Raw genomic sequence first — 60,948 nt, forward strand, 5'->3', positions numbered from 1 at the left:
GGCTAGGCCACTCCAGGACCTTAATGTGCTTCTTCTTGAGCCACTCCTTTGTTGCCTTGGCCGTGTGTTTTGGGTCATTGTCATGCTGGAATACTCATCCACGATCCATTTTCAATGCCCTGGCTGAGGGAAGGAGGTTCTCACCCAAGATTTGACGGCACATGGCCCCGTTACATTGTCCCTTTGATGCGGTGAAGTTGTCCTGTCCCCTTAGCAGAAAAACACCCCCGAAGCATAATGTTTCCACCTCCATGTTTGACGGTGGAGATGGTGTTCTTGGGGTCATAGGCAGCATTCCTCCTCCTCCAAACACGGCGAGTTGAGTTGATGTCAAAGAGCTCCATTTTGGTCTCATCTGACCACAACACTTTCACCAGTTGTCCTCTGAGTCATTCAGATGTTCATTGGCAAACTTCAGACGGGCATGTATATGTATTCTTGAGCAGGGGGACCTTGCGGGTGCTGCAGGATTTCAGTCCTTCACGGCGTAGTGTGTTACCAATTGTTTTCTTGGTGACTATGGTCCCAGCTGCCTTGAGATCATTGACAAGATCCTCCCGTATAGTTCTGGGCTGATTCCTCACCGTTCTCATGATCATTGCAACTCCACGAGGTGAGATCTTGCATGGAGCCCCAGGCCGAGGGATATTGATAGTTATTTTGTGTTTCTTCCATTTGCGAATAATCGCACCAAATGTTGTCACCTTCTCACCAAGCTGCTTGGCGATGGTCTTGTAGCCCATTCCAACCTTGTGTAGGTCTACAATCTTGTCCCTGACATCCTTGGAGAGCTCTTTGGTCTTGGCCATGGTGGAGAGTTTGGAATCTGATTGATTGATTGCTTCTGTGGACAGGTGTCTTTTTTACAGGTAACAAGCTGCGGTCAGGAGCACTCCCTTTAAGAGTGTGTTCCTAATCTCAGTTTGTTACCTGTATAAAAGACACCTGGGAGCCTGAAGTCTTTCTGATTGAGAGGGGGTAAAATACTTAAAATGCAAATCAATTTATAACATTTTTGACATGCGTTTTTCTGGATATTTTTGTTGTTATTCTGTCTCTCACTGTTCAAATAAACCTACCATTAAAATTATAGACTGATCCTTTCTTTGTCAGTGGGAAAACGTACAAAATCAGCAGGGGATCAAATACTTTCCCCCCCACTGTACAAGACGAACTGGCACAGAGAGACAGGAAACACAGAGATATATACGCCAGGGATAACAGGCGACACCTGGAGGGGGTGGAGACAGTCACAAGGACAGGTGAAACTGATCAGGGTATGACAGTACCCAATGCGATTCTGAAGTCTAATACATCCACAGTGCCATTTCAACAGATTTGTTACATTATTTTTGTGTAAAATTAACGAATTATTATCTTTTATTGAATTTATTCAACAACATTCCAACCTACAAATGCATTATGTATTAGGTGTCAGTTATGTATGATTGAGTTATAACATGGCTGTATATAGACATGTCAGAGGCCAAAAATATGACCATTCTCAGAACACTAGTCAGGTGTGATAAGACTAGAATGGAGGTTCCACCATCTGTGGATGGGAGGAGTGTTTATAAATGGCCACCTGATTATAAACTGTCTGTGATATGATTGCTGAACCCATAATAGGCCACAAAAACATGTTAATCTCCTCCACCCTGATATTCAGAAACTCATGACTGGTCTCAGAACACAAATTATAACTTCTGGATTTATTAATATTTTACTTGAATAGCATGCAGACAACTGAGGAAAAATGGACAATAATGAAGCATAGCAATTTACTGTCTTTGTACAATATAATTTGTGTAATATTTCCAGGAGTAATTACAATCAATATGATAATGAATGAGGCAAGTGATAATGAATGAGGCATTAATTAATGTTCCAAAGACCATGTGCCATAGCCTCTACATTCCCAACTCTCGGAGAGACTGACTGTTACCCACCACAGTGCATTGTACATGGGACTCCAAAAAATCATCATACTCAAAATAGCCCTTCAAGCAGCGGAAGCAGAACACTTTATGGCAGTGTGGACAGACGATATTGGGACATCCCTTTCCGGTGTGAGTGAGGAGGGCCTTACAGCCAGGACAGGCCCTGAAGAAGGGGCATCCCTTGGCTGAACTGTAGGGATCAGCTATGACCTCTGGGGAGAGGAGGGCAGCCCTGAGGGCACAGCCTGGCAAAGGGCAGGAGGAATGGCTCCCTTGGCCCTCCAGGGTTCCTCCTGACTGAGGCCACTCCCTCCCACAGGCCCAGCAGAACTGGTAGACACGGTGCAGGGCCTCGGAGCAGCGTTGACACACAGCACGCTGACCTTTGACCTTTCTGGCCCCAGCCTGGTGGCAGCAAGGGCACTTCAGTGGGGATGGAGGAATGGACTGGTGAGGAGTGGGGAGGGGAGAGGCGTACAATGTCATAAACCATTATCTGTGAGATTACCTGTTATATACAGTGCATCTGGAAAGTATTCAGACCCCTTGACTTTTTCCACATTTTGTTACGTTACAGCCTTATTCTAAAATGGATTAAATAAAATAATGTCCTCAGCAATCTACACACAATACCCCATAATGACAAAACAGAAACAGTTTTTTAGACATTTTGCAAATGTATACATTTGTCAACACAGTTAACAGTGCATGTCAGAGCAAACACCAAGCCATGAGGTCGAAGGAATTGTTCGTAGGGCTCCGAGACAGGATGTTGTCGAGGCACAGATCTGGGGAAGGGTACCAAAACATTTCTGCAGCGTTGAAGGTCCCCAAGAAAAGGGGGGCAGGTAGCCTAGTGGTTAGAGTGTTGCAACCAAAAGGTTGCTAGATCGAATCCCTGAGCTGACAAAGTAAAAATCTGTCGTTCTGCCGCTGAACAAGGCAGTTTCACCCACTGTTCCTAGGCCGTCATTGTAAATAAGAATTTGTTCTTAACTGACTTGCCTAGTTAAATAATTGTTTTCTTAAAAGAACACATTGGCCTCTATCATTCTTAAATGGAAGTTTGGAACCACTCAAGACTCTTCCTAGAGCTGGCCGCCCGGCCAAACTGAGCAATCGAGGGAGAAGGGCCTTGGTCAGGGAGGTGACCAAGAACCCGATGGTCACTCTGACAGAGCTCTAGAGTTCCTCTGTGGAGATGAGAGAACCTTCCAGAAGCAGGAAACTTCCATCTCTGCAGCACTCCACCAATCAGGCCTTTATGGTAGAGTGGCCAGACGGAGGCCACTCCTCAGTAAAAGGTACATGACAGTCTGCTTGGAGTTTGCCAAAAGGCACCTAAAGACTCTCAGACCGTGAGAAACAAGATTCTCTGGTCTGATGAAACTAAAATTGAACTCTTTGGCCTGAATGCCAAGCATCACGTCTGGAGGAAACCTGGCACCATCTCTATGGTGAAGCATGGTGGTGGCAGCATCATGCTGTGGGGATGTTTTTCACCAGCAGGGACTGGGAGACTAGTCAAGATTGAGGTAAAGATGAACGGAGCAAAATACAGAGAGCTCCTTGATGAAAACCTTCTCCAGAGCGAAGATTCACCTTCCGACAGGATGACCCTAAGCACACAGCCAAGACAATGCAGGAGTGGCTTCGGGACAAGTCTTTGAATGTCCTTGAGTGGCCCAGCCAGAGACCGGACTTGAAACTGATTGAACATCTCTGGAGAGACCTGACAATAGCTGTGCAGCAACGCTCTCCATCCAACCTGACAGAGCTTGAGAGGATCTGCAGAGAAGAATGAGAGAAACTCCCCAAATACAGGTGTGTCAAGCTTGTAGCGTCATACCCAAGAAGACTCAAGGCTGTAATCGCTGCCAAAGGTGCTTCAACAAAGTACTGAGTAAAGGGTCTGAATACTTGTGTACATGTGATATTTCAGTTTTTGATTTTTAATAAATTAGCAGACATTTCTAAAAACCTGTTTTTGCTTTGTCATTATGGGGTATTGTGAGTAGATTGATGTGTAAAAAAAAACGATTTCATCAATTTTAGAATAAGGTTATAATGTAACAAAATGTGGAAAAGATCAAGGGGTCTGAATACTTTCCGAATGCACTGTACCTCGTAATAACTTAATGCTGTCATATAGGTCTTGCACTGGACAGCCCAGCTTGCTTGGTACCAAAAATAGTGATAGTGCAAGACGGTGACTTTATACTCTGTCTCTGTGGAAGTGTGCAGCTTACCTGTGCAAGCAGCAGTGAGCCACTCATTATCAACTGTCCTCTGAGTGGCTAGGGAAACAGAACATTACAGTAAAGAGGGTCAGTGAAAATCAGGAAGGTCTATTGTAAGTAAAGGGCGCTTTTACTCTTTACAACGTCCAGGAACATGCCTTTTCATTGGTTGCTATATCATCCACATTTAAAGTGATTCCTTGTGAAGATTCATACTGTTATCTTACGAATCAAGGAACACGGTTCAAAGATCGATTATGAACAACTTGATTTACTTAAAACATTGATCTATCAATATGCAAGCATATCAATGACATACAATAATTTTTCTTTACCTTTTAATCATAAGTCGCAACGGAAAAAAAATGTCAGCTCCTCTTCCTTTCTCTGCCTAAATCCACTGACAGAACAATATGTTACTTTGTTTTTCATCTCACAAAACAAGGGGAAATCCAGGACTTAAACCGAAAGTTACTTGATATGGCCATTCAATTTTCACTTTCACTTATGTCTGCAGTGCAGGGGCGGTTCCTCCTGCAGGCAGAGGAGGGTCGTTAGTGATTGGAGCCACCTGGGCTCAGGGTATTTAAACTGCTTCACTAACCACTTCTCTCTCTCCCTGCTACTCCAGGTATGATCCTGTTTTGTTTGTTCCTTTGTAGTTTTACGTAGTTTCCACTCAGTCATATTCACACACACAGATTCATGCATCCATGCACTTTACATAGACCCTACATTATGACATTTCCACACCTCATTCCTTTTTCCTTGTTTAAAGTTAATAGTTTTTGGTTTATAATAAAGAACCTTTTTGATTGGCCTATACCTGTTCCTGTCCCATCATTTTTTTGCCACAGGCTATGAGCCGGCCTGTGACACTTAGAACAGGGATGGGCAACTGGCGGCCTGGGGCAATTTCACAACAACAAAATGTCAATGTATTATTATTATTATACATTTTTTTAGGAACTCAGTTGGTCTCAGCTTACTGTTGAGAGTTCGAATAATAGAATACACAAGGTGCATTAGTGTCACGTCCTGACCAGTAGAGGGTGTAGTTGGGTCAGGACGTGGCGGAAGAGTCTGTGTTTTTTATTGTTTCATTAATTTTGGCCGTGTGACTTCCAATCAGGCACAGCTGTAGAGGGTTGTGGCTGATTGGGAGTCACACATAAGTTGCCTACTTTGCCTTGTGGGTTTGTGGGTAATTGTTCATGTCATTGTGCTTGTACCTGACAGGACTGTGTTGGCTGTCAGTTTTTGTTGTTTTGTAAATTGCATAGTGTTCGTTTAATTAAATATGACGAACCCGAACTCCGCCGCGTTTTGGTCCACTTCTTCCTCAGACGGCCGTGACAGAATTACCCACCTTCACAGGACCAAGCAGCGGAAGAAGGCTGGCAAGGACTGGGAGACCGAGAGGCACCCCCAAGAATTTTTTAGGGGGGGGCACAAGGGCTGTGTGACGGGGCAGGAGCTGCCCGCCAGTCAACAGTCGCCAGAGCTGCCCGCCAGTCAACAGTCGGCAGAGCTGCCCGCCAGTCAACAGTCGTCAGAGCTGCCCACCAGTCAACAGTCGTCAGAGCTGCCCGCCAGTCAACAGTCGTCAGAGCTGCCCGCCAGTCAACAGTCGTCAGAGCTGCCCGCCAGTCAACAGTCGTCAGAGCTGCCCGCCAGTCAACAGTCGGCAGAGCTGCCCGCCAGTCAACAGTCGTCAGAGCTGCCCACCAGTCAACAGTCGTCAGAGCTGCCCGCCAGTCAACCATCACCAGAGCTGCCCGCCAGTCAGCAGTCGTCAGAGCTGCCCGCCAGTCAACAGTCGTCAGAACTGCCCGCCAGTCAACAGTCGTCAGAGCTGCCCGCCAGTCAACAGTCGTCAGAGCTGCCCGCCAGTCAACAGTCGTCAGAGCTGCCCGCCAGTCAACAGTCGTCAGAGCTGCCCGCCAGTCAACAGTCGCCAGAGAGGTCAGACTGCGCTGAACTGCCGGAGTGGCCAGACTGCGCTGAACTGCCGGAGTGGCCAGACTGCGCTGAACTGCCGGAGTGGCCAGACTGCGCTGAACTGCCGGAGTGGCCAGACTGCGCTGAACTGCCGGAGTGGCCAGACTGCGCTGAACTGCCGGAGTGGCCAGACTGCCCTGAACTGCCGGAGCTGCCAGACTGCCCTGAACTGCCGGAGCTGCCAGACTGCCCTGAACTGCCGGAGCTGCCAGACTGCCCAGACTGTCCCGAGCTGCCAGACTGCCCAGACTGTCCAGAGCTGCCAGACTGCCCAGACTGTCCAGAGCTGCCAGACTGCCCAGACTGTCCCGAGCTGCCAGACTGCCCAGACTGTCCCGAGCTGCCAGACTGTCCCGAGCTGCCAGACTGCCCAGACTGTCCCGAGCTGCCAGACTGGTCAGACTGCCTCGAACTGCCAGAGTGGCCCGACTGCCCGGAACGGCCAGAACCGGAGCCACCTCCTGATATAGGTGGGTTGGGGAGGGGGGGTGTAGCACAGTGCCGTCGGTGACGGCAGCCACCCTCCCTTCCCTCCCTTATTGTTTAGGTGTTTATTTTTGTTGGGGATTTTCTGTGTTTTGTGTAGGTGCATTTCAGGGTATGCACCTTTGAGGGGGGGTGGGGGGGTACTGTCACGTCCTGACCAGTAGAGGGTGTAGTTGGGTCAGGACGTGGCGGAAGAGTCTGTGTTTTTTATTGTTTCATTAATTTTGGCCGTGTGACTTCCAATCAGGCACAGCTGTAGAGGGTTGTGGCTGATTGGGAGTCACACATAAGTTGCCTACTTTGCCTTGTGGGTTTGTGGGTAATTGTTCATGTCATTGTGCTTGTACCTGACAGGACTGTGTTGGCTGTCAGTTTTTGTTGTTTTGTAAATTGCATAATGTTCGTTTAATTAAATATGACGAACCCGAACTCCGCCGCGTTTTGGTCCACTTCTTCCTCAGACGGCCGTGACAATTAGAACTCACTCAATTAGCCCATGTCAGCTATTTTATTTTGGATTGGTAAATTAGTCTAGCAGCCAGCTATCTAAACGAGTAGTAAGCATGGTCGAATTACCAAGCGGGGTGGGGCCCATTGATCCTCACTTATTATATTAAAAACTGCAAACATTTGCCTCCATCCTATGGCAAAATGTGTAGAATTGCAGGAAATTAGCTGTAAAACTGCACATTTATCTCTACACCCCATGTAAAAATAAGTTGAATTCCATGACATAACATTGCTAAATCTTCTCTCCGCTCAATGGCAAAATGTTCAGAATTATAGCAAACTTGCTTTAAAATGGCAAAATGTTCAGAATTATAGCAAACTTGCTTTAAAATGGCAAAATGTTATCTACACCCCATGGCAAAATGGGCAGAATTTGAGGAAATTAACATTAAAATGAAACAATTATCAGCAATATCATGAGGGGGCCTGCTAAAATGTTTTGCTCTTACTTTCTGAACACTGCAATACATACTGTACATGACACCCTGCACATTTAAACCACGGTAATTACTGTACATACAATACAGTATAAATGTTGTTCTCGTTGCTATGAACATGAATTGTAAAAGTGCCATTTGCTCTTTCCATGGATTTTTAAAAGCGTAGTTGCCTCTTCCTCTATGGGGACATATATATATATATATATATATATATATATATACACACTTTTTCAAAAGTTTGGGGTCACTTAGAAATTTCCTTGTTATTGAAAGAAAAGCACATTTTTTTTGTCCATTAAATTAACATCAAATTGATCAGAAATACAGTGTAGATATTAATGTTGTAAATGACTATTGTAGTCATAAAATGGCTGCTTTTTAATGGAATATCTACGTAGGCGTACGGAGGCCCATTATCAGCAACCATCACTCCTGTTTTCCAATGGCACGTTGTGTTAGCTAATCCAAGTTTTTCCTGTAGTACACAGCGCTGTATGAGATCTTCAGTTTCTTGGCAATTTCTCGCATGCAATAGCCTTCATTTCTCAGAACAAGAATAGACTGACACGTTTCAGAAGAAAGTTATTTGTTTCTGGCCATTTTGAGCAGGAAATCGAACCCACAAATGCTGATTCTCCAGATACTCAACTAGTCTAAAGACAGTTTTATTGCTTATTTAACCAGAACAGCAGTTTTCAGCTGTGCTAACATAATTGCAAAAGGGTTTTCTAATGATCAATTAGCGTTTTAAAACGATAAACTTGGATTAGCTAACACAACGTGCCATTGGAACACAGGAGTGATGTTTGCTGATAATGGGCCTCTGTACGCCTATGTAGATATTCCATAAACAAATCAGCTGTTTCCAGCAATAGTCATTTACAATATTAACAATGTCTACACTGTATTTCTGATCAATGTTATGTTATTTTAATGGACAGAAAATGTGCTTTTCCTTCAAAAACAAGGACATTTCTAAGTGACCCCAAACTTTTGAACGGTAGTGTATTTTGTGTGCAGTGCATCACATACAGATGTAGGATCTTAATTTGACCAGTTTCGTCGCAGGAGTAAAATAATCCTGCAGCAGAAAGATTTGATTACTGTCAAAAAAAGTATTAATTTCTAACAGGAAATCAGTTTTCATAGACTACAGTAGGCTATAATTTAGGTGTAGCCTATGGCTGTATTTTGGATACACTTGTATGTTGTAGTGGATATCAACATATATATTGTGTGTTATCAGTGGTGGAAAAAGTAATCAATTGTCACACTTGAGTAAAAGTAAAGATACCTGATATAAAATGACTCAATGGAAGTGAAAGTCACCCAGTAAAATACTACTTGAGTAAAAGTCGAAAAATATCTGGTTATAAATGTACTCTGGTTTTAAATGTAGTTAAGTACAGTGGTGGAAAAAGTACAAAGTAAAAATAAATGCTATACATCAAATTCCTTATATTAAGCAAACCAAACGGCCAACTTTTTAAACGTTTTTTAAAATTGTATTTATGGACAGCAGGGGTACACTGCAACACTCAGACATCATTTACAAACACAATATTTGTGTTTACTGAGTCTGCCAGATAAGAGGTAGTAGGGATGACAACACGTTATACTGACATATGCGTGAATTAGACCATATTACTGTCCTTTCTGAACATTCAAAAAGTAACTTGTAGGCCTACTTTTGGGTGCTAGGGAAAATGTATGGAAGTAAGAAGTAAACATTTTTTTGGGGGGGGGGGTGTATAGTGGAGTAAAAGTAAAGGCTGTCAAAAATATAAATAGTAAAGTGAAATACAGACACCCAAAAAAACGAAGTAGTACTTCAAAGTATTTAAGTTACTTCACACCACTGTGTGTTATTAAGCTACATAAAATGATGGTTGTTAATGTGTATTGCTGCATTTCAGATACATTTTTGTACATTTGAATGTCGCAGTAGTAGGACCTACAATAGTAGGACATTTATTATGTCTGGTACTTTAGAGTTCGATCGAGAGAGAGAGAAAGAAAACTGCAGGTTTTCACTGGATTTATGTAAATCACGAGGCTCATTTGAATTTCCTGAAGCTCAGAAAAAATCGTAGTGACAACAGAGTGATCAAATTAAGATACCCCAACTGTAACAATCTCTGACACCTCAACAACCTGTTTAGGTGCCAGTAGGCTCCCTATCAGTCTCTTTGTTGGCTGCCTCTAGACTGAGATGCCAGTAAAGGCAATTCTGCTGGCTCCCTCTAGTGTTATATAGCATATATGGTCAGATGTTTAGATTTTTGGTGTGAATATTTAAACATACAATCTACCTGCAGTGAAGCCGCTCAACATTTACATTACATTCAGTCATCTAACTTGACTCCCATTCAGAGCGACTCTCCTTCCATAACTGTTTTTTATTTTTATATTGACTTTATTTTTTACCTTTGACCGTCATAATGATCTAACTTTGATTATTATAGTAATAGGCCTACATAGCATTGTGCAGTACTGTATTAATTTGACTGAACAGAGCTTCCATTCTTCATTCCATTATTTCCATACATTTATACACACTCCATACTGCAACAACACTTTCAATGTAATGTAAAAGCCCTATCCAAACCATAGGATTGACATCTGATTGATTGAGGGACAGGGACTGGCAGTACAATCAGATTCTATCACATTCTCTCTCTCAACATGAACTGCTCCACTAACATGCACCTATAGGCTCCAGTAGTAGCATTGCCAAAACCTGAAGAATAGCCTTTCCCTGTTAATTATTCTTCATTAACCTTTACCCGAGTGCAAACCTTCTTTTTTTCAAATATAGTGCTTAACACATTTTTCATGTCAACCTTTTGCAGGGGGCAGAGGGTATCCATGTTTTAAGAATATGAAACATCTCAATGATATTAGTAGGCCTACAAGTGTTATATTACCTTATCATAAACCAAGGACTATGGAGGTTATTATAAAGGTTATTATAAAACTATGGAGATTGCATGGAGGGGAAGCACACAGTTTGTACAGTGAACAAACCCTAAAGCTATCACAGGGATGAATGTACATTACTGAGCAGCAGAGAGACGTCACACTCTCAATTATGATAATGAACACTTACTCATGCACATTTTTAGCTTATCTATAAGCATAACATAAACATGTTGTTTTTAAACATCACCGCACACAATGAGTTAATCTGCCAGTATAGCATTTGGTCATTTATCTGCATAGAACAAGCAAGTGATACAAAGTACATAACAAGCACAGCCTCTACAATGGAGCCACGCAATTTACAGATAACTGATTGCTTGTTACACTGTATTGATAAGACTGCAATGTCACATGTGTAGACAATGTGAAAGAGCCCATGTTTTATGTTCCCAAGTTTTAAACACGGTCAAAACTATTTCAAAGTAGTTCTGCTCTCACCTACAATTGGTAAAATTGTGAACTTTGAACATGACATTGTAATTGATGTCATACCAATAGAGCTCACCAGCTTGTAGTCCTAAAAAACAGATATGAGTTACCTCTGGTTCATTCAGCCGTTCATATGGGGAAAATGAATGGGGAAAGAATGGGGTTTTGGAATAAACATCATATGTTTTGTTCTATGAGATAATATCAGTCAGTTAACATGATCTTTATGAATTGTGAAGCCTTTTATGTGCTTTATGTCCTTTTTTTATTACATAAATGCTTAAAAAAATTAAAAGTGAAGTTAGTTGATTAAGATTATCTCATAGAACAAAACAGATAAGATTTCTTAAGTGTGTGTTTACCACAGACCTTATTTTCAGCATTTATCCAAAAAGCCTATAAAAACTCAATTTTCCCCAGTGGTGTATAGTACTTAAGTACAAATAGTTTAAAGTACTACTAAAGTAGTTTTTGGGGGGTATCTATACTTTACTATTTATATTTTTGAGAATTTTTACTTTTAGTCTACTACATTCAGGGTTGGGGGGTAACGGATTACATGTAATCCGTACATTCATCCCTGTGATAGCTGTAATCCCTTACATGTAATCCATTACATGTACGGGATTACAAAAACCGGTAACTGTAATCCGTTACATTACCAGCAAAGATATTGTAATAAGATTATGGATATTTTTGAAAAACTAGATGATTATTTCGACGATTACTTTTAAATTCTGAAAGGATGTTTGCGAAAAAATCTTTGACAGTTCTCTATTTTGTCAATGACATTCAAATCAGCATTGAAAAAAGCCGCACATTTAAGTTTGTTCCACCTGAGCGAGTCTGACCACAGATCAGAGACCACTATGATGAAACACCAAATGTGTTTGATGGATCGCGGGAAAAGAGCAGGAATAGGCTTTTGTAGGCTACAGTCCAAGCTATGTCTTCCAATGGTGCGACTACTGTCGGCATCCAAAGATTATACAATTTGAATAAACGCTTGGAGGTAAGGATGACAGTAGTAGTGTAGTCTACAGCGATACGGATATCACTTATTATTGATATCTACATAACATTAGCACATTGATGTGAATCACACTGCTGCTCTCTCATTTAGCTATTTGCGCCTTACGGATTGTGGTTGTTGTGGATGGCTCATCACAAATCTAAATGTGTATTTGAACCCAATAATGGTTGAATTCAAGAAGTTTAAGCTGCCAATAATCATTGTTTTTGAAACCAGTGGACAGCCAGTGAAAAATGCGCTCTTGCAACAGCTGCATAGTGCGGATCCAAGGCTATGGAATAAAAGCGGGATTTTTATTGCTCAATGTAATTCATGCTGATAAAAAAATTCCATAGGCCTAGTGGACACATTCTCAAACTTGCACACTTTTAATAGACTTAAATTGGAACTCTGTAGTTGCTACATCTATTTTTACCGGTCACACTACCGGTCAAAAGTTTTAGAACACCTACTCATTCAAGGGTTTTTCTTTATTTTTACTATTTTCTACACTGTAGAATAATAGTGAAGACATCAAAACTATGAAATAACACATACGGAATCATGTAGTAACCAAAAAAGTGTTAAACAAATCAAAATATATTTTAGATTCTTCAAAGTAGCCACCCTTTGCCTTGATGAAAGCTTTGCACACTCGCAGCATTTATTTTTCAACTCAATGAGCCCAATCAGTCCTCCATGACAACAAAATCATAAACAACAGAGTAGGGCTGGCTAATAAATCCTTAGTTTTGGGGTCATGCTCAGGTAAAACAATTTGGCTAATCTATACTTCCATATTTCCAAGTCCTATTCTTAAAGATCAAAGGGTATAACATTTATTGGAATGACTGTAATTCTGATAGACTTTGGTTTTTAATGTAAAGATATAATTTAATCGTGTAGTATGTAGTAGAAAGTGATGGGTTAGCAGAAGCCACATAACCAACCCATAAAGTACATTTTAACATCCATATATGGCCAGCTATGTAAACTTTAACATTGATTTATCCTGCAATAGATGTATTTCAATTTATAACATACATTTTTGTCTGATTGTTGGAGTGTGCCCCTGGCTATCTATAAAGTAAAAAAACAAGAAAATCGTGCCTTTTGGTTTACTTAAAATAAGGAATTTGAAATTATTTATACTTTTACTTTTGACACTTAAGTATATTTTTGTAGTTACATTTACTTTTGATACTTAAGTATATTTAAAACCAGGTGTTTTTAGACTTTTAGACTCAAGTAATATTTTACTGGGTGACCTTCATTCTTACTTGACTCATTTTCTATTAAAGTATCTTTACTTTACCTCAAGTATGGTAATTGCGTAATTTTTCCACCACTGATTTTCCCATTGGCTTTACAAAACGCCATTATCATTACTCTCTATACGGTTCAAGTGGCGTAGAAGGAGGCGGGAACATTGGACAGGAAGCTATAAGAGCTCTATATATAATGAAAATATGACCATGTATCCGCCCTAACAATGGGAGTCGTTGTCCCAAAGGCGGGAAGGCAGGCGACAAGATCAGGTCCAAAATAAGCCCATAGAAACTTATTGGTCATTTTTGGGCCAGAGTAAAACCTCTCGCTTCGCATTTTCCTCTTTGGTATTGCTCTTGTGGGGACGCTGAATACGGTGCGGGAAAGCGTCATACTGCTTTTGTCTGATTTGCTGAGATGACGCACCAGGAAATATTCCTGACCAATGCGCCGATTAGATCAAGATTTTTGGGCGGAGCGTTGCACGTAGTATGTCTAAGTAAGCATGTTCATTTCTACTATAAAACCAGCCATAGCTCATCTTTTTGAAGAACTGTCTGCTGAAGTGTGAGTGAAATTTGCCCAGACATGGATACTGTATCAGACTCGATGCTTGCGATAGGTGGCTTCACAGTGCTGTATTACATGCTAAAATTGTCCTGGATTTGCTGGTGTGGATTCAGAGTGTATGTGCTGTCAAAAGTTTGGCAAACTGATTTAAAGGCATATGGACAATGGGCAGGTAAGGCAGGCTACATGCTATGTAAAGGAAGCTATTTTTACAGTAGACTGATATTTGTTTATTTATGAAAATAAATGCATTCTCTTTTTAGTCATAGTGATGGCTATGTTACATGATTCTTTAGACGTTCTCTACAAGATAAAAAATTAATAAAACTACAGTAGACTGAGGGTGGGTTGCACCAACATGGATTAACTATTAAACTGGGTTAAATCAAGGAGTATCTATTAATATTGTTGCACCAAATGTTAAACCTAGTTTTAAATTAATCCTAGTTAAATTACATCCTTCCTCTAATCTAAGTTTAATTTCCACTTTAAACCTAGATTAATTGTAAGTCTGTTGCTCAATTAATTAAAAATCTATATATAAACTGAGATGTGAGATTAATTCTAAACTTCCACTGGAGGTGGTTTAACTGATCAAATGACAGCATATCTACTTTGGAGAGACCAAAACAAGTTCCTCAGAGAATAATTAGAGACCTGTTGAGATTTCTGATAATTAACTTATTATTAGTAGGCTATTTACGTGCCCATTTTGTACAACAATTGAATTGGGGTTTATGATGTGCCCAGCCTTGGTACGAATGATGATGTTATGCAACATGCTGTGACGGGACTGATAACGTTAACATTGTAGTGAAGTAGCATTAACGTTAGTTTTAACGTGCATTATAGGCATTGATATTTAACAGTTATTTATGCTTACTAAATATTGGTAGGTCAAGTTGTTCGTCGTCATCATAGGGGTTATGGAGAGGGGCAAACTGCTGAGGAATCATCTCGCATATCTTCTGGGAGAGAGCTTCAATTCCATTCGACCGATGCCCCCCTCCGGACTGAAATAGCCCCCGCCTCTCCTCTGCCGAATCCTTTTTGGCTTTCGCCTTTAATTGTTTTCCAGCACGCTTTCAGCCAATTTGTGTCCCTCTTCTCTGTAATCCGTGTCGATCATTACATTTGTCGCATAAAATGGCCCAGGCGTCTTCCTTCTTTTTGACAGTCGTGTTGTCTGTCTTTATATCCTCCACTATGTTAATAAATTCCTCCATCAGCTCCGACAATAGTTTTTTTTCCATAAGCGGAGAAATTTGAACTTTGACGTGCAATGATCAGGTGGCTAGCGGACAAATAAATGGGTCAATAACGTTAAGTAATGACAATAATAAATTATACAAAAAACAAAACCTAGATTCATTTAAACCATGTTGGTGCAACCCACCCTGAGTGTATCATGTTTGCACCTTACCCTAGTCCTGCTCAATGGAAGACTGAGAGAGGCAGGTCACATTCCACTTTACAGCTCACTATTTTGCCCTGTACCCAAGATGATTTCTGCTGTTAGGTGGAACAGGATTTGTGTGGGCACTGATCCACTTCAGTCTCATTTGGAAACGTAACTTTCCTGTTTGTTATTGTAGCACATCTTTTTACGCTTTTGGCAGCAGTTGGAGAAAAGTTGTTGCCAGTGCTTGACAATGGCCACTACAAAACAATTTTACAAGTATCTGATGACAAACGATAGTATGCTTCCACCGAGCAGACCAGGATAGCAGCATTCCTGCCAGCATTGTGAAAGAAAGGAAAAGAGAGAGATCCTTAAATGTTCCTTCATCCTGCAGTCACATCCAGTGTCCGACCTGACCTCTCTGAGACCTCTCACTGCAGAGGATGAGGAGACACAACAATAGTAGTAATATGTAATTATGGAAGTCTGCGGACTAACTAATTCTGACCATGATCTCCTTTCTACAGTTGTCACAGGGGCTACCTCAGGGATTGGCAAAGCTTATGCAAATGAGGTGAGTCTACTGATTCTCGCCTGTGTACAGACAAGATTGAAGCATGCATAAGCATCTAATTCAAGTGCTTTGTAAAATGAGTGTTTACTCACGTAACAGTTGCCTTTCTTCCTGGACACTACAGTTGGCCAGAAGAGGTCTGGACATTGTACTGGTCAGCCGGTCAAAAGATAAACTCCACATTGTTGCCAAGGAGATTGGTGAGTGAAGGGATGAGATGGAAAAACAGAACTAAATGAAGAGTTGAGGTACAAAAGATCAATATGCAAATGTAATTGTCCCTTTAAATGAAATTGTACATCAATATGTTTGTTCCAGAGAGCCAACATGGACGCCAGACCCAGATCATCCAGACAGACTTCACAGAGGGCCATGACATCTACCCTGCTATAGCTGAGGCACTACGGGACCTGGACATAGGCATCCTTGGTAGGGAACCTATGACAATGATATATAGGAGGAAGATAACAAGGAGTCATAAAGGGGATGACAATCAGGAAATGAGAAAGGGACTAAAGCTAGTCTGCAATTAAATGTAGAATGTGCTCTTATTACCGTCAACATACAGTGCCTTCAGAAAGTATTTATATCCCCACCTTTTGTTGTTTCAGCCTGAATCCAAAATTGATTTGAAAAAACACAATACCCCATTATGACAAAGTGAAAACATATTTTTAGAAATGTTTGCAAATGTATTGAAAATAAAATACAGAAATATCTCATTTACATAAGTATTCACACCCCTGAGTCAATACATGTTAGAATCACCATTGGCAGCGATTATAACAGTTCGTTTTTCTGGGTAAAGTCTCTAAGAGCTTTGCACACCTGGATTGTAAAATATTTGCACATTATTATTTTTTAAATTCTTCAAGCTCTGTTAAGTTGATTGTTGATTATTGCTAGACAGCCATTTTCAAGTCCTGCCATAGATTTTCAAGCTGTTTTAAGTCAAAACCGTAACTAGGCCACTCAGGAATATTCAATGTCGTCTTGGTAAACAACTCCAGTGTATATTTGTCCTTGTGTTTTTGGTGAATTTGTCTCCCAGTGTGTCACGTCCTGACCATAGTAAGATGTTATTTTCTATGGTAGAGTAGGTCTGGCGCGTGATAGGGGGTGTGTTGTGTTTTTCTATGTTTTCTATTTCTATGTTCTTAGGTTCTAGTTTTTGTATTTCTATGTTGGCTTGTTTGGGATGATCTCCAATTGGAGGCAGCTGGTCCTCGTTGTCTCTAATTGGAGATCATATTTAAGTAGGGGTTTTTCTTTCTGGGTTTTGTGGGTGATTATTTTTGAGTAGTGTTTGTTCTCTGCGTCACGGTTTGTTGTTTTTGTCTATTCAGTTATTTTGATGTATTGCATGAGTTTCACAGTGTAAATAAAATGTGGAACTACACACATGCTGCACTTTGGTCCCCTCTCTACGATAGCCGTGACAGAATCACCCACCACCAAAGGACCAAGCAGCGTGGTCAGGAGGACTGGACCTGGGAGGAAATCCTGGATGGGGCAGGACCCTGGACAAGGCCTGGGGAGTATCGCCGTCCGCAAGAGGAGATAGAGGCAGCGAAAGCGGAACGACGATACTATGAGGAACAAGCACGACAACAAAGGAAGCCCAAGAGGCATCCCCCCAAAAATGTTTTGGGGGTTGGGCACACGGGGAGATTGGCGAAGTCAGGGTGGAGACCTGAGCCAACTCCCCGTGCTTACCGTGGGGAGCGAGTGACGAGGCAAGCACCGTGTTATGCGGTGATGCGCACTGTGTCGCCAGTACGCACTCACAGGCCGGTGCGATCTGTGCCCGCACCCTGCAGTTGCCGAGCTGGGTTGAGCATCCAGCAAAGGCGGGTTGTGCCAGCCATACGCTCCAGACCTCCAGTGCACCTCCACGGTCCAGTATATCCTGCGCCAGTTCTGCGCACTGTGTCGCCAGTGCGCCTGCACAGCCCAGTTCGTCCTGTGCCAGCGCTCCGCCCTTGCCGGGCTACGGAGGATATCCAGCCAGGACGGGTTGTGCCAGCCATAAGCTCCAGACCTCCAGTGCGCCTCCACGGCCCAGTATACCCTGTGCCTGCTCCGCGCACCCGGCCTCCAGCGATGTTCCCTAGTCCAGAACTCTCAGCGACGTTCTCTAGTCCGGTGAGACCTATTCCAGCTCCACGAAAGAAGCCTCCAGTGATGATCCATGGCACGAAGCCTCCAGTGATGATCCATGGCCCGGAGCCTGTAGGGATGATCCATGGCACGGAGCCTCCAGAGATAATCCATGGCCCAGAGTCTGTAGGGATAATCCATGGCAAGAAGCCTGTAGGGATGATCCATGGCAAGAAGCCTGTAGAGATGATCCATGGCCCGGAGCCTGTAGAGATGATCCATGCCCCGGAGCCTCCAGTGATGATCCATGGCACAAAGCCTCCAGTGATGATTCATGGCAAGGAGCCTGCAGCGACGATCCATGGCACGGAGCCTGCAGCGACGGTCCCCGGTCCAGAACCTCCTGAGACGGTCCCCGGTCCGGAACCTCCTGAGACGGTCCCCGGTCCGGAACCTCCTGAGACGGTCCCCGGTCCGGAACCTCCTGAGACGGTCCCCGGTCCGGAGCCTCCAGCGACGGTCCCCGGTCCGGAGCCTCCAGCAACACTCCCTGGTCCGGAGCCTCCAGCGACGGCCCGCAGCCTGGAACCTCCTGAGGCGGCCCGCACCCTGGAACCTCCTGAGGCGGCCCGGAGCCTCCTGAGGCAGCCCGGAGCCTCCGGCGGCAGCCCGGAGCCTCAAACGACGATCCACGGTCCGGTGGTACAGAAGCAGAGGGATCTGCGGGCGGAGCGGGGGTTACGCCCCGAACCGGAGCCGCCTCCTCTGCTGGAGGATCCGCTGGATAGTAAGGTTCTGTGTACTGCACCAGAGCCGCCATAGACAATTGTCACCGTCCCTACCCTCCCTTTTGTTTTTTTGTGTGTTGTTTAAGTTGCATTCGTGTCTGCACCTTTTTTGGGGGGGGGGGGGTACTGTCACGTCCTGACCATAGTAAGATGTTATTTTCTATGGTAGAGTAGGTCAGGGCGTGATTTGTGTTTTCTATTTCTATGTTCTTAGGTTCTAGTTTTTGTATTTCTATGTTGACTTGTTTGGGATGATCTCCTATTGGAGGCAGCTGGTCCTCGCTGTCTCTAATTGTAGATCATATTTAAGTAGGGGTTTTTCTTCCTGGGTTTTGTGGGTGATTATTTTTGAGTAGTGTTTGTTCTCCTCTGCGTCACGGTTTGTTGTTTTTGTCTATTCAGTTATTTTGATGTATTGCATGAGTTTCACAGAGTAAATAAAATGTGGAACTACACACACGCTGCACTTTGGTCCGCTACTCCATTCGACAGCCGTGACACAGTGTCTGTTGGAAAGCAGACTGAACCAGGTTTTCCTCTAGGATTTTGCCTGTGCTTAGCTCTATTCATTTTTATTTGTTTCCTAAAAAAAATCACTAGTCTTTGCCAATGATAAGCATACCCATAACATGATGCAGCCACCATGATGCTTGAAAATATGAATAGTGCTACTGAGTGATGTGTTATGTTGGATTTACCCCATACAACACTTTGTATTCAGGACAAAAAGTTAATTTCTTTGCAACATGTTTTGCAATTTTACTTTATTGCCTTATTGCAAACAGGATGCATGCTTTGTAATATTTTTATTCTGTACAGGCTTCCTTCTTTTCACTCTCATTTAGGTTATTATTGTGGAAAAAGCACAACGTTGTTGATCCATCCTCAGTTCTCCTATCACAGCTCCTTATACTCTAACTTGTTTTAAAGTCACCATTGGCCTCATAGTGAAATCTCTGAGCTGTTTCCTTTGTCTCCAGCAACGGAGTTAGGAAGAACGCCTGTATCTTTGTAGTGACCGGGTGTATTGATGCACCATCCAAAGTGTAATTAATAACTTCACCATCCTCTAAGGGATATTCAATGTCTGCTTTTTTTAAATTTTCAACCATCTACCAATAGGTGCCCTTGTTTGCGAGTCATTATGAAAACCTCCCTGGTCTTTGTGGTTGAATCTGTTTGAAATTCACTACTCAACTGAGGGACCTTAGAGATAATGTAAGAGGTGCGTAACTGGCTGCAGGGAAGTCAGGCGCAGGAGAGCAGAACTGGGTAACAACCGGAGCAGTTTAATAATGCAACACAAACTGCACCCAGAACAACAAAATACAGGTTGAAACTAACCTGTGGCAAACCAGTCTGAAGTGCACATACACTTTACGACAAACAATTCCACACATAGACATGGGGGGAACAGAGGGTTATATGCACGTCAAGTAATGAGGGAATGTAAACCAGGTGTGCGGGAAGACAAGACAAAACAAATGGAAAATTAAAGGTGGATCGGCGATGGCTAGAAGACCGGTGACGACGACCGCCGCCCGAACAAGGAGAGGAACCAACTTCGGCAGGAAGTCGTGACAGATAATTGTATTTGTGGGGTACAGAGATGAGGTAGTATTTCAAAAATCATGTTAAACACTACTATTTCACACAGAGTGAGTCCGTGCAACTTATTATGACTTGTTAAGCACATATTTACTCCTGAACTTATTTAGGCTTGCCATAACAAAGAGGTTGAATACTTATTGACTTGAGACAGTTCAGATTTCCATTTTGAATGAATTTGTAAACATTTCTAAAAACATGATTCCACTTTGACATTATGGGGTATTATGTGTAGGCCAGTGACAACACATCTCAATTTAATCCATTTTAAATTCAGGCTGTAACACAACAAAATGTGGGAAAAGTCAAGGGGTGTGAATACTTTCTCAAGGCACTGTAGCTTCTCTCTTTCAATAGATGTTAGTTGTGAAAGGTAATAATCAATTACATAGAAATATATTCTGACACTCCTCATTTACAGTTAACAATGTAGGCATGAACTATTCTGACAAGTTGGTACATTTCCTGGACATTCCCAACCCTGAGCAGGTAGGATTCACACACACCTCCACTCACATAAATGGTCTATGTATACAGTTGAATTCGGAAGTTTACATACACTTATGTTGGAGTCAATTAAACTAGTTTTTCAACCACTCCACAAATGTCTTGTTAACAAACTATAGTTTTGGCAAGTCAGTTAGGATATCTACTTTGTAGATATCTACCCTGTAGCTCAGTTGGTAGAGCATGGTGTTTGCAACACCAGGGTTGTGGGTTCGATTCCCACGGGGGGCCAGCACAGAAAAAAAAAAAAAATGTATGAAATTGTATGAAATGTATGCATTCACTACTGTAAGTCACTCTGGATAAGAGTGTCTGCTAAATGACGTAAATGTAAATGTAAACAAGTAAATGTTCCAACAATTGTTTACAGACAGATTATTTCACTTATAATTCACTGTATCACAATTCCAGTGAGTCAGACGTTTACATACACTAAGTTGACTGTGCTTTTAAACAGCTTGGAAAATTCCAGAAAACGATGTAATAGCTTTAGAAGCTTCTGATAGGCTAATTGACATCATTTGAGTCAATTGGAAGTCTACCTGTGGATGTATTTCAAGGCCTACCTTCAAACTCAGTGACTCTTTGCTTGACATCATGGGAAAATCAAAAGAAATCAGCCAAGACCTCAGAAAAAAATTGTAGACCTCCACAAGTGTGATTCATCCTTGGGAGCAATTTCCAAACGCCTGAAGGTACCACGTTCATCTGTACAAAGAATAGTACGGAAATATAAACACCATGCGACCACGCAGCCGTCATACCTGTCAAGTGTCAGTGTGCAGCGGGTAGGACGGAGTCAGGCGCAGGACACAGAACTGAGTAAAAAAACGTACTTTACTCAAATAAACCACAAAATAATTCCACGCAGGTTAAATACTCCAGCTCACAGAAATAGTGAACACTTAACAATGAACAAACACGCACAAAACCATGTGGGAACCAGAGGGTTAAATAGGGAATAAATAATAATGTAATTGAAACCAGGTGTGTACAATCAAGACAAAACAAATGGACAATGAAACATACATTGGTGGCGGCTAGAAAGCCGGTGACGTCGACTGCCGAACGCCGCCAGAACAAGGAGAGGCACCAACTTCGGCGGAAGTCGTGACAATACCGCTCAGGAAGGAGACGCGTTCTGTCTCCTAGAGATTAACATACTTTGGTGCGAAAAGTGCAAATCAATCCCAGAACAACAGCAAAGGACCTTGTGAAGATGCTGGAGGAAACCGGTACAAAAGTATCTATATCCACAATAAAACGAGTCCTATATCGACATAACCTGAAAGGCCGCTCAGCAAGGAAGAAGCCACTGCTCCAAAACCGCCATAAAAAAAGTTTCCTCTTGTCAGATGAAACAAAAGTAGAACTGTTTGGCCATAATGACCATTGTTATGTTTGGAGGAAAAATGGGGAGGCTTGCCAGCCGAAGAACACCATCCCAACCGTGAAGCACGGGGGTGGCAGCATCATGTTGTGGGGGTGCTTTGCTGCAGGAGGGACTGGTGCACTTCACAAAATAGATGGCATCATGAGGAGGAAAATTATGTGGATATATTGAAGCAACATCTCAAGACATCAGTCAGGAAGTTGAAGCTTGGTCGCAAATGGGTCTTCCAAATGGACAATGACCCCAAGCATACTTCCAAAGTTGTGGCAAAATGGCTTAAGGACAACAAAATCAAGGCATTGGAGTAGCCATCACAAAGCCCTGACCTCAATCCTATAGACAATTTGTGGGCAGAACTGAAAAGTGTGTGCGAGCAAGGATGCCTACAAACCCGACTCAGTTACACCAGCGCTGTCAGGAAGAATGGGCTAAAATTCACCCAATTTATTGTGGGAAGCTTGTGGAAGGCTACCTGAAACATTTGACCCAAGTTAAACAATTTAAAGGCAATGCTCCCAAATACTAATTGAGTGTATGTACATTTCTGACCCACTGGGAATGTGATGAAAGAAATAAAAGCTGAAATAATATTCTGGCATTTCACATTCTTAAAATAAAGTGGTGATCCTAACTGACCTAAAACAGTGAATTCTTACTAGGATTAAATGTCAGGAATTGTGAAAAACTGAGTTTAAATGTTTTTGGCTAAGGTGTATGTAAACTTCCGACTTCAACTGTATCATGTTTTGGGTAATAAGGTAATAATGTACTATGGTTGAATTTAAAGCTTCAGTTAATAGTTGAGTTAATTTGTGTTTTCATTCCTCCCTAACACAGAGAACCACCCAGGTGATCAACTGTAACATCCTCTCTGTCACCCAGGTGAGATGATCTGTCAGGACTTATATAGACTCCCTCTGTGAAGTTCTATGCATGGACCATGTCTTAGTTTATGTTTCTAAACTAGTGTATGGCTCATACAAAGTCACGGCCTTCCCTGTGGCTCAGTTGGTAGAGCATTGTGTTTGCAATGCCTGCATGGTGTGAGCAATGCCAGGGTTGTGGGTTTGATTCCCACGGGGGGGCAGTACAAAAACAAAAATGCATGAAATGAAATGTATGTATTCACTACTGTAAGTTGCTCTGGATAAGAGCGTCTGCTAAATGACTAAAATGTAAATGTAATATTTGGTCATTCTGTGAAAAATGTAATGGTAACGTTTAGGAGATTAACGTTGGTGTTGTTGAACATGATGATCATTATGAGGATGGTGATGGTGATGGGGGTGAAAGAGGATTCTGGTGATTATGGAGATGTTGGTGATGGTACTGATGGTGTTATCATTCCTCAGATGACCAGACTGGTTCTCCCACGCATGGTTGCAAGGTACATATGCATCATGGTGATATTAATGAAACCTGAATCTTAATGATTTCTATCTATGAAATTGTCCCTTTATTTACCTGTCCTGTCTTTCCCAGAGGGAACGGTCTGATCATCAACATGTCTTCTGAGGCAGGTGCTCAACCACAACCCATGCTGTCTCTCTACTCCGCCACCAAGGTGCCTCTCCCTTTCACTTAACTTTCTCTCACTCAAGCATACACAATGTATTACACACGTACACGCTCAACCTCATGTACATACGCTGAACAAAAATATAAACACAACATGCAACACTTTTACTGAGTTACAGTTCATATAAGGATATCAGTAAATTGAAATAAATTAATTAGGCCTTAATCTATGGATTTCACATGACTTGGCAGGGGTGCAGCCATCGGTGGGCCTGGGAGGGCATTGGCCTACCCACTGGGAAGCCAGGCCGAGCCAGTCAGAATGAGTTTTTCCCCACAAAAATACTTTATTACAGACAGAAATATTCCTTAAAACCCCCTCCGATGATCACGCAAGTGAAGAAACCGGATGTGGAGGTCCTAGACTGGTGTGGTTACACGTGGTCTGCGGTTGTGAGGCCGGTTGGACATACTGCCAAATTCTCTAGAACGACTTTTGAGGCAGCTTATGGTAGAGAAATGTTGTGGAATATTCTAATCAAGTGAGAGAGACTTTGTCATTTTTTCAAACAATCATCTTTATTCAATATCGATTAATTATTGCAATAATGAGGCTGGTCGACAGTGGCGGTTCTAGACCATTTCAACTGGGGGGCCAAGCTGGGGCCAGTTGTACTGTTAGAGGGGCCAGTTACATTAGACGTTATTGTTGTCATATTGTTTTTTTCACTGCATTGCAGGCATTAGCAGGCAAAAGACCATGTTCATAATCATTAGTGTTCCGCGTTGCCACTGTATAATAATGGATGTAAAAAAAGAACGATAGCAAAACTTTGTTATGTAAAAATTATTTCATACTCCACATTTAGGGAGGCCACAAGGGGGTCCAAAATTGTTGTCACAGGGGCATTGCCCCCCCCCCCCCCCCAGAACCGCTCCTGCTGGTCGACCCAACACCCTTGAGCGTTGGACCGAGAGTCTAACCTTTACAAAAAATGCTGTTTCTTATATAGCTGACACTAAGAATGCTGGTTCCACACCTCCCATGCAGATTAGGGGCATCATAAGCTATCTTGGGTTCATCTGGTTATCTGCACCTGATGTTTGTTCTACTCCTCCAGGTTATCTCTATCTCGAGTCACACACACCACATCTTATCTATGGAATGCAGGCTGTCAGCCCAGAGACATATGTCTCACATGCACCACTAATCATAGAATGGAATGTGGCTGTTTAGTTTTCATCACCAAGACTTCAATCAATTGTCAGCTCAAGCTATCTCTAGTAAAAACCCATGTCCTCGACAACCAGACTAGCTGCAGGAAGCTAGAGTGGAGACCATAAAAACACAGCATTAGTAGGACAGAAATGTCTTACTATTGTTAAGTATATATTGTTAACTATTAAAATCAAACAAATCAGGTGAATACGTAATTTCTCTCACAGAAATTAACATTCAATTCTCTGGCAACAGCTCTGGTGGACATTTCTGCAGTCAGCATGCCAATTACACACTGCCTCAAAACTTGAGACATCTGTGGCATTGTGTTGTGTGACAAAACTGCACATTTTAGAGTGGCCTTTTATTGGCCCAGGCACAAGGTGCACCAGTGTAATGATCATGCTGTTTAATTAGCTTCTTGATATGCCACTCCTGTCAGGTGGATGGATTGTCTTGGCAAATGAGAAATGCTCACTAACAGGGATGTAAACTAATTTGTGCACAAAATTTGAGAGAAATAAGCATTTTGTGCGTATGGAAAATGTCTGTGATCTTTTATTTCAGCTCATGAACCATGGGACCAACACTTTACATGTTACGATTATATTTTTGTACAGTGTATATACAGTTGATGTTAGAAGTTTACATACACTTAGGTTGGAGTCATTAAAACTCGTTTTTCAACCACTCCACAAATTTCTTGTTAGTTATTAATTATTAATTGTTAGTGTAACGACCCTGAGTTTATAAGCGCGGAAATCGACTCTGCCGCACGAGCATGCTTTGGCGGCACAGTCGATAGCGTGCCGGACCTCGGGCTAGAAGGTCGAGGGGTTTGAGACCTGCTCCCTGCTGTTTCATTACATTATTTATTAATTATTTCACTTATAATTCACTGTATCACAAATCCAGTGGGTCAGAAGTTTACATACACTAAGTTGACTGTGCCTTTAAACAGCTTGGAAAATTCCAGAAAACGATGTCATGTCTTTAGAAGCTTCTGGTAGGCTAATTGACATCATTTGAGTCAATTGGAGGTGTACCTGTGGATGTATTTCAAGGCCTACCTTCAAACTCGGTACCTCTTTGCTTGACATCATGGGAAAATCAAAAGAAATCAGCCAAGACGTCAGAAAAAAATGGTAGACCTCCACAAGTCTGGTTCATCCTTGGGAGCAATGTCCAAACACCTGAAGGTACCACGCTCATCTGTACAAACAATAGTACGCAAGTATAAACACCATGGGACCACGCAGCCGTCATACCGCTCAGGAAGGAGACGCGTTCTGTCTCCTCGAGATAAACGTACTTTGGTGCAAAAAGTGCAAATCAATCCCAGAACAACAGCAAAGGACCTTGTGAAGATGCTGGAGGAAACGGGTACAAAATTATCTTTATCCACAGTAAAACGAGTCCTATATCGACATAACCTGAAAGGCCGCTCATCAAGGAAGAAGCCACTGCTCCAAAACCACCATAAAAAAGCCAGACTACGGTTTGCAACTGCACATGGGGACAAAGATCGTAGCTTTTGGAGAAATGTCCTCTGGTCTGATGAAACAAAAATAGAACTGTTTAGCCATAATGACCATTGTTATGTTTGGAGGAAAAAGGGGGAGGCTTGCAAGCCGAAGAACACCATCCCAACCGTGAAGCACGGGGGTGGCAGCATCATGTTGTGGAGGTGCTTTGCTGCTGGAGGGACTGGTGCACTTCACAAAATAGATGGCATCATGAGGAGGAAAATAATGTGGATATATTGAAGCAACATCTCAAGACATCAGTCAGGAAGTTGAAGCTTGGTCGCAAATGGGTCTTCCAAATGGACAATGACCCCAAGCATACTTCCAAAGTTGTGGCAAAATGGCTTAAGGACAACAAAGTCAAGGTATTGGAGTGGCCATCACAAAGCCCTGACCTCATCCTATAGAACATTTGTGGGCAGAACTGAAAAAGTGTGTGCGAGCAAGGATCCCTACAAACCTGATTCAGTTACACCAGCTCTGTCAGGAAGAATGGGCCAAAATTCACCCAACGTATTGTGGGAAGCTTGTGGAAGGCTACCTGAAACGTTTGACCCAAGTTAAACAATTTAAAGGCAATGCTACCAAAAATGAATTGAGTGTATGTGTCATGACTTCCACCGAAGTCGGTTCCTCTCCTTGTTCGGGCGGCGCTCGGCGCTCGGCGTCGCAGGTCTTCTAGCCATCATCGATCCACTTTTCATTTTCCATTTGTTTTGTCTTGTCTTCTCACACACCTGGTCTCAATTTCCCTCATTACATGTTGTGTATTTAACCTTCTGTTCCCCCCATGTCTTTGTGCGGAATTGTTTATTTCTAAGTGCATGTGGACGTTGTCTCTGGTGCGCGACGGGTTTTGTACCCATTTGTTTGTTGTTCTGGTTACCAGTGGTTTTTATGATTAAAACTGCTCTGCTGATTACCCAGTTTTGCTCTCCTGCGCCTGACTTCCCTGCCGCCAGTTACGCACTCCCTTACAGTATGTAAACTTCTGACCCACTGGGAATGTGATGAAAGAAATAAAAGCTGAAATAAACCAATCTCTCTACTATCATTCTGACATTTCACATTCTTAAAATAAACTGGTGATCCTAACTGACCTAAGAGAGGGAATTTGTACTAGGATTAAATGTCAGGAATTGTGAATAACTGAGTTTAAATGTATTTGGCTAAGGTGTATGTAAACTTCCGACTTCAACTGTATATGCCATTCAGCAGATGCTTTTATCCAAAGCGACTTACAGTCAACCATGCATACATTTTACATACGGATGGTCCGGGAATCAAACCCACTATCCTGGTGTTGTAAGTGACATGCTCTATAACAGCTACAGAGGATAAATGTTATCCATTCTTTTCTTGGCAGATTTTTGTGACATATTTTTCCAGATCCCTGAATTCAGAGTACAAGTCACAGGGAATAACAGTTCAGGTAAAATACTTTAAGAATTTTGTATCACATGCACTCCTGTTTCAGTATCCTTCCTTGCATCTTTGTGTTTCTTCCCATCTCTTGTGCTTTCTTCATTTCCTCTTCTTTAGTGTGTAGCTCCCTTTATGGTGTCCACTAACATGACCCACAACTTGCCCCCCAACCTGTTGTTGAAGAGTGCCAGTGCTTTTGCCCGTGAAGCTCTGAACACAGTGGGTTACTCTAGCTACACCAGCGGCTGTGTCTCTCACGCTCTTCAAGTAGGAACTCCTCTTATCCACTCAAATATTCAAAACAAACTACTCTATAACGTTTTGGTTACCTTAGCCAAAAATGAGCCATGCAGAATATACTATTTGACTATTTTATGTGATTGTAAATATCTCGGTCTCTCTTTGCTATCCCACAGCACATTGTTCTGTCCATGTTCTTCCCTGATTGGCTGCGCCTTTCATCCTACTGTGTGAAGCAGACAGAGAAATTTGCACAGAGCATGGAGAAAAAAATGGATGAAATGACAGAACGTTCTGCAAGCAAAGAGGACTAAGGAGTGCAAAGGAGGTTGCTACTGAAACGTGTGTGGTGCTTTAAAGAGGTCATATTGGAAATTGATATGAGATGTTTTACTTCATATGTAGATAACTAATTGATCAATGCTACTATTTTTGCATTGACTGCCATTGAAAGGTATTGGTAATAGGAAAGAGATTGTATAATGTTGATGTGATTTAAACAAGCTGACCCCAAATCCATCATGAACTATATAGCCTGAGTGCAGCAGAGTATGATCTGTGGGAGACGCAACTCTCAAACAGGCTTCTGTAGTACATATTCTAGCTATACACATATTAGGGATACAGACTACGACATTATAACTGAACGCTTGAACATGTACATGTTCTGGTTAATTTGGACTTTTAACATAGTACAAGTTTTGGTATCAACCGTCACATTTTTGTGATCTCGATTTTCTTAAAAATAAATACAAAGACAATAACTTTTGTTTATTTTATTGCCTTTTGCCAACCCATTCACAAATTACTGTCAAATAGTTGTTACAGAGTAACATGTGTAGAGGAAACAGTATGTTATAAAAAAGCATGTTTAATGTAATTACTTTGGTTTTTGACATTTTCTATTGAGTAATTTGCTTGGACAGAGTCCTGATTAACTCATAAGCAGCCTGTCTGGCACTCACTGATCAGTCCACAGACTCTAGAGAACAGTCTGCGTGGCACAACCTGAGAACAGTACATGGATTGTGAGCAGAGTCAGAAATATACAGTAACTTCATAGGACTGTAAAGAGGAAACTATTTCTGCTTAAGCACAAACATCCCACCACAAGTTGTGAAATGTGTAAGCTTTCATATAGCGCCAACTACATGCCTCTAAATTAGTAAATAGCGTTCATAAATACCAAACTCCTTGCAGTAACATTCTTTTTCAAAAATCTGGACATAAGAAAAGCATAGCAAAACAGCATAAAAATATAAATACTCTTTCCAAGTAACAAATGATTGGCATGATCCTTAGCATTTGGCATATATTGCCAAGCATTAGGCACTAAAGTAGTTCAAAGCTGGTTCAGGAAGTTTGAATTCATGTTCCATCACGGACCACATAGTAGTCCGAAAAAGCAGCATTTCAAACACGACAAATTGGTGAGAGACCCAAAATCCTAAGAGATCATTTGGTCCAAAGACACTCGTGAGCTCTCCCAAACTGGGTCACAATCCGAAGAGGAATACACTGGGAAAAGGGGTCAATGGAAAGCGATTGTACCAGCATCAAATAACAAATAAAAGAACACAATTCTAGTTTCCATAGCTAGTTAGCATATGTTGCCCTTTCTGTATTTCAGAATCCCTTTCCCCGCCATCACCATTCAACCTATCATATGATTCTTCTTTGGTCCAGTGCCGCAGAACAGACCATTTGACCTACTGACATGTAACATTCACTCACACTGAATCAGTGTCACTCTCAGGGCACACGGTCAATTCCACAGCGGAGGTTTTTTATGAAAACTACATCTGGGTACACAGCTATATCAGGCACAACATAAATGTATTTATATTATTACCCAACCAACACAAAGTACTCCATTCAATTACAGTTAACAAATAAATATATTACAGAAGGTAGGTAGGTACCACTGTGACTGACTAGGTGTTGAATGTGTTCATTTGTGAAATGAGTGGATGTGTCAATGAGTTACAATACAAGATGTGAAACTACATGCCCAGGGAACAGCTATACTTATAGGTCCCGTTGTGTAGTGTGCCTGTGTGTTTGTTTTCTAACTAAAAAGTATGTTATGTATAGTAGCTCATATTGTAAGCATTTAGACTGCCCTTTCTGTCAAGTTCAGGATTAAGTTAATTACATGACATTTTGATCCCATAAAAACACAGAGTAACACTCAAAGCTCAGTGCACGTGACTGGGGTGAGACCATGAATCAAGAGGGTTGGGCCTAAACCATAAATAACAGCTTCCAGCTGACTGAGATATTTTTGTGATTGGCTGGAGTGAGCAGGGGGGCGTGGTAAATACAGGAAGCGGACAGCAGCCTCAGCACTGTGCTCCATCAGCATCCTGTTGACTGCAGACAGGAAGTCCTCTGAAAGGGCCTGGGCCGGCTTCGTCAGGCCCTCCAGCTCTGGGTCCTGTGTCTGTTTCTGTCCGTAGAGCTGCACCACAGAGTCCCAGGGCACTATCTTGATGGAGGCCCTGATCCTCAGCTTCCTCAACAGCTCCCGGTAGGTCTCCTCTTTAACCACCCAACCCTGGTCGCTGGACTCTGCCTCCACACACAGGAATATTCTCATTCTGGCATGGCGCCATCAGCATGCCATGTTGAGAACACACGCCATCTGCAGCAGGAAGAGACTGCACACGTCCACGGAGGCTGCAGACGTGCTGCTCGGCTGAAGCAGGTTGAGGGGCCACACGTCGATGATCCTCGCGGCCCCGTCCGTCTTGGTCCCCATGCCCTCTCCCTGCAGCTGGAAGAAATAGCTGCCCAGACACACGTTCTTACTCATCTTGATGGCATCCGAGATGATTCCCACATACTCCTCTGGCGTGAGCCAGCGTGGGCTCTCCACATGGCGGACCGGGGGGAAGTGGGCTTGCAGAGAGGGCAGATCCACCCCAAAATCATCCCCTCCAGACCCTTTTGACTCACAGAAGGCACGGTCTTAAAGTATAATGTCTAAAGTATAATCACAGTTATCATTGTGGACCGTGTGGTCTATTTCTTGTTTGTGTTTAACTTTATTTGTGTGATCACCAGCCAACGAAGACTGGACGTTAGGGGGAGTGTCCTGTGATAATTAGCCAATCCATAAGGAGGGTAGAAGGTTAATGAACCTCCCTTTTCATCTGGTCTACATACAATACTGTATGTCCTCTGACACTGCACATTGCTTAATCTGACACCCTCACACATCTTTGAACACTGTATTCATTCACAGAACATCTCCCTCCCTCTCAATCCCTCACACATTATTGGGAAGGCACACAAACATACACACACACACACAGCCACACACACACACAGCCTCCATTCATACATTTCCCAGTCATGACCCTCACTCCACCCCCCTCTCCAGGCCATGACAGCTGGTGTAGAAAAGGTGGTCATAACACAGGCTGGGACAGTAAGCAGCTCTGCCCCTTATCAGCAGCCAGTGACCCACAAAGTCTGGACCACAAATGTGATTGCTGACTGCTGTCCCTTCCCCTCCCTGTTAACAGAAAGCATGTGTGAAAAAGCTGGAGGCATAGGAGCAGTATCAGCATCCAGAACAGTCTAATGTTGAGGACAATTCAAGAGGAAACCATGGAGGAAGTTTAAATAGTCTAATTCAACAGGGTGATTGTTATAAAAGGACAACTGTGCAAAGTCACTGTTATGTACTATTGTAAACCAGTGCAGGGTTTGAATTACAACGGGGCTAGGCACCCCATAACACATCAGATATTGCATTTTAAGCTAAGCATAGGCCTACCACCAACCATTATCCCTGACCACAGCCTTATCTCTTTGATTGTCTATCAAAATCAGTTTGGAAAAAGTGATGCAGCCCAAGCAGACAGGCAGACAATGTGCTCATGCAGCACTCGTCTTCTCATGTTGCAATGAATCTCCTTCATGCAATATTATATCTAGCCAAGGAGAGGCGCTGTTATCACAGATGACGAACTACCTCTATTTGTTGGAGGACTATGTTGTAAAATCTTTCAATTAGTTATATTTCGATATAGTTCAAATGTTGGAAGATTTGGTCGATTGCGCAATTAACAACTTAACCGGAGGATGCACCACTTCAACGACCCAAAGCCAAAGGTTATATTGTTGTTGAGGACAATGCCGTTCTATTCTGACTGACTGGTTAGCTGCTAGCCAACAGTTGGAGTAGCTAGCTACCCAGCTAGCTAATCTTAAAAAGTCACGTCTCCAGCTGGCCTGATAACCTAACTTCATTTACGTTAACATTTATTGTAAGGGATATATCTCGCTAGTTTAGTGTTTTTCTATGCGTTGTTTGTTTAGCCTTTGTGCAACCATAGGCATTGGGTTTTGGGTGTTTTATTAAAGGTTAGCTTGCTAGCTACGAATAGTCGCTTGCAGTAACTGGAGCCAAAAGTCTGACTTCATTTAACAAAAATGAGATAGAAGGAAGACACCAAGTACATTTCCCGCTGATTTAGCGGCTCTGAATTGGATCGAAAGCTTTGTGTGTGAGGCCTGCAGGTCGGGCTTTCACCGAGCTAGAGTAGGGTCGAACGCCGCCTGTGAACACTCTTAGCCCAGCAGCTCGCGCTGCTAGGCTGGAGGCCGGGCATTTGAAGAAATGGAACGAATGGAAGTGGACCAGTGCGCAGGCGCAACTACCGGGAGCGGCGGAGGGGCTCTTCGTAGATCGAACAGCGCCCCCATGATTACAAGTGTCAGGTCAGTGAAATTGATATTCTCTCTGAGTGAATGCAACTGTCTATGTCATTTATGTTTTTCATGTCTGCCTTGGAATGACTGAGTTTTATTGTATTGTTTGTTTCCCTCCGTGTAACAGTGATGGTATGACAGTGTTCAGTCCAACTAGTTCAGCCCGGTATCGGCGAAGCAGTGTCTCTGTGAATCCCAGTTGCCCTTATCGGGTGAGTGTGTGTGTGTGTGTGTGTGTGTGTGTGTGTGTGTGTGTGTGTGTGTGTGTGTGTGTGTGTATTCTGTCTGACTAAGTTGGTGTTGAAATGCCTTCAGTGTTTCCTGATCTCTCAATCTCCATGTATTTCTGTCTGTCTCTGGCTGCCTGTCTGTTATCATTCAGTATTCTGTCAGTTACTCCGTCAACAGGAGGCCGACAATAATACCTCCAGTCTTGTTTCCACAGGCCGTCCCCCTGTCCCCTTTCTCATTGGGTGGTGAGAGACCAGACCACAAAAGGCAGGTGAGGACAAGGTTAGGGATATTCTGGGCCTCTTCCCTCTATTTGTGCAAATGCCTGCCTCTGAGTAATGATGCTGGTTTGAGTGTTTGCTTATGCATTAGCCTGTATGTTAGCACAGTTCTGTGTGAGGTTATCTTATGTGAGTGTTCACATTGGTGTTTCAGAGTGTGTGCAGCATGCTGTAGTATGTGTGGTGTATCACCACTGACTGGAAGTTTATATTTTTGTTCCAGGTTGAGAATATGGAGATGACACTCAGGGGGAGTCTTCAGAGACTAAGGTAAAGTAGTAAAACGCTGTACAAATGCACATACATACACACTACTAACTATGTTTTCTCTCTCTCTTGCTGTAGTGCTTCCAACCTGGTCCCTCCTCCTGTCAGTCACTGGCATGACCATTCATCAGGGGTGAGTACTCCCTCTGTGTTCTGCACGTGACAGTAGTGCTTTGGAGAGAGGTGTAATGGATGAATGATGAATAAATAGATGTATAAAGAGGCATCTGACATTTATTTCTTTATTTTGGTCCGCTGTCTTTCACAGGGATTCCATTCACAGGACAGTGGTGTCACACCCAATTCGTCCCCTAGTCCAACTCGAAGGTTCAGGGGGTGAGTTGAGTTCCACGCTATATAGTAAACTAAATTGAGTGCAGATTTATTGCCATCCTAAGATTGTGGACTAACACTGTGTCCACACCATCTTAACACAAAATGTGTCCCCCACCAGGCCTACAGTCAGTTCTACTGTGAGATGGCCTGCCCTAACTCCACTGAAAAGGAAAGGTAAGAACGGTGCTTCAAGAATAGTGCTTACTTTGCTCAGGTGTGTGTGTGTGTGTGTGTGTTTGTCTGTGTCCTCTCCTCCATCCTGTTGTTCTGCCATGTAGGAGGAGTGGAGTCTGATGGCCCGCCCAAGAAGCTGTTTGTTGCCGGGGTAACAGAACCTGCTCACCGGACTAGTTACACAGTCAGGTGAGAACTAGAAACATACGCACACAAACATAAACACACTCTTGCACATATGGTGCTAGCTGCATCTCTGTTAACCTCTTTCTATTTTTCCTTTTTTCCCCCTCCCCCAGTGTGTCCCAGGCGTCTGCAGACTCTCCTACAGGTGGTGTGTCTGTGTGTGATGCCAGTCCCCAGGGTAGTCCACTGTCCCTGTCTCCTCCCCCCTCTTACCAGCCCAACATCTAGACACCCTAACACCAGGAGCCTATCATAGACCAGGACTACAGTCAGCCTGTCAGGGCCCTGGATCCCTCTCAACACAGCCTCACTGACCCAGTCCACCTATCAGAGCCTGGGAATCAACTCAGTAAGCCTATCAGAACCCTAGTTTCTACGCAATCTGCCTATCAGGGAGCACTCCTCTCTCTCAAACCATCAGAGCCTTGGGGAAACATATTCCTTGGCTCCTGAAGTAATCAGATCTGGATTTGTAATCAAGATAATATCTAGATGTTATACAAAGACTGGCACCCGTGCTTTGTTAATCAGAAGGTTGCAGGAAATGCCCTGCTAAAGGAAGTTGGTGACCAGCGCATTGTAAGGTGGTGTCAGGGTGAAGAGATTGTGATGACAATGGGAAAGAACTTAGAAAATCGTTTGACTAACTTCTGGACTCACTTTTCGCTGTAGTTGACATGTGGGTTGTGTTGTGATAACCAATGTCAACTATGGTTGTAATTTTCCTTGTTGGGATTTTGTTTATCTCATATCTAGAGGTGTTACTGGTACTGTAAAACAGAATGAGTTCTTCCAATAGTCAAGAAAAGGCCTTGTCTGAAGTTGTGTTCAGGGGTAACGGTGAGGGAACGTTATATCCCACTGAACGGGACCCAATAGTCCAGTATTCTTTGATAGTCCAGAAGTTAGCGCTCAAACATGAGACATTAAGTCACCACAGCGGACTGCCGAGCCGGTGGTGGCTCTGAGTTTGTCTATATGTGAATAGTGTATTGATATGTGAATACGCAGATATAAGCAGGGCTGCCTTTATGGCCCCTCACTTTCTCTGGCTGTGGGGGTTTGTACTGTAAATATAGAATCCCCAAGCAAAGCTCTGCCCAGAGGACCCTCCCAATCCTGGTCCTTAAGGGCCCAATCCTAATGATTGTTCTGCGTGGACACTGGTAACTCAAATTTTAGCACAAATCTGTCATTAACATGACAGAGCAATTCCGCTGTATCAGTGACACAAACCACGTTTCCATCCACAGTTTTTATGCTAGTAAAGTCATATTGTATACATTTTTTTTTACGACAGCTGTGATGGTAACAGGAAGTTTCGGTACAATTTTATAAATGCCGACAGATAATTTGTTCATTCGACATGGTGGGATCTTTTGGTGTCTGTAAAATAAATTATGCGAGAAATGGCTTTATGCGCTAATATTGATATAATAACCATCATATGGAAGTAAACTTGGAGTCACACGATGACGTGTGGTCCTCCCACTACAACTCAGGGAAACCATACAGTTTATTAGGCTACAGATGAAATAAGTTATGAACTTCACAGGGTGGGGAAAGTGCACGGTATGAGCTTGATGCTCTTTTGTAATAAATATCGAGAGTCTTATTCTGGTGACATGATGATCGATACTTGACTGCCATTTTGACAAATAAAAATATTCTCGCTCTTATCCATAATAATCTCATCATGTAGACTAACCTACCTGCACTGTATTGGCTAGAGCGCACATGCCAAGGACCAGAGTAGGCACATTTGCTATTTAACGCAACTGTTTGTGACCAAAGTATTGGTAGAGTTAAATGTGATGGAAACACATTTTTATTCGATACATGAAAACTTAAGCAAAAAAAGTGTTTTGTGTGCACTGTCATCACACACTGATTATCTGCAACAAGTCAGTTTGGTGGAAACACCACCACCATATTTTAGAATATTCAAATGATAATCTGTCGCCAATTGGATGGAAACCTAGCTACAGACTCAGATTTTTCTATTTAAAATGTATGTCAAACAAAAACCAATGATTGCAAAGTTAAACACCATACAACTCTATGCACAAGGACTACTTTGAACAATTTCACCTGAACATTTTACAAAAACACATTTACTTGACGAAGGAATCACCTCTTGACAGGTGTGTGTGTGTGTTCTTTAGTTAGATAGAAAGGACCAGCACTGGGGATCTCAGTCCTCTGGGTAGAGCGTGATATTACCCTTTCTCTATATGGGTACTTTAACAGAGGTAGTCTGTGGGGTGTTACCATACATTTTTCCCATGGATTACATTGCTGACCAGTCTTATTCAAATTCTGTAATGTGGTATGGTTATACATGCTCAGTACCCTGGTAGATAGATATCATAAGTGACATCAAGGGCATATCATGCTGTTTGGGTTAATGTCATTGATGGGAAAGTTATGTTGTTTTTTACCCCATGACTATGTGACCTCCAGACCTTTTGACTTGTGAAATATATAGTCTATATAAGCTGCTTAGAGAAGTGTCTTGTACAAAAACAGAATGTTATCGACAGTAACTGTGTAATACTCTTAATTCAAATGCCCTTTCCAGAGCTGAGTTTTACAGCAATGGACAGAAAATGTCTCCTTTTTGTAGACCTACTTCCAATTTTCACAATTTTGCACAGTATTAGTTTCACATTATTAATCAATATTGCTGTTACACGAATGGGATCATATCCTGATTTTAAGACATGCTGTTGCTTTGTATATTCTTTGCTTCATTTGCTTGTTTCTCATCAGGTTACTGTCTCAGAGAAGTGCTTGGGTCAGCAAGGGTTGAGGGTCATCTGCTGATCTTAACCACTGATTTTAGATGAAGGAATTTTGTTTTTCCTTAGTGACAATCAGTGAATTTGGAGGGAAATAAAACCTCCACTTCAAGTTATATTCATGTTCACTTGTTCTCAAGACTGTAGTTATATTTTGACTGCATACATTGTTTAGATTGACAACCAGCATCACAGCTCCATTTCTCGCCAAGGTGTATGATTGAGATCCTAGTGTAGATGATCAATCAACTCACATTGCCAAACCCAAATGATTACCTTTTCATACTCATTGTACAGACAGACTAGCTTTCAAACACATGTATTTGATACGCTTTCCTAATTATGGGGAGATATTCTGTAAATGCATACTGAGTCAAATGACATGAACATCCACAAAAGATACTGATCTCTGTCTGATATAGCTAACTCCATTTTAATCTGCAGTTAACCTACAAGTAAAACTTGCAATCAAATGTCACTAAAATTCAATAGTAGTTTCACCAATCCCATCCTTGTTGCAGAAGATAAACTAGAGGGAAATAAATACATTTGGACATGATCTGAAGCCAAATATAGAATAATCTGTTGATGTTCATTGCAGTTGACCCACAGGGTTTGCATGCCTTATCAGCAGTGTTTCCCAGTGTTCTGTCATATGAGACCACTGCCTGTAGGAGACAGGCCTGGGTCTGACCAAGGAGACAAACAGAGGCCACGTCTGGCTGTCTCAATTGCAATACTTCAACCAGGAGACCATCTGGTTGGTGCGAGGTCAGTTAAACACACTTCATTTGTATTGCCATTTACTGATTATTTTATTGTTTCCTTTTCATTATTGTTGCTGTTGTCATTATACAAAATATCACATTTAAAAAAAAATGCGAACAGCCACAATCTTAAAAATGATTGTTTTCCAAATATGACATGTCAGTGTTGGAGGGCTCCTTTTTTTTTATTTTTTACTGACAATAGAATAAACAAAGAGAGAGAGGAGGAAATAAAGATGTTATTGTGAGAAAGGGAATTAAAGCACATTGCCAGAACATTCAGACAAGTATTTTCAAACTGTAAATAGCTTTGACAAGTCTCTACCTAAAGAGAAGATTGTATTTTTATGGAACTGTAAGCACAAGAAAGAGTGAGAATAATGTACACCTTTTAAATATATTGTATTATATATATATATATATATATAAATAAAAAATCATGATAAAAAGTCACTGTATTATTTTAGAAAACCTGTGGACTTTCCTTTGTCTCCATAGATAATTTGATTTGGTCACCTGTACATTTCTGCAATATTTTTTATTACAGCCGCTAGATGGCAGACTGAACCGCTGCATTCTATGAGCCCAGTGAAACAGACACAAAAGAGATTAACATTTTACTTAACATCAACATAAGAGGAAACATGTCATGCACAACCATTGTGAACAAAATGAAATACCAGTAATAGCTGGATAGCTGGTGTCTTGCATTTATAAATATCAACCAGTGGTACACAACATGTACACTGACTCTACACAATGGACTTTTTATTTTATTTTTTACCTTTATTTAACTAGGCAAGTCAGTTAAGAACAAATTCTTATTTTCAATGACGGCCTTGTTCAGGGGCAGATTTGTACCTTGTCAGCTCAGGGATTAGATCTTGCAACCTTTCGGTTACTAGTCCAACGCTCTAACCACTAGGCTATGCTGCCGCCCCAAACATCTGCACTGAAACACCATTTCTCTCTGGAGATCATGAACAGCATATGTTCAGCTGCAATACAGTACTTTGAAAATTAGCAGAGCAAATAAATGTTACAATACAAAAAAGCTATACATCACACAAACTAGATTTGTGAGAAACAGCCAAATAGAAGGGTTCCTCGGTAGAAATGCCCCAGACTGAATAGAGAAGTACTTGATGGGGAGAGGGGTCTGTTCATAAAAATACACACATTTATCTGCTTAAATGTGTCCAAAAAAGCTCTGTAACAAAGATACTAACTGTAGTCTGCTCTCTGGTGATATAGGGACTGAGTGTTTCCAACCCAATGGTACAGTGGGTTAGAGGTTAGCGAGACAGGAGGGGCAGGTCACTGGAGTTCATGATTAGGCTGGAGTCCAGGTTGAGGCTTTCTGGGAAAACAAGATGAGCCACATAGATTTAAGACAGAACTGATGAAGACTCTCTATTCAGCTAAATACCTTGGACTTTGGCATAATGCCACAATGTGAACCACGTTGATTGAGAGCAAATGATGGAGCGGATATTATCATTCACCTTGATCAAAGTTGAGCTTCTTGGTGATGGAACTATCTCCCAGTCCCTCAATGTCCACCAAGTCGCTGTTCACATCAGAGTCATTCAGAGCACTGAGCGTCACATCTACACACACAGACAGGGAAACATGTTAGTAAACTTGCACATACATTCAAGTCAGCCAATGTTTGGGGTAAACGCACCAGAAGTATTGATTCGAAAAGGATTAGCATATTTCAAAAGAAATGTCTTTGTCTTTTGACAATGGATGAAAAACTAATAAACTAAAATCAGTATACAAGCCATATTCATTACACAATCCCTGCCCCATGACGTAAAGGCCTGTATCATTCCACTTACCTGCTGTTTTCTGTTTCTTGATGGCAGTGGGCATAGAGGGGCTCTGCAGCCCTGTAGTCACGACAACCTGTGAGGTGGGCACTGCGATGACAGTGGGGGCCACGGGTGCTAGTGCGGCTGCCATGATGACTGTGGTCTTCTTGGTGATCTTTTTGGGGGAGTCGGAGGAGAGGGGCACCCTGCTGTCCTCATACAGTTTCCTCTTCACTGTCGTCTTTATCTGGGCTCTGCATAAAACAGGAGGCAACAGATTGGTTATGTGATTTTCATACAGGTTTAAACAGGATGTATAATGGTAAACAAGGTAATTTGCCAACAGAGATGTCAGGAGTTGAAGTCAACCCCACCAGATGTCTTCTTTAGAAAAAAGGCAGTAAAGATAAAAGATCAATGGATGAAAGATTGTAAGAGTGGGTGCAGTATGATGAGATAGAGAGGGAGAAAGAAAGATTGAAAGTGTGGCAGGATAGAATAAACATGGATGGCAAGAAAGAGGGGACCTTACACAGTGCGCTCCTTAATCACAGAGCTGATACTGTTCAGATCATCACCGAAGCGCCGCACAGCTGACCGCAGCATCTCGACCTCCGTCTCTGTCCATTTGGCTCTGGGGAGAGGGGCATAGTAATGGGAAGAAGAAAGGAGAAGAGTTAGTAGGAAGGTTTCCATTGACCCAGATTTATCACCCCAAAAAAACATTGCAACGTGTAATGGAAACGGCAGATACAGGACACATTTTCAAAAGATCGGCAACATTTTATCCATTCGACGGGTGGATTTTTCCTTTGTCAAACTTTCTTAATTGCGACAAATGACGACGGAAACAGTTTTTTGAATAAATTATGATTGCCAAATAATTTTAAGTGTAGTTTAATTTTAAGGGCACACGATATCACGTAACTATAAAGCTCCACATTTAATTCTAAAGCCAACTACTTGAAAATCCATTTTACAACTATAAAAAAATGGTTTCTTTGTAGGGCTTAAAAACTATTACGGACTACAAAAGGGAAACCCAGACGGGAGCTGCCCAGTGACGCGAGCCTACCAGACGAGCTAAATTCCTTTTATTTTTTTGTATTTTTTTTATTGAACCTTTATTTAACCAGGTAGGCAAGTTGAGAACAAGTTCTCATTTACAATTGCGACCTGGCCAAGATTAAGCAAGCAGTTTGACACATACAACAACACAGAGTTACACATGGAGTAAAACAAACATACAGTCAATAATATAGTAGAAAAATAAGCCTATATACAAAGTGAGCAAATGAGGTGAGATAAGGGAGGTAAAGGCAAAAAAGGCCATGGTGGCGAAGTAAATACAATATAGCAAGTAAAACACTGGAATGGTAGATTTGCAGTGGAAGAAAGTGCAAAGTAGAAATAGAAATAATGGGGTGCAAAGAAGCAAAATAAATACAGTAGGAGAAGAGGTAGTTGTTTGGGCTAAATTATAGATGGGCTATGTACAGGTGCAGTAATCTGTGAGCTGCTCTGACAGCTGGTGCTTAAAGCTAGTGAGGGAGATGAGTGTTTCCAGTTTTAGAGATTTTTGTATTCGTTCCAGTCATTGGCAGCAGAGAACTGGAAGGAGAGGCGGCCGAAGGAGGAATTGGCTTTGGGGGTGACCAGAGAGATATACATGCTGGAGCGCGTGCTACAGGTGGGTGCTGCTATGGTGACCAGCGAGCTGAGATAAGGGGGAACTTTACCTAGCAGGGTCTTGTAGATGACCTGGAGCCAGTGGGTTTGGCGATGAGTATGAAACGAGGGCCAGCCAACGAGAGCGTACAGGTCGCAGTGGTGGGTAGTATATAGTTTATGCTCGCTTCGAGGCAAGCAACACTGAAGCATGCACAAGAGCACCAGCTGTTCTGTATGACTGTGTGATAATGCTCTCGGTAGCCGTTGTGAGCAAGACCTTTAAACAGGTCAACATTCACAAAGCCCCGGGGCTAGATGGATTACCAGGACGTGTACTCAATGCATGTGCGGACCAACTGGAAAGTGTCTTCACTGACATTTTCAACCTCTCCCTGACTGGGTCTGTAATACCTACATGTTTCAAGCAGACCACCATAGTCCCTGTGCCAAAGGAAGCGAAGGTAACCTGCCTAAATGATTACCGCCCCGTAGCACTCACGTCGGTAGCCATGAAGTGCTTAGAAAGGCTGGTCATGGTTCACATCAACAGCATCCTCCCGGATACCCTAGACCCACTCCAATTCACATACCGCCCCAACAGATCCACAGATGACACAATCGCACTACACACTGCCTTTTCCCACCTGGACAAAAGGAACACCTATGTGAGAATGCTGTTCATTGACTGCAGCTCAGTGTTCAACACCATAGTGCACACAAAGCTCATCACTAAGCTAAGGACCCTGGAACTAAACACCTCCCTCTGCAACTGGATCCTGGACTTCCTGACGGGCTGCACGCAGATGGTAAGGGTAGGCAACAACACGTCTATCACGCTGATCCTCAACACTGGGCCCCCTCAGGGGTGTGTACTTAGTCCCCTCCTGTACTCCCTGTTCGCCCACGACTGCGTGGCCAAACATGACACCAACACCATCATTAAGTTTGCTGATGACAACAGTGATAGGCCTGATCACCGACAACGATGAAACAGCATATAGGGAAGTCAGAGAACTGGCAGTATGGTGCCAGGACAACAACCTCTCCCTCAAGATGAACAAGACAAAGGAGCTGATTGTGGACTACAGGAAAAGGTTGGCCGAACAGGCCCCCATTAACATCAAAAGGGCTGTAAGTGGAGCGGGTAGAGAGTTTCAAATTCCTTGGTGACCACATCACCAATGATCTATCATGGTCGAAACACAACAAGACAGTCGTGAAGAGGGCACGATAAAACCTTTACCCCCTCAGGAGACTGAAAAGATTTGGCATGGGTCCACAGATCCTCAAAAGGTTCTACAGCTGCACCATCGAGAGCATCTTGACTGGTTGCATCACCACCTGGTATGGCAACTGCTCAGCATCTGACCGTAAGGTGCTACAGAGGGTAGTGCGTACGGCCCAGTACATCACTGGGGCCAAGCTTCCTGCAATCCAGGACCTATATAATAGGCGGTGTCAGAGGAAAGCCCATAAAATTGTCAGAGCCTCCAGTCACCTAAGTCAGGCTGTTTTCTCTGCTACCGGCAAGCGGTACCGGAGCGCCAAGTCTAGGACTAAAAGGCTCCTTAACGGCTTCTACCCCCAAGCCATAAGACTGCTGAACAAAATGGCCACCGGACTATTACATTAACCTCACCTCCATTTGTTTTCTACACTGCTGCTACTCACTGTTTATTATCTATGCACAGTCACTTCTCCCCTACCTACATGTACAGTCGTGGCCAAAAGTTTTGAGAATGACACATTAATTTTCACAAAGTCTGCTGCCTCAGTTTGTATGATGCAATTGGCATATACTCCAGAATGTTATGAAGAGTGATCAGAAGAATTGCAAAGTCCCTCTTTGCCATGCAAATGAACTGAGTCCCCCAAAAACATTTCCACTGCATTTCAGCCCTGCCACAAAAGGACCAGCTGACATCATGTCAGTGATTCTCTCGTTAACACAGGTGTGAGTGTTGACGAGGACAAGGCTGGAGATCACTCTGTCATGCTGATTGAGTTCGAATGACAGACTGGAAGCTTCAAAATGAGGGTGGTGCTTGGAATCATTGTTCTTCCTCTGTCAAGCATGGTTACCTGCAAGGAAACACATGCCGTCATCATTGCTTTGCATAAAAAGGGCTTCACAGGCAAGGATATTGCTGCCAGTAAGATTGCACCTAAATCAACCATTTATCGGATCATCAAGAACTTCAAGGAGAGAGGTTCAATTGTTGTGAAGAAGGCTTCAGGGCACCCAAGAAAGTCCAGCAAGCGCCAGGACCGTCTCCTAAAGTTGATTCAGCTGTGGGATCGGGGCACCACCAGTACAGCGCTTGCTCAGGAATGGCAGCAGGCAGGTGTGAGTGCATCTGCACGCACAGTGAGGCGAAGACTTTTGGAGGATGGCCTGGTGTCAAGAAGGGCAGCAAAGAAGCCACTTCTCTCCAGGAAAAACATCAGGGACAGACTGATATTCTGCAAAAGGTACAGGGATTGGACTGCTGAGGACTGGGGTAAAGTCATTTTCTCTGATGAATCCCTTTTCCGATTGTTTGGGGCATCCGGAAAAAAGCTTGTCCGGAGAAGACAAGGTGAGCGCTACCATCAGTCCTGTGTCATGCCGACAGTAAAGCATCCTGAGACCATTCATGTGTGGGGTTGCTTCTCAGCCAAGGGAGTGGGCTCACTCACAATTTTGCTTAAGAACACAACCATGAATAAAGAATGGTACCAACACATCCTCCGAGAGCAACTTCTCCCAACTATCCAGGAACAGTTTGGTGACGAACAATGCCTTTTCCAGCATGATGGAGCACCTTGCCATAAGGCAAAACTAAGTGGCTCGGAGAACAAAACATCGATATTTTGGGTCCATGACCAGGAAACTCCCCAGACCTTAATCCCATTGAGAACTTGTGGTCAATCCTCAAGAGGCGGGTGGACAAACAAAAACCCACAAATTCTGTCAAACTCCAAGCATTGATTATGCAAGAATGGGCTGCCATCAGTCAGGATGTGGCCCAGAAGTTAATTGACAGCATGCCAAGACGGACTGCAGAGGTCTTGAAAAAAAAGGGTCAACACTGCAAATATTGACTCTTTGCATGAACTTCATGTAATTGTCAATAAAAGCCTTTGACACTTATGAAATGCTTGTAATTATACTTCAGTAATCCATAGTAACATCTGACAAAAATATCTGAAGATACTGAAGCAGCAAACTTTTTGAAAATGTATATTTGTGTCATTCTCAAAACTTTTGGCGACAACTGTACAAATGACCTCTAACCTATACCCCCGCACACTGACTCGGTACCGGTACCCCCTGTATATAGTCTTGTTATTGTTATGTTATTGTGTTACTTTAGCTTATTTGCTAACTATTTTCTTAACTCTTCTTAAACGGCACTGTTGGTTAAGGGCTTGTAAGTAAGGTCTACACTTGTTGTATTCCGCGCATGTGACAAATAAAGTTTGATTTGACAAGGATTGTCCTGCCTTTCAAGAACGCCTGAACTGCTTTGCCTTCTTTTTCAGGTCGGCTGGATGCAAGTTTCACCATCCAATTATTTCAGATCTACAGGACAGCAAGTTTTACCATGGCAGGGACCGTGGAGATATGTTGGCACATGAGAATTATTAGAATATGGCAAATATTACTCAATTCTTGCGTTCTATAAATGCTGGCTTTTGTGGGCTCATGAAACATATACAGTGCATTCGGAAAGTATTCAGACCCTTAGACTTTTTCCACATTGTTACGTTACAGCCTTATTCTAAAATGTATTAAATCGTTTTCCCCCCTCAATCTACACACAATACCCCATAATGACAAAGCAAAAAAAACAGTTTTTTAGAATTTTTTGCTAATTTCTATAAAATAAAAAAACAGATATCAAATTTGCATATGTATTCAGACCCTTTACTCAGTACTTTGTTGAAGCACATTTGGCAGCGATTATTGCCTGGAGTCTTCTTTGGTATGACGCTACAAGCTTGGCACACCTGTATTTAGGGAGTTTCTCCTATTCTTCTCTGCAGATCATCTCAAGCTCTGTCAGGTTGGATAGAGAGCATCGCTGCACAGCTATTTTCAGGTCTGTCCAGAGATGTTCGATTGGGTTCAAGTCCGGGCTCTGGCTGGGCCACTCAAGGACATTTAGAGACTTGACCCGAAGCCACTCTTGCATTGTCTTGGCTGTGTGCTTCGGGTTGTTGTCCTTTTGGAAGGTAAACCTTCGCCCCCAGTCTGAGGTCCTTCAGCAGATCTCTCTATACTTTGCTATGTTAACCTTACCCTCAATCCTGACTGGTCTCCCAGTCCCTGCTGCTGAAAAACATCCCCACAGCATGATGCTGCCACCACCATGCTTCACCGTAGGGATGGTGTCAGGTTTCCTCCAGACGTGACGCTTGGCATTCAGGCCAAAGAGTTCAATCTTGGTTTCATCAGACCAGATAATCTTGTTTCTCATGGTCTGAGAGTGCTTTACGTGGCCTCTGGCAAACTGCAAGCAGGTCTCGGAGCTCTACGGACAATTCGACCTTATGGCTTGGTTTTTTCTCTGACATGCACTGTCAACTAAGGGACCTTAGTGTGTGCCTTTCCAAATCAATTGAATTTATCACAGGTGGACTCCAATCAAGTTGTAGAAACATCAAGGATGATCAATGGAAACAGGATGCACCTGATCTCAATTTCAAGATCTCAAGTCTCATAGCAAAGGGGCTGAAATTCCAAAAAAACAACGCATACAAAGTTGTATAGCGGCAGAATAAGATACTGGATAGGGAGTGGTCTATTTCGTTGCGTTTTTCACTCATCACGTTTATTCTGAAAAATGTCTGTCCTCACTCTGGTTGCCTATGGACAAACATTAAGAATAAGCTACGTGGTGAGTTGATGCCTATTCAGCAGCTAGTTAGCTAGCTTTGTATGCGTTGCTACTTTGTATGCATTGTTGGTTGGCAACCTTTTACTATACGTTTTTTGCAACAGATTCCTGTTTGAACGTTCCAGCAATTATACCCACCCCTTCAAGCCTATCAACTCCCAAGATTAGGCTGGTGTAGCCGATGTGAAATGGCTAGCTAGTTAGCGGGGTGCGCGCTAATAGCGTTTGAAACGTCACTCGCTCTGAGACTTGGAGTAGTTGTTCCCCTTGCTCTGCATGGGTAACGCTGCTTCGAGGGTGGCTGTTGTCGATGTGTTCCTGGTTCGAGCCCAGGTAGAAGCGAGGAGAGGGACGGAAGCTATACTGTTACACTGGCAATACTAAAGTGCCTATAAGAACATCCAATAGTCAAAGGTATATGAAATACAAATCGTATAGAGAGAAATAGTCCTATAATTCCTATAATAACTACAACCTAAAATTTCTTACCTGGGAATATTGAAGACTCATGTTAAAAGGAACCACCAGCTTTCATATGTTCCCATGTTCTGAGCAAGGCACTTAAACGTTAGCTTTCTTACATGGCACATATTGCACTTTTACTTTCTTCTCCAACACTTTGTTTTGCATTATTTAACCCAAATTGAACATGTTTCATTATTTATTTGAGGCTAAATTGATTTTGATGTATTATATTAAGTTAAAATAAGTGTTCATTCAGTATTGTTGTAATTGTCATTATTACAAATAAATAAATAAATAACAAATTGGCCGATTAATCGGTATCGGCTTTTGTGGGCCGCCAATAATCGGTATCGGCGGTGAAAAATCATAATCGGTGGACCTCTTGTCTGAATACATATTAAAAATAAAAAACATACCTTATTTACATAAACATGCAAACATTTCTAAAAACCTGTTTTTGCTTTGTCATTATGTGGTATTATGTGTAGATTGTTGAGAGGGGAAAAGTATTTCATCCATTTTAGAATAAGGCTGTAACGTAACAAAATGTGGAAAAATTCAGTCAATGCGTAACATTTCAAGAACCTTGAAAGTTTCTTCAAGTGCAGTTGCAAAAACCATCAAGCGCTATGATGAAACTGGCTCTAATGAGGACCACTACAGGAAAGGAAGACCCAGAGTTACCTCTGCTGCAGAGTCAACTGCACCTCAGATTGCAGCCAAAATAAATGCTTCACAGAGTTCAAGCAACAGACTCATCTCAACATCAACTGTTCAGAGGAGACTGCGTCAACCAGGCCTTCATGGTCGAATTGCTGCAAAGAAACCACTACTAAAGGACACCAATAAAAAGAAGAGACTTGCTTTGCATTGACAATAGACCGTTGGAAATCTGTCCTTTGGTCTGATGAGTCTAAATTTTAGATTTTTGGTTCCAACCGCTGTGTCTTTGTGAGACACAGAGTAGGTAAACGGATGATCTCTGCATGTGTGGTTCCCACCGTGAAGCATGGAGGAGGAGGTGTGATGGTGCTTTACTGGTGACACTGTGATTTATTTAGAATTCTAGGCACACTTAACCAGCATGGCTACCACAGCATTCTGCAGCGATAGACCATCCCATCTGGTTTGCTCTTAGTGGGACTATCATTTGTTTTTCAACAGGACAATGACCCAAAACCCACCTCCAGATTTTATAAGGGCTACTTGACCAAGGAGAGTGATGGAGTGCTGCATCAGATGACCTGGCCTCCAATCACCCGACCACAACCCAATTGAGATGGTTTGGGATGAGTTGGACCGCAGAGTGAAGGAAAAGCAGCCAACAAGTGCTCAGCATGTGTGGGAGCTCCTTCAAGACTGTTGGAAAAAGCATTCCTCATGATGCTGGTTGAGAGAATGCCAAGAGTGTGCAAAGCTGTCATCAAGGCAAAGGGTGGCTACTTTGAAGAATCTCAAATATAAAATATATTTGATTTGTTTAACACTTTTCTTTGTTGGTTACTACATGATTCGACAATGTAGGTTATTGTGAAAAAGTTTATTTTTGGTGTGACGTCATTACATCCAGCTGTTTATATTGACACGACAGTTAAATGGAAATGAAATTGTTGCATCTATTTTCTATGCAATCTTCGTAAACTTTGACAAAAAAATCAATAATAATAATCACTGCTACTGTTATTGCTGGACAATTCAATGGTAACAGAGTGATGCTGAGATTTTCTACTTTAAAATGTATGTCAAACAAAAACAAATTACTGCAAAGTTAAACAAACCATATAACTATGCACAACTAGCAGTGGCGATTTTAGCATGTAAATCTTGGTGGGGAAAAAAAAATTAAGTGGAATGCATGCCAGCAAAGCCACTACACAACACTAAACAATATATTAATTGCACTATAACGGTGACAAACGGTGCCAACAAACTGTTAGGGCCTACATAAAGCTATCCCAACAGCAGAGTCCCAACAACAGTCCCGACATCTTACCACTGCTACACCTGACTATCAGCGGAGCCTTGTCTGGCAGCAAAACAGTTAATTCAGCCTCATTTACTGTCTTTAAAAAAAACATAGCTGATATGGCTGACCTGCTTAAACAAATGTGGTTTCTCATGACAATTGAGATATACAAACTATGGCATAAGGGGACGACAAGCGGATAAGAGGCAATCCGTCATTTCGATTAAGACAATGAGCGAGCTAGGACGGACGTAACGTTGGCCAATATAACTATTTGTTTAACACTTTTGAAATGTACAGCAACAGAATTCACGACATGGGCCGTTCTTACAGTGCTCTCCCTGTACACCAAGTTAGAACCGTAGGATAAATAAAGGGGGCATATAAGCAGACAATGAAAGCTCTTACAATAGTCAATGATTACATTTCTCTAAAACAGGTTATAGGCTACAGAAGAACAGTCAGAACACTAGGCGAAATTAAGAGGGGTAAATAGACCAAATTATTAGGGTGAGGCACATGGGCTACTAACATCTTACTACACAACATACACTTAGTACTACTTTCTTATCTACAGTATACATATATCCCTGCACTACAGTATACATATATCCCTGGCATATTATATAATTTACGAAGCAGCATACAAAAAAAATGTTAGACTCACATTGTTGTGCTTGGCTCACTTGAACAGGAAGTTGATGAGCCGGTCCACCAAGTTAAGAGTTGTTTTGAGCGTGGCACAAATCATGCTTCATTGACAGCATGGCCAATGTTGACTGTTTATCATGTTAAACTTGGAAAAGAGCCCCTTAATCTCAGATTTGGCACCACATAGCCACTGTCACTGATTCCTTCCAAACCACTTGTTGAATTTGAGATTTCCAACTTGTTGTGTAATGTTTATGTCCAATGGCCGATGAGCACCGATATGTTTTATCTATAATTTCTCTTCATTATTTCTCTTCATATGACAAGGATTAAAAAGGATTTGCCAGTAGATTGTTGACTTGATTCATGATGATGAATCCGTAGGATGTTTAAAGCTAAGATTTTGAAAGTATGATGTTGACATGATCAGTCCAATCAAAGCTACTGTACATATAATGTGATTTGACGTCATTTTATCTGTGGCCAATGACCTTGAGCCTTCTTGGATGGGCACTTCTATGACAGCAGCCAAAGGACTTGAATTTTCAATGTCTCCTCTTATTCATGGCAGTGATGTAAAGTCCCCATGAGTGACAGAATACTGAGCCAATCCCGGCGCCACACTCTGTATTTTCTGCTGGCTTGCCCCACCACCACAGAAAGCACTGACTGAGCTAGGCTAAAACACCTGCATTTTGGAGCTGCCTTACTCAAGAAAATAAAAAAGAGACCATGTTTGTATGCGGCTTTATTAACTCAATATATATTTGTACATTGTTCGAAACTGATGTGACACATATTAATGCCAAAATAACATGCAAAACAGGCAAGCCCCCCCAAAAAATCATGACGGGTCGCCACTGACAACTACTACTTTTAACAAAAATACATTTACTTTTAGAACATTTTTGACGGTTTGTGCTGTCATTCTATTACCAAACGTTGCATCCGCACTATTATTCAAGTAAATGTGTTTTTGTAAAATTTTCTGTGGAAATGGTTAAGTAGTCCTTGTGCATAGAGTTGTATGGTATGTTTAAATTAGCAATGGTTTTTGTTTGACATACATTTTAAAGTGAAAAATCGGAGTCTCAGCATCACTCTGTTATTGTGGAATAACTACACCTTAATCCCCATATTGTTTTGAGTGAGTGAAAGAGAGTGTACACTCACCCTGCAGGGCTAGAGTCAGCTACTGGATGCAGCTGCATGGTAAGCTCACCCAGCTTGGTGAAGGCTGCTCCTGCTGCAGAGAAGATTTCTCCCACCTGTCACAGAAATAGAGACATGGAAACGTAATAGTATTGCATTAGTTTAGGGCCATATCATATGACGCATTCACACCATGGTTACTAGTAAAATAGAGAAGCACTGTTTAAGATCTTAGACTGTTCTTACCTTAGTAGAGGCTGAAGTCATTTTGGGCTGTTACTGTAGCTTGCTATCTCAGGCAACAACAATAGCAAATGTCTTAGGGGAAGCTAACGTTAGCAGGGTAGTTACAATAAAAGGCGGCAAATTAAGCGTTTCAACAATTAAGACGCAAGACAAATTCGCATAGACGAATGCGTTTACGAAGTGTAACTTTGTCGTTTGAAAACTAGATTTTTCAATTTCGCTACAAAACGGTCCAATAAATTAATAAAGATTTGTTAACTAACTAGCTAGCAAGCTAGCCTGGTGACTGTCGCGCGAGATTCGAGAAAGGGGGAAGGCGGGGCCTGACTGAGGACCAATTTTGATTGGTTTTCGTACCGCAATAGACGAACATTTACGGAAATTAACGAAGGAAACGATTGTCATCTGATGGAGTCTAGGACGACGTTCGTCCTTTGAGAAAAGAAAATACTGTTTTAGATTAGTGAACCGAAATTGTTTATTTTGTTAGAAAAGATAAAGTACAAGAATGCCATCCCTTTTATTCTGTGGTCCGAAAATGGCCGCTTGTGGAATAGTGATCAGCATATGGGGAGTCATCATGCTGGTAAGGATTAGCTGGCTAACGTTATCTCCCACCCCATCCTTGTCATTAAAGTATCTGCTAAAGCTAGCTAGCGTTAGTTATAGGTCGTGTCAAGATTTTCCATCTTTCGATATTAGCTACTTAACGGTCATGTTTTTTTGATAAGAGACCTGTAGGTGATTGTGGGCTAAAGTAACTTTAGCTTTACATAATCTGATAATTAGAGCCAAATTGGGCAGCCGCAAGCTAGCTAGTAGCCTGGAGACCAAATGTTGAATTGCATTGGATTCAACGTCGGGCATAAATGAGCATTTGGATCAGCAAAGTTTCCTCTCACGACCTCTACAAACCAGAATGTTAAATACAATAATATTTTAACTTACTTTACCGGTTGGTCCGTTTGCAGGTAGGAATGTATCACACTATATCCACAGGAAAGTATAATCAGTGGTCGCATTATTAGCTTTCATAAATCTGCATTTTCAAAACTCAGACCATTAAAAGAAATGTTGCGGCTTAGCATGTCTTCTCTTGAGAGCCAGATCTGCCTTCTGCGGCCTTTCTCAATAGCAAGGCTATGCTCACTGAGTCTGTACATAGTCAAAGATTTCCTTAATTTTGGGTCAGTCATGATGGTCAGGTATTCTGACACTGTGTACTCACTGTTTAGAGCCAAATAGCATAGTAGTTTTTCTGTTTTTGTCAAGTAATTTATTTGTGTGTTTTCTCAAGATTTGGTTGGGTCTAATTGTGTTGCTGTCCTGGGGCTCTGTGGGTTCTGTTTGTGGTTGTGAACAGAGCCCAAGGACCAGCTTGCTTAGGGGGCACTTTCCCAGGTGTATTATTTCTCTGTAGGTTATGGAAGGTTTAGGAATTGTTTTATTTTTAAGTGGTTGTAGAATTGAATGGTTATTTTCTGGATTTTGATCATTAGTGGGTATCGGCCTAATTCTGCTCTGCGTGCATTATTCGGTGTTTTATGTTGTACACTGAGGATAGTTTTTGCAGTCTCTCAATTTGGTGTTTGTCCCATTTTGTGAATTCTTTGTTGGTGAGCGTACCCCAGACCTCACAACCATAAAGGGCAATGGGTTTTATAACTGATTCCAGTATTGTAAGTCAGATCCTAATTGGTATGGTGGGTGTAATTTGTGGAACGTTCCAACAGGAATCTATTCCAAAAACGCTGTAAAGTACAAGGTTGACAACAAACAACACATACAAAGTTGCACAATCAATTCACCTAGCTAACTAGCAGCCGAATAGGCATCAACTCACCACGTAGCTTATTCTTAAACTTTGTATGCATTGTTTGTTGGCAACCTTGTTATTTACAGCGTTTTTGGAACAGATTCCTGTTGAAATGTTCCACAAATTATATCCACCCTAATTGATATGTAAAATGTTATGTTCTTTTGATGGCATAGAAGGCCCTTGCCTTGTCTCTCAGATCGTTCACAGCTTTGTGGAAGTTACCTGTGGCGCTGATGTTTAAGCTGAGGTATATATAGTTTTTTGTGTGCTCTAGGGCATTCGTGGTCCTGGGAACTGGACCTTTTTTGGAACACCATTATTTTTGTCTCACTGAGGTTTATTGTCAGGGCCCAGGTCTGACAGAATCTGTGCAGAAGATCTAGGTGTTGCTGTAGACCCTCCTTGGATGGGGACAGAAGCACCAGATCATCAGCAAACAGTAGACATTTGACTTCAGATTCTGGTAGGGTGAGGCTGGGTGCTGCAAACTGTTTTATTGCCCATGTCAATTCGTGTGTATGTGTATATGTGTGTATGTGTGTATGTGTGTATGTGTGTATGTGTGTATGTGTGTATGTGTGTATGTGTGTGTTTTGAAGAGGGTCGGGCTTAAGCTGCATCCCAGTCTCATCTCCCAGCCCTGTGGAAATAAATGTTTCTTTGCCCATTTTAACCACACACTTGTTGTTTGTCTACATGGATTTTATAATGTCGTATGTTTTTCCCCCAATACCCCTTTCCATCAATTTGTATAGCAGGCTCTCATGCCAAACTGAGTCGAAAGCTTTTTTTTTAAATCAACAAAGCATGAGAAGACTTTGCCTTTGTTTTGGTTTCTTTGTTTGTCAATTATGGTGTGCAGGGTGAATACGTGGTCTGTCGTACGGTAATTTAGTAAAAAGCCAACTTGACATTTTGCTCAGTACATGTTTTTTTTCTGAGGAAATGTACAAGTCTGCTGTTAATGATAATGCAGAGGATTTTCCCAAGGTTGCTGTTGACACATCCCACGGTAGTTATTGGGGTCAAATTTGTCTCTACTTTTGTGGATTGAGGTGATCAGTCTTTGGTTCCAAATATTGGGGAATGTGCCAGAGCTGAGGATGATGTTAGAGTTTAAGTATAGCCAAATGGAATTTGTGGTCTGTATATTTTATCATTTCATTTAGGATACCATCAACCCCACAGGCCTTTTTGGGTTGGAGGGTTTGTATTTTGTCCTGTAGTTCATTCAAAGTAATTGGAGAATCCAGTGGGTTCTGGTAGTCTTCAATAGTTCATTCTAATATTTGTAATTGATCATGTATGTTTTTGCTGTTTGTTCTTTATCCCTCTCACTTTACCTCTTCCTCTCGGTCATTTCTAGATGGCATCCAGCTATGGTCAACTTTACTCAGGGTTTTTTTTGGGGGGGGGGGGGGGCGTTGCATTTTAGCTAACCCTAACCCCTTTCCCCACCATAGCCTAATTCTCCTAACCAGCTGTGCAATTTCTGCTAAACCTGCTACAAAAAGTACATTTTGACAAAAGCTAGATCCCTTCTAGCCATGACCCTTATTCTCTGGTGAAAACAGATTTTTACTAACTAACCCAATATAGACCAGAGCCTGTCGTTTCCATTGGGAGTAAATTAATCATAGTGGGCAGAACAAACAAAGATGTGTGCAGAGCCAAGCACGAGCCAGTGAGATCCTATTGGCACGTTCTAGCATTTATTTGCATATTTCTGTGCACGTGTGGAATAACTCAATTCGCCCTTGCACTCCTAAACAATGCCATATTTAGAAATGTTGGCAAAGGCTAAAGTCACCAAAATACAGTACACTCTGTTTGTTACAGATTCTAGTTTTGAAAACAGAAAACTGTATGGAGATAATGTTTCATCCATGAGAATATGAGCAGAATGTCTGCCAAAACCCATCTCGCTCCATCTCCTCCCACTGCCTGTGTAACCGATGTGAAATGGCTAGTTAGTTAGCGGTGGTGCGCGCTAATAGCGTTTCAATCGGTGACGTCACTCGCTCTGAGACTTGAAGTAGGGTTTCCCCTTGCGTTGCAAGGGCCGCGGCTTTTGTGGCGCGATGGGTAACGTTGCTTCGTGGGGTGTCAGTTGTTGATGTGTGCAAGGGTCCCTGGTTCGAGCCCGGGTTGGGGCGAAGAGAGGGACGGAACCTACACTGTTACATTGATGCTGTTGACCCGGATCATTGGTTGCTGCGGAAAAGGAGGAGGTCAAAGAGGGGGTGAGTGTAACCGATGTGAAATGGCTAGTTAGTTAGCGGTGGTGCGCGCTAATAGCGTTTCAATCGGTGACGTCACTCTCTCTGAGACTTGAAGTAGGGTTTCCCCTTGCGTTGCAAGGGCCGCGGCTTTTGTGGGGCGATGGGTAACGTTGCTTCGTGGGGTGTCAGTTGTTGATGTGTGCAAGGGTCCCTGGTTCCAGCCCGGGTTGGGGCGAAGAGACGGACGGAACCTACACTGTTACACCTGCCACTGGGCTTTCTCACATCACCATATTTGGTAGTGAGTGGAAACGCTTATCTACACTGAAATATAATTTCAGTAGTCCTCTATTATGATTTAGTTTTTTCTATCTCGCATAGCTCATTAATATGCCCTTGTGGTTTTGTGTGTGTGTATATATTCTTTATTTATATATAAATATATTTATATAAATTATATATTTATTTATTTGTGGGTCCAAGGATACAACAATGAATAATGTGGAACAAATAAATACCAATAAAGGATAACTTACAATAATGAACACCTTAGGAAGTAGCTGTGAACCTGGCAATATTAAAGATTTAAATACATAACTGTACCAAAACCTATCAAAGTTCGTCATTCATTTATTTTCAGATTTTTTTGTACACTCACATGGCAATCATAGACTAAAATAGTGAATTCTGCTGTGTGTGATATAGAGGAGGTGGTTGCTGTGTCGGTGAGAGGTTCTGCCTGTCACTTGTTCTCAACAGGCAGCCAGTCTCAGAAGGGGGACTTGAAGAAGGAGACTGCAAAGTCCAGGCCCTGCTGCTCTCTTTGTTCTGAGTGTTTGCAGTGCTAGAGTTTTTAGTTAATCTGTTTATCTCACATATTTATGTGCCCAGTATGATAGAGCAAGAACTTTCTTAGCAGATAATGACAACATGACAACAGTAGCTGTAGATGATGTAGTGAAAAGTTGGAGGGTGGTTGGTAATGGAGGACATCAGGTGGATCCACGTCTGGGTGTTGGGCAGAACCCCTAGGTCCTGGAGAACAGGACCAGAGTTAAAGGGAACAGGGTAGGAGACAGAGATGTAAACAAGCAAACACACAGGTTACACTTTACTGTGAGAAAATGTGATGGATTAGTGCAGTGTTATAAATGGGAGATATGTACTTTACAACACTTTTGGAAGGTATAGCCTACCTCAAACTGGTCCCCCTTCGACTCAGAGCACAGATACTCAACCTGATCTGAACTCACTGGTTCTGGTGGACGGGATACCTCCTGGTCCATTCACCAAACCTGGAGGAGGGGGTAGGAAAGCAATATCTATTGACAATGTAAGATATTGAAATATGTGTTATGTACCATGGAAAAACAAATTGTACATTTTTTTTATAAAAACAAGCCATTGGTGACAGAATATAACAGGTCTGGCTAGCTAGCCAGCTCCTGTTGCTGGCTAAGCAGGCTGAGGTATATAAGTACAGTAGCTAGCAACGTCAATCTAAAAGATTCAGTCTCAAATCTCTTGAAGACTGAAACAGGTTTCCCTCAAGAATTTCCCCGTATTTAGCGCCATCCATCATTCCTTCAATTCTGACCAGTTTCCCAGTCCCTGCCGATGGAAAAACCTCCCCACAGCATGATGCTGCCACCACCATGCTTCACTGTGGGGATGATGTTCTCGGGGTGATGAGAGTTGTCGGGTTTGCGCCAGACATAGCGTTTTCCTTGATGGCCAAAAAGATCAATTTTAGTCTCATCTGACCAGAGTACCTTCTTCCATATGTTTCCCACATAAGTCTCCCACATGCCTTTTGGCGAACACCAAACATGTTTGCTTATTTTTTTCTTTAACAATGGCTTTCCTCTGGCCACTCTTCCGTAAAGCTCAGCTCAGTGGAGTTTACGACTTAAAGTGGTCCTATGGACAGATACTCCATTCTCCGCTGTGGAGCTTTGCAGCTCCTTCAGGGTTATCTTTGGTCTCTTTGTTGCCTCTGATTAATGCCCTCCTTGCCAAGTGGGGTGAACACTTTTGCAAGCCACTGTAAAGACAAATACATGGTAAAGAAAATGTTCTCTTCCCAGTCTTTTCGGTCCTCTGAAGAAGCAGGTAGGTAGCAGGTTGTCACTGCCAAAAACACCGTCCTTGGAGAGCAAAAAGGACTAGGTGAGTGTTTGAGGTGAACTAGAACTGCCCGCATCCTCTCGCAACCGCTATGAGGTAAAATGGAGCCAAGCAACCAGCATAGCAACGGATGCTTTGGTTCATTACGTAATCCAGTCAGAATGTTGCAAGTTTTGGCAACAGAAGCTAGAAGTCATCGAATCCTGTAGAGGGGGGACACTATTTGGCATGACAGGCCCTAATTGGCCCCGTAATCCAAACCCCTTTACTCTCTGACTACACTGAATGTGCATAATGCATAGCATATGTATTCTCTTGTTGTATTGTAGGTGATGTTGGGGATCTTCTTCAGTGCAAAGTCTGCTGTACTGATTGAGGACGTGCCCTTCACAGAGGAGGACATCCGCAATGAGTAAGTGGTGTGAAGAAAAGGAACCATTAGACCCTTACAATGAACTGAGTTTCTCTTCCTAGTTTAGATCCCTTTTGAATTCACCCTTAGAAAACCATCCCATGTTGTCTCTCTTGGGTTTCCCCCCAAACTTAACTGTTTCTTTCATCTCTCTCTCTGCCCCACAGTAAGAACCCCCCGGGGACCATATATGGACTCTACAACCAGGTGGGCATCAACTGCTTCATCGCAGCAGCCATTTATGTTGCAGTGGGGGCGGTGTCACTCTGCCAGGTTCGACTCAACAAGCGCCAGGAGTACATGGTGACATAAGTTCCCCTGCAGCATCAGAAGATTACACACTATTTCAAGTTCAAGGGAAGCAACCTTATAAAAAGCTATTTATTTGTAACTGAAGAGTAAAACATTCAACATAAGTCCTCTGTTATATGCTAATGACTGAAATGTATCATTCCTTGTATTTGCATACAACTATTTATTGAATTGAACAAAACTGTAACCCAAAAATGCAAACTGTCAATTGATCATGGTGAATAAAATTGTAAATCTTGTTCCCCTCAAGGACCATTTCAGTGCGCTAGATAACTCAACACAAATTCCTAGATGCAACAGACAACTACAAAGTTACAAAAAGATGTAGAATGATCTCCTGTTTCAATAGAGCAATCTGAATTCACTGCAAATTCATAATGGTCAATGTTTGTCAAATCAAGAGATATGTCAAAAATGGTTAAATATGTACATTATGTGTACTGTGTCTTTTGTGAATTGTATGCTGTTGAGATATAGCTCTTAATTTGTTTGTCACTTATGTAGTAGTTACTCAGAAAAATATGGTGCACCAAATGTTTGAATGATGTATTTATTTAATGTTTGTTTTCCTGAGTGTAATGATGTGAAAGGATCTATCTAAATGGTACTTGATGTGAAGGACCTCAGTCTCTTATAGATGTTCCCTGCAATAAACTGGAAGGATAAAAAGGAAATTGCTCCCTTGACTATACATGTTTGACAAAAGGCCATAGCCAAGCCTCCCCGAAAAGAGAACATGACAGTGGCAAGGATAAACATTGGGGTTTGATGGGCTCTATTCAATCCATATCGCGGAAGTTCAGCATTAAAGCCCAATTGAAATTTAAAGGCAATGGTCCCGCATTGACGGAGACTGCATTTACGGTAAACGCTGCATATGTCTGCTCAATTGGAAGTTACCATTACATTTCTATCGCGCATACAGATTGAAATAGAGCCCTATGTACAGTATTTATAATACAGACATCAGCCAGGTCTCTAAGCTTCTAATAAAAGCGATTTCTTTTAGCTGAATACATTGTGTATAATAGTTTAAAGATAGAAACCCATTACCCCTCTCTTACCACTGGTGAAATACAATGTTTTTACATGTGGAATTAAACTGAAATCAGACAAATCTTGGATTCAATGATATTTGTTTGTGGTGTACCACTTCAGCTCAGTTCATTACAAAATGAAAAAGTTCAAGTAAAAATACAAATCAATACATTAACAATTATATTCTAGCTCAAGTCATTGGTTATGTGGCCAAGATTGCCAGTAATCCAACTTTTCATCCACAAAACCTTTTATCATTCAGGATGGACTTCAATCTTTGTGAGAGTTGTAATTCTATTGCCTTGTATCTTTGCCTCTGCAGAAAGCGGCATTATCTTAAGAAACCTCTCTTCAAAGTCTCCCTCAAGTTTAATGCCATAGGTCTGTACCAGGATCTCCGATGCCACAATGAAGGGTCTCAGCTTTCCATCTGTCTGTTTCCAGGGTCACCTCCATCTTAGTGAACTTTTCAATTGCTTCATTAGACAGCCTCACAGTCTCCAAAGTAGCAAGCTGGACCTAATTTACACCACAGAGATTGAGAGAGACCATAACATTTATAGGTTTTATATGAATATCATCACTAGCCTGCAATAAAGAGCTGATCATCTATTTGAAATGCAGAGGCAATGGCAGACCACCCGGTAGTAACAGGACCCACCTTATAAACCCTGGTTCTTCCAGTTGAGTTGAGAGAAATACTGTCAAAGTTCTTCCTTGCTGAGCGGCCTTTCAGGTTATGTCAATATAGGACTCGTTTTACTGTGGATATAGATACTTTTTACCTGTTTTCTCCAGCATCTTCACAAGGTCCTTTGCTGTTGTTCTGTAATTGATTTGCACTTTTCGCACCAAAGTACGTTCATCTCTAGGAGACAGAACGCGCCTCCTTCCTGAGCGGTATGATGGCTGCGTGGCCCCATGGTGTTTATACTTGCCTACTATTGTTTGTATAGATGAGCATGGTACCTTCAGGTGTTTGGAAATTGCTCTCAAGGATGAATCAGACTAGTGGAGGTCTACAATTTCTTTTCTGGGGTCTTGGCTGATTTCTTTTGATTTTCCCAGTGAGTTTGAAGGTAGGCCTTGAAATACATCCACAGGTACACCTCCAATTGACTCAAATTATGTAAATTAGCCTATCAGAAGCTTCTAAAGCCATAACATAATTTAATTACATTTTCAAAGCTGTTTAAAGGCACAGTCAACTTAGTGTATGTAAAATTCTGACCCACTGGAATTGTGATACAGTGAATTATAAGTGAAATAATCTGTCTGTAAACAATTGTTGGAAAAATTACTTGTGTCATGCACATAGTAGATGTCCAAAACTATAGTTTATGGAGTGGTTTAAAAACTAGTTTGAATGACTCCAACCTAAGTGTATGTTAACTTCCGACTTCAACTGTATGTAGAATATGAATGGCCCTCATAAATTGATTGACTGAAACTTGAAAACATATTCTTTAGAACCTGGTTCTGACTCCTTGTCCTATGATTCACTCATATATTTCCTCTTCTGTCCTGAAAAATAAATGTATTTTCTATAAAATAATAATTGTATTGTTGTTTTTATGAATATTGTTTTTCCTTCATCTCAATGTCCTATGCACAACAGAAATGTACCACCAGACTAGAGCAGTGGAAATCCGCTTTAAATTAATTGCCTATACCAACAGTTCAATTGATCTCATCATTCACACACCCTGCAAGATGTTACTAATTTAAATGGACAATGGACCAACGGAGAAAATGTATGTTGTCAAAAACACTATCTCGAATACAATAAATTCAAACCAGTGGCTGCAGGTATCTCTTCCTCAGAATCCGAATCAATTATGCGGTTCTTATGCAGTCCTACAGGGTTGGAAAAAACAAACACAATAATTAACAACCCAGTGGGCATTTGACATGATAACGACGTCTTTTACTTGTTGAAATCTGGTCAGGATGTTTTATAACCGGATCACAACCAGATTAAGACATAAAAGACGCCATGCAAAATACGCTTAATTGATATTTGATTGACATTTGGTTTTTGGTTGAAATCTGATTGAACTACTGACCAGTTATCTAAATGCTACTCAATTAATATACACCAATCTATATAAACATGTGCATAGTGTTTGTGGGCCATGCAACCATTGTATATATTACACTAGAACCATTACAGTCATTACAATTAATGTAATGTGCTTTTTCTGCAGGGTAATTCAGCTTAGC

At 42.1% G+C, this 60,948-nt stretch overlaps 4 protein-coding genes across 5 annotated transcripts; 3 read left to right on the plus strand and 1 right to left on the minus strand.

The window, feature by feature from the left end:
- The first annotated feature begins 13,469 nt into the window (after nucleotides 1-13,469).
- Nucleotides 13,470-28,943, plus strand: LOC115154395 (very-long-chain 3-oxoacyl-CoA reductase-B). 2 transcript variants are annotated; one of them, XM_029700574.1, is made up of 11 exons: nucleotides 13,470-13,808; nucleotides 15,809-15,855; nucleotides 15,980-16,055; nucleotides 16,174-16,284; nucleotides 20,773-20,840; nucleotides 23,089-23,133; nucleotides 23,604-23,638; nucleotides 23,734-23,815; nucleotides 27,881-27,946; nucleotides 28,057-28,206; nucleotides 28,356-28,943. In XM_029700574.1, the coding sequence occupies exons 1-11, from the start codon at nucleotides 13,727-13,729 to the stop codon at nucleotides 28,491-28,493; spliced, it is 900 nt and encodes a 299-aa protein (XP_029556434.1). In that variant the 5' UTR covers nucleotides 13,470-13,726; the 3' UTR covers nucleotides 28,494-28,943. The 2 variants fall into 2 exon arrangements, with proteins under 2 accessions (XP_029556434.1, XP_029556433.1); XM_029700573.1 differs by lacking the exon at nucleotides 13,470-13,808 and adding an exon at nucleotides 13,826-14,051.
- A 3,192-nt stretch (nucleotides 28,944-32,135) lies between these two features.
- Nucleotides 32,136-35,179, plus strand: LOC115154396 (protein FAM122A). Its single transcript, XM_029700576.1, has 9 exons — nucleotides 32,136-32,910; nucleotides 33,029-33,113; nucleotides 33,347-33,403; nucleotides 33,637-33,683; nucleotides 33,759-33,813; nucleotides 33,949-34,016; nucleotides 34,135-34,190; nucleotides 34,295-34,379; nucleotides 34,490-35,179. The coding sequence occupies exons 1-9, from the start codon at nucleotides 32,810-32,812 to the stop codon at nucleotides 34,602-34,604; spliced, it is 669 nt and encodes a 222-aa protein (XP_029556436.1). The 5' UTR covers nucleotides 32,136-32,809; the 3' UTR covers nucleotides 34,605-35,179.
- A 2,931-nt stretch (nucleotides 35,180-38,110) lies between these two features.
- Nucleotides 38,111-51,098, minus strand: LOC115154397 (chromatin complexes subunit BAP18). Its single transcript, XM_029700577.1, has 6 exons — nucleotides 50,796-51,098; nucleotides 50,571-50,665; nucleotides 40,294-40,395; nucleotides 39,789-40,015; nucleotides 39,450-39,554; nucleotides 38,111-39,304 (listed from the first exon to the last, which is right to left on the minus strand). Exons 1-6 carry the CDS (start codon nucleotides 50,814-50,816, stop codon nucleotides 39,240-39,242), a joined length of 615 nt encoding a protein of 204 aa, XP_029556437.1. The 5' UTR covers nucleotides 50,817-51,098; the 3' UTR covers nucleotides 38,111-39,239.
- An 86-nt stretch (nucleotides 51,099-51,184) lies between these two features.
- Nucleotides 51,185-58,361, plus strand: rnasekb (ribonuclease, RNase K b). The gene is made up of 3 exons (XM_029700578.1): nucleotides 51,185-51,381; nucleotides 57,293-57,375; nucleotides 57,543-58,361. Exons 1-3 carry the CDS (start codon nucleotides 51,304-51,306, stop codon nucleotides 57,685-57,687), a joined length of 306 nt encoding a protein of 101 aa, XP_029556438.1. The 5' UTR covers nucleotides 51,185-51,303; the 3' UTR covers nucleotides 57,688-58,361.
- The last annotated feature ends 2,587 nt before the right edge of the window (nucleotides 58,362-60,948 follow it).

The sequence above is a fragment of the Salmo trutta genome, chromosome 19 (assembly GCF_901001165.1).
Source record: "Salmo trutta chromosome 19, fSalTru1.1, whole genome shotgun sequence".
NCBI classification, from domain to species: Eukaryota; Metazoa; Chordata; class Actinopteri; order Salmoniformes; family Salmonidae; genus Salmo; species Salmo trutta.

Coding starts and splice junctions, on each gene's coding strand:
- LOC115154395 (XM_029700573.1), top strand. CDS start 13,898: ATGGATACTGTATCAGACTCGATGCTTGCGATAGGTGGCTTCACAGTG. Junction 16,056..16,173: donor CATTGTTGCCAAGGAGATTG/GTGAGTGAAGGG, acceptor TGTTTGTTCCAG/AGAGCCAACATGGACGCCAG. Junction 27,947..28,056: donor CACAGGGAATAACAGTTCAG/GTAAAATACTTT, acceptor CCTCTTCTTTAG/TGTGTAGCTCCCTTTATGGT.
- LOC115154397 (XM_029700577.1), bottom strand. CDS start 50,816: ATGACTTCAGCCTCTACTAAG. Junction 50,666..50,795: donor TGACTTCAGCCTCTACTAAG/GTAAGAACAGTC, acceptor TTTCTGTGACAG/GTGGGAGAAATCTTCTCTGC. Junction 40,016..40,293: donor GTGATTAAGGAGCGCACTGT/GTAAGGTCCCCT, acceptor TGTTTTATGCAG/AGCCCAGATAAAGACGACAG.
- rnasekb (XM_029700578.1), top strand. CDS start 51,304: ATGCCATCCCTTTTATTCTGTGGTCCGAAAATGGCCGCTTGTGGAATA. Junction 51,382..57,292: donor TATGGGGAGTCATCATGCTG/GTAAGGATTAGC, acceptor GTTGTATTGTAG/GTGATGTTGGGGATCTTCTT. Junction 57,376..57,542: donor GAGGAGGACATCCGCAATGA/GTAAGTGGTGTG, acceptor TCTGCCCCACAG/TAAGAACCCCCCGGGGACCA.
- LOC115154396 (XM_029700576.1), top strand. CDS start 32,810: ATGGAACGAATGGAAGTGGACCAGTGCGCAGGCGCAACTACCGGGAGC. Junction 33,404..33,636: donor GACCAGACCACAAAAGGCAG/GTGAGGACAAGG, acceptor TTTTTGTTCCAG/GTTGAGAATATGGAGATGAC. Junction 34,017..34,134: donor CCAACTCGAAGGTTCAGGGG/GTGAGTTGAGTT, acceptor GTCCCCCACCAG/GCCTACAGTCAGTTCTACTG.